This window comes from Rhododendron vialii, chromosome 10a (assembly GCF_030253575.1).
Source record: "Rhododendron vialii isolate Sample 1 chromosome 10a, ASM3025357v1".
Classification (NCBI taxonomy): domain Eukaryota; kingdom Viridiplantae; phylum Streptophyta; class Magnoliopsida; order Ericales; family Ericaceae; genus Rhododendron; species Rhododendron vialii.
The window spans coordinates 17,450,645-17,522,733 of NC_080566.1; the positions used below are offsets into that span (position 1 = coordinate 17,450,645).

At 39.3% G+C, this 72,089-nt stretch overlaps 4 long non-coding RNA genes across 4 annotated transcripts; all 4 read left to right on the plus strand.

Annotated features, from left to right (window-relative positions):
• The first annotated feature begins 7,593 nt into the window (after positions 1-7,593).
• On the plus strand, positions 7,594-7,999 carry LOC131303734 (uncharacterized). The gene is made up of 2 exons (XR_009192167.1): positions 7,594-7,842; positions 7,940-7,999. It is a non-coding gene; the product is annotated as an uncharacterized LOC131303734 (long non-coding RNA).
• Positions 8,000-20,392: 12,393 nt separating this feature from the next.
• LOC131303728 (uncharacterized) lies at positions 20,393-30,555 on the plus strand. Its single transcript, XR_009192161.1, has 6 exons — positions 20,393-20,464; positions 28,867-28,992; positions 29,085-29,163; positions 29,508-29,594; positions 29,707-30,083; positions 30,176-30,555. It is a non-coding gene; the product is annotated as an uncharacterized LOC131303728 (long non-coding RNA).
• Positions 30,556-33,795: 3,240 nt separating this feature from the next.
• LOC131303724 (uncharacterized) lies at positions 33,796-35,959 on the plus strand. The gene is made up of 3 exons (XR_009192157.1): positions 33,796-34,418; positions 34,887-35,016; positions 35,609-35,959. It is a non-coding gene; the product is annotated as an uncharacterized LOC131303724 (long non-coding RNA).
• A 31,061-nt stretch (positions 35,960-67,020) lies between these two features.
• LOC131303714 (uncharacterized) lies at positions 67,021-68,719 on the plus strand. The gene is made up of 2 exons (XR_009192142.1): positions 67,021-67,284; positions 68,438-68,719. It is a non-coding gene; the product is annotated as an uncharacterized LOC131303714 (long non-coding RNA).
• The last annotated feature ends 3,370 nt before the right edge of the window (positions 68,720-72,089 follow it).

Here is a 72,089-nt window from a genome sequence, read left to right on the forward strand (position 1 = left end):
GCGACGAACCCCAGTTCTGATGGTTTTGGCAACCAATTAACCATGTACGCAACTCGGGCTATGGTTTCTCTCGGGTATTAACACTCTCCTTTTGCGCTCTAAATTTTGCCTAGTACCGCGCTTTTGGGTTTTTGTTCTAGCGAGCCCTTTTGATTAACTGCCTTAACTTTTGCCTAGGCCGCCCTTGCGAGTTTTCGTCCTAGCAGGCTTTTGCTTTAATTTTTGCTCGGGTTTGCCCGCCTTGCGGTTTCAGCCCAACGAGCTTCTCTCAGGGGTGGTACTCTTCCATGTGTTGAAATGGCTTCCACGAGTCGAGAATTGATAAAACCGAGATGACTCTTTTGACTTGGCAAAAGGGATGGATTTGGACAAGACTACTTTGACGCAAATGAGGAGGGAAAGACAAAGCGACTTTCGAATGGTGCCCCTAATTGGGCGAAGGGTTTGACTATTTGAAATGGCAGACATGCTTAGATTCTTGGAAATTCTCATTTCAGAATTTCAAAAATTATTTTACTACATCAATTGATTTTCATTCAAATCTTTTAATTTTATTTTGTCAAAACATGAGAGTTTTTATCATAAACCATGCCCAAGGTTGCTGATGATGGCCCGTGGATCGAAAATGCCCCGGTTTGGATTTTTGCTTTGAGTAATACTTTGACTTTTCTCCATGTATTGATTTTTGATCATGCCTTTTAACGCCTAGGATTCTTGCTATCAAGTTGCGCTTTCCAATCTGAAAGGACTTTTTGGGTTGTAATGTGGGCCATGGTTTGGGCTTGACAAATAAAGGATAATAGGCTCAAAAATTTCACTTTCTTTTGGGTTTTCAAAGCTAGCAGCTATCTTTGAATTGTAGGTGCCTTCGTTTCATTTTTCATTTGCTTTCTCATGCCTTCAATGCCTTTTAGTGTGTTTGGCACTTTCATCCTGTTGATGCTTTGAATCTCGATGTGTTTGGCACTTTTACCCTTTTGATGCTTTGAATCTCAATGTTTCTTCCGGTACTTTTATTTTTCATTTCACCCTGATGCGAGGGATAACTGGCTAGCTGGGTTCTTTTTTCAAAGAATTTGATTGTGGCTCAAAGAGGCTATCAAATGATATATCTTTATGCGTAGGATGAAAGAAACGATGACCTTTCTTCATTTTAGATTGCACAACCTAACAACTGAATCCTAGATGCTCATTGAGAGGCTTTTGCTTGCTCTAACTTTTTCCTAAGTCGGGTTATGAGATCTTGACCTAGTAAGCTTCTTTTTTTTTTTCCTTTTTAAGGCATTGTTCATTGGAATGGCGTCAGGAAGCAGTCCCTTAAAATTTTCCTTCATGCATGGGGTGAGGGTTCAATAAAAAATCATCTCATGTTTTAAAGTGATTATTCTCAAGTTATGGCGGAAAACAATTCCGAGTTGGGCCGAGGATAATCATAAAAACCTGAGTTTATTATGATGATTTTGACACAAATACGCGATACTTGAAAGACAGAGGCCGAACCAGCAGGGATTGACTCGAAAGACTATGACCGAAATTTGGGATCGACTCGAATGCCCGTGACCGGGCCCCAGGGTGAGGCTGCCTACGTATCCCGTAAAGGAATCAGGTCACAATGTAGTTCAAGATTACGAAACTGACACATTTTTTTTCTTTTATTTGACTTTTACAAACTTACAGACACAACAGTGAAAGAATGAAAGACTCGAGGTACAAAGTGACTTAAACACAAAAATGGTCATTTAGAGGACAATGACTCGATGCATGAAAACTCCCAGACTCGTGGAAGGTCGGACCGTTGCATGGCTCTTGATGGTTTACCTTTCTCTGCTGAAAAAGGCAGAGTTGATACAAGGATTGCGCTTGGGCTTGATGCCTGGCTGTGGTGGAGAGATGATTCTGTCATCAATGAGGTCTCGAATCTTGTGGCGGAGATGATTGCATTCATCGGTAACATGACCGGGTATTTGATGGAAGGTGCAGAAGGCATTTGGGTCGTGATTTGCTAAAGGCTTTTGAGGTAAAGGAGTTTGGGGGAATGGCTTGATGAGGCCATTTTTGAGGAGCTTTTCATAAACCATGGATTGAGATTTAGAGAAATGGGAGAAGGCCCTTGGTTTGGTTCCCCGATTGAATTGAGGGTTCACGGTGGTGCCCGTGGTGCCTCTAACGGAAGCTTTACTTGCCTTGCAACTGCATAGCCTTTTGCTATCAACAGGAAAAACCCTTTTGCCTTTGGGATTGATCTCATGTATTTCCCTTGAGACAATATGCATGTCAATACTGGTTCCGGACAAGGGTCCAGTATCTTCCTTCGAATGAGCCCTAGCATCATGAATTTCAGCTAGGTTCTCAAGCATTTTTGAGAGCTTCACTTTTGAGCAAAGTTTGTCAGCCTTGTCAGCCCCTGGGTCCCCATCATCATTCAGTCCCAGATTTGTGTTTAGGATTACGGAGGTGAGAAGGTTGACCAACCCTTGGACTAAAGTTAGCATCTTGTCCATTTTCTAACTCATTTCCTCCACAGTCTTTTTCAGCTCATTCAGTTCTGTTTGCCCTGCCATTGATGTGGTCAAAGAAGGTGGTGTGGTTTTGTGTAGGATAGGTGGCTCAGTACTGACAGTAAAGCAAAAGGTGAATTTTAGATGAGTCCCAGACGCATTTCTAAAAAAGAAAGGACATGCCATGTATGTGCCGTCGATCTCGATGTTGTCCGAAGGTCTAGCCCGACCTGGTCTTAGTTAAGACACTGCATAGATGGTTTCCAACAATCCTAGGTAAATCATGTACTCAACAAGGATAGACCTAACGCCATTATCATGACCATCCAAGACAAAGTAATAAGATTGCTGTAACCCAGATACTAGTGTTCTTAAGGCTAGCCCAGACCAGGGCCGTTAGGGCACGGTGAACGCTGCAGGTATCGCAAACTCCATGGATTTAAAGTCTCATAAACTGTCCTAAGGATCTACCTTGGTTCAAATCTCACTTAAGACATGGCACAGATGACTTCTGACGATCCGGTAGGTCGTGTTAGGTAGCTTAAATCCCATTTGTTCGGGATCAAAGCCAATCTCCTTATCTTGACCATCCAAGACAGAGCAATATGATTGCCAGAATCCAGATACCAATGTTCCTTAAGGCTAGACTAAACCAGGGGAGCCGTATGGGCACAGCAAACGCCGGAGGTATCGCAAACTCCATAGATTTAAAGTCTCCTAGACCGACAGTGCGATTCCTAAAGATTGCCTTGATCCTCAGCGTTTCTTTTAACAGATTATCCTTTGATTAGGAAGGACAAGACTTGGGAGATGGCAAAACAAATTAAGTCCCTAACATTTTTCATTCAGAGTTTCAATTTTAGTTTTAGAAACCGTTTTGGCGTAAATGACGTGATACCGTAACCAAGGCAACGTAAGCGACATGGTGCCATCAACTTGAGCGGTGTAAGTGACTTGGCACCGCAACCTGTGTGGTATGGGCATCATGGCATTGTAGCTTAATTATTTCCTTAATCTCTATTGAATTCTTGATTGAAAAATGTATTGACGACTTAACAAATTTTGACATCCCCAAGGCTTTATCGTTCCAATGATCAATTGATTTAGAAAACGTGCAGATGCACAGCTCTTCATCAGGTATTGGCAATCTTTTTGGACCACAGAGGGAAGGAGAGAAGGGCAGAGGATGAGGCGAGAGTGAGTGAGAGCCTCGGAAGACAAGTAAACGAGTGCCTAGTGGACGGACTGTACAAGTGCAGTGCAGTACGATGATATGATATGACGTGTGAGCACAAAAATGCATCAAGGAAGCAGGATATAATACATAGTTCAAACAGATGGGTCCATGTCTTAACCTTGGAAGGTTCTATGCTCACGTGTCATCGTTGTTGTCACCGTCCTAACTTTCCTACAGACCTACCGCAACTCCAAATCTTACTTAGGATATGACTGTACCAAGGGTTTCAAAAGCCACGGGTAAGTCATGTTAGGCAGGTTAAATTCTGAATGCTTCGAAATCAGAGCCAATCTTCTTATCTTGACCATCTGAGACAAAGCAATGAGGTTGCCAAAACCTAGATACAAGCACATCCTAAGGCTAGATCCAGATCAGAGGGGCTATTCGGGAACGGCGAACACCGGAGGTATCTCAAACTCCATAGATTTAAGGTCTCCTAGACCAACCGAGGGAAGGCGAAGAGTCCTAAAGGAATCCTATCCTCTAGTCTGCAGAATGCAATGATGTATGAATGATATGCATACATAGAAAAGAAATGCACATAAACAGGATATATCACATAAGTCCTAGCCGCGGGTTTCTATCTTAGTTGGGATGGTTCTATGGTTATGTACGAGTGCAAAGGCTGGTTTGGGTCTCAAGAGGGTTCCTCGGACTAGAGCCAAGATGTACTTCCCATTGTCAAGTGTATTGCAAGACAATGGTCGAGCAGTACGATGGCTCGTCATAGTCAAGGGTAGCAAGGCATCCAGGGAGAGCTTGTCACCGGTAAACCGGGCAAGATTGCCGAAACACACTGGCGAGGCTTGTGCAGTGCAAAGTGTAAAAAAAAAATTAAGATTTTCAAATGATTTTAAATCCCTCAAGAAAAATGCCTTTCAAGCTTGGCCCTCTTGATTATTCAATACTTTTTATTCTTTCTTGAAAGCACAAGTAAAGTATTGAATAAAAGTCCTCAGCAGATTCGCCACTGTGGGCTCCCCACCCGGCGCGATCGAAGAGTCGTCACCCGAATTTTTGAGATGGATAATCCGAGAAACCGAGAGTTTGTTAAGAGAAAAAAAAAGGTTTTGGTCTAGCGAAAACGTCAAGATTTTGGATCCGAGAGCCACATTACGAGCAAGGAAGATTTTGTTGAAAAAGCACCCCGCTTGCCCGGTAAAAACCGATCTCTACTAAGCATTTTAAATGGGGGATTTAATATCATTTGAAAAACTTAACTTTATAACATGTACGAGAAAGGGACATGAGATTAAATATAATACATTGGCGTGCTTGTGGTGCGAACTGTACAGTATGAAATGGATGAACAATGTACAGAAAATGAAATAACAGCATTACTGCAGTCCGCCAATATCATGTGAAACACCCCACGACGACTCGGATACGTCACATGGTGTAACTAAAATATCGTGCGGTGCACCTGTCTACACATTCCAGCATCAGTTCGCTTTTACATGAAAAAACAAACCATAGGTCCGCAAAATAATTTTTAGATTTCCCGAATCTTTGAAAAATGATTTACGAGACCATTTTGTTCATCTCCTCATGTAAAGCGATGTTAAAAGCTTTTTGAAATGTTAAAAAATTTAATAAAATAAAAAAATAAATTTTAACATGAAACTTGACTATGGAATGTACCCGCACAAAAAAGCAATTAACAAACTAAACAGAATAACATAAGAAGGAGTATGTACAAGAAACACAATAATGCACGGTATAATACACTATGTCGTGCGGTATTGTAAAATGCCGCACGATATAGCATATCCAGTGCAGAAATTATTTTTTTGTGCTTTTTGAATATAAAACTCGTTTGATACCCAAACTCAGTATAGAAAGACCGAGAAGGGCCTCGATCGGCTCCCCTTAAAACTAAACGTGGTTTAGCCCAAGGAATTTGTTTATACCTTTTGATCGAAGCTTGGATGTGCTTGAAGATGGAGGAATTGAAGTTGATTTGGACTTGAAATGCTTGAATGAGGATTGAAGGATGTGAGGTTGTTTGAATGCTTTGAGGTGGAGGTCCTCCTAAGTTAATAGTTTACTGAACTTAAGAGGAGAAGAAGAATGAGGGTATTTTTAGAGAGATAGCGAGAATCTAGAAAATGGCAGATTAACTTTATTTGGAGTTGAAGGGGTACTTCTCAACTAGAGGGTGGTGTATTTATAGGCAAGAGAGCCAAGGATGAACACTACAAAGAGGAGAGGTGGCTTTTGGGCCGAATAAAATTTATTCTCTGCACTTGCATGTGTGCCGGACAACTTTTTGCAACTGTCAGAACTTTTTCCCGAAACGCCGCGCGACATAAAGAGAAATGCCGTGCTGTATATTGAAATCTCGTGTGGCAGAGTGATTTTTTTAAAATTTTCTGAAATGCCGCGCGATGCTTTGAAACGCCGCGTGGTATTGTGTGTCAATACAACACACCAAACTTCGCGGGGGCGCCCTGGACACTCTTGAACTCGGATTTGAGCACGGTTCAAAGCGTTGGAAAGCTTGTCAAGTCCACTTTCTAACCCAATTGGTTTCACTCAAAGACATTATATATATTGAAATGTGTGCCCATTTTACCATCAGTGTGTCATGGAAAAAGTTATTTTTGACTAAGCAAACGCATTTTTCTCTTTACAATTGAACTGGGGGCCACCCTGCTTGTTTAGAAAAGGGGTTTTCTTGAGGTTTAGAGGAGTAGTAACAAAGGAGCAATAATCCAAGCCATGAAGGTATATTTTTCCTTATTTCATCATCGGGGAACTTAATGATTATTCGGAGGCCCAGATTGGGGTGTCTCCAGTCCCGTTTCCGGCATCAAACCTTATAGTGGATCCGTGGCTTTCTTCGTATCATTCTATTTCTTGTTTCTCATTTCACATTCCTTAATAATATCATGCTCAACATATAACCAATCAATATCATTCGTAAAACACGCCACAATATCCACATAAACCTTCAATTGGGTAGACGACAATGGGACACCTTACTCATAAGAATCGACACGTTTCATTTGTACCACAAGAGTTCAAGATGATAGATTGATCAATGAGTCATTTGAAGTACAAACAATCAAGTTTGGAAGTGATTTGGAGGTGATTAGAATGTGTTAGAAATGATCGGGAGTCAAAACAATCAATGGGGAAGCAGCAGGAGCAAAACTGGACTTAAGGTCCTGGTATCGATACACTTTAAAGTTGTATCGATACAGCATAAGCTGTCCAGAGAGATAACCTTGTAGTATCGATACAACACTTAATATTGTATCGATACAACAACGTTTCGAGCAGCGATTTTGCAGGTTTTCAGAGGCAAGCATGACAACAAAATCCAACAATCAAAGCACAATAATCACTCATAAATACATAGAATGAGCAAGAAATCCCTACCTTGAAGTTGGAGAACTAACACGCAAAAAGATCGGGCCACCCGAACCCTAGAGCTCAAACTTTGAATTTCGCCCAAACTACTCTGAGCCGAGCCGAACCGGACAAGCTATGAACTCAATAGCACGAGAGCAAGGTGGAATGAAGGTTGTTTTGTATGGGTTGTGAATTTTGGTGGGAGTTTTTCGGTGTGTGAGAGAGAGAAGAGGGAGACCGAGAGAGGTGAGAGAGGGAGGCGATATGCCTGGGAATTTTTTTGAGGGGGTGTGAATTAATCTCACACTCCTTCACTTATACACACACACACACACACAAAGTATATCACACTATTACCCCTCCACTTAACACATTGCCACACAAATTCTCAAATCATATATACACATAGCATTTCACATTAATCCCATTTCTCATATTTATAAACCTTTTAATAATTTTCAAAAAATACGGTTCCTCACACAGGTAATCATGGAGGGGGGTTTTAGTGCAGAGGAGTGAGTAGTAAGTTTCTTCTTTATGAATCCATAGCTCAAAAATTGATCCCGAAAACATCCCAAAATGAGAAGTTAGTGGTTCAGATTCACTTTGATGTAATTCGGATCACCGATTTTTTCCTTTTCAACACAATTTCGGGTTAATTTTTTAGGCTAACCATCAATTTTGTTTCCTTTATGTGGTGTGGTCTTAGTTCTTAGGAAGCTAGTGAATCAACAACTGGAGCTTCCAGAGGTAGTTTTATCGACTCTTTCTGTTCATGATACAATCTGCAAGCTTGGATGTTTTGATCGTTTCAATTTGCTAATGTTTCTATGTTTGTCTTCTGCAGGTTCCAGGGAACAGCAAAAGAGCCATTTCATATGAACTGAATGAAGCTTGAATATTGGATGATAGGTGTATATCTTTGTCTTAAATGTGTGGGCTCGGTTCTTTGTGGTAAAAACTCATGCAAATATGTGACGTTTTCTTTTGTTCAAAACAAGGAAAAGGTCGAGATGATGGTTGTTCTACTAGACCCAACAATGGCCCTCTCAATGTGTTGGGAAACGATTCCCAGAAACCAGTAATGTCGCGTACTGATTAGACAACAAGAAAAATCTCAAAAACCCTACAACGCGGAATTAGGGTTTCACCTCAACTCCCTACGATATGAACACTGGTTGAACTTGTTATAGCATGTCTTGCTATAAGCCATGTATATTGCTCGACTGCACCTTACGATCTTCTATTGTATTACCTGCACATCTAGAACACGAACTGAGTGTGGACTCTTTCGTGATCCGTTTGTTCTCTCTAAGCCTGCCTCTATTTCGTGAATAATAGAAAAAAACATCCTTCTGACCTTTAGGACTATAAAATAATCCACATTTCATTCCTCTAGGGTACTCTACAAACAGACAAACTTATGTCCTTGATTCCAATTTATCTGCATTCCTATTCAGCATATGTGCTGGACTACCCTAAAACTCGAACATGCTGCAGACTAGGTATGTGCCCGGTCCACATTTCTTTGGGTGTAGATGGTACTAACTTAGATGGTACCAAGTTCAGAATGTATGCTGTTGTTTCTAGTGCATGTCCCCAAAATGAAATTGGTAAATCTGAATAACTCATTATAGATCTTACCATATCTATAAGAGTCATATTCCTTATTTCTATTAAACCATTTTGACGTGGCATACCTATTGCTTATAACTAGGATGTAATCCCTTCAGCTAACAAGTACTCCCTAAACTCTCCCAAGAAGTATTCGCCACTACGATCAGATCGCAGTGTCTTAAGACATTTACCCAGACGCTTCTCTGTTTCTGTCCTATACTCCCTGAATTTCTCAAAGCATTCGGACTTACGGTGCATCATATAAATGTATCCAAACATTGAGTAATTATCAATCAAAGCAATGAAATACTCAAAACCACCTCTTGCTTGGACATTCATGGGTCCACACAAATCAGAATGAACCAATTTCAATGGCTCTTTGGCTCTGTAACCTTTTACTGATAAAAAAATCTCTTGGTCATCTTACCTTCTAAATAGGATTCACAGATTAGAAGTTCCTCAACTTCCAATGAATCTAAAGGTCCATCCCTAACCAGTTTAGAAATCCTATTCAGATTAATATGATCAAGGCATAAGTGCCAAAGATACATTTGGTTCAATTTAGAAGGCTCATTTTTCTTACATGACATATTATTAGTGTTATTCAATTCATGCAGTTGCACTACAGGAAATATAGGATTAATAAAGTAGAGATTATTCACCAATGAACCAGAATAGATAAAACGTTTATTTAACTTAATAACCACAAAGTTACTAAAATAAACCAAATATCTATCTTTAATCAACTTAGAAACTGAAACCAAGTTTCTTCTAAGTGTGAGAACATAAAGACAATCTCTCAAAATTAAACTCTTATTGTTACTAAAATTTAAAATAACATTTCCTACTACAACTGCTGCCACTCTCGTCGCATTACCCATGTGCAGATAAATCTCTCCATCATTAAGTCTTCCGGTTTCCTGAAACCCATGCAACAAATTGCAAACATGAGTAGTGGCTCCCGTATCTACACATGGTAGATAACACCACTAAATATGATTCAATGACTAGCGAAAAGATCTATCTTGATTATTCACTTTATTAAGATAGAATAGACATTCTTTCTTCCAGTGTTCTTGCTGCTTGCAGTGAAAACACTTGCCCACAGGCTTTTTCACTCCACCTTGAGGCACATGAACTGCCTCCACAACCCTTTTCTGAGACTTGTTATGTTTCTTCTTGCCTTTCGACTTAGAACTAGCCTTGTCTGCCACTAACACTGATGGTGGTTTTTTCATAACCAAAAGACCCTCAGCTGCTTGGAGTTCCTTAAGAAAATCCGCCAAAAATAAATGCATTTTGTTCATAGAATAAGTCAGGCGAAACTACTTAAAACTCTCAGACTGCAGTGAATTAAGAACGAAATTGATCTGGGTTTCCCCATCAATTTCAGTTCCAAGGATCTTTAGTTCATTAAGAAGAGTTATCATCTTCAGAACATGATCTCTAATCGGGGTTCCTTCAACATGGGTGATACTTACCAATTTTTATAAAGTTTTGCTTCCTGTTATGTGGCATTCTCATCAGGTCTAGGAGGGCACACCTCAGACAACACAAATTTGTGCCCCTCAGCAGTTAACACAATATCCAAGTTCCTTTTTCAGTCAATATAATTCAATCCAGTAAGTTTATTTTCTTTGAGAATAATAGCAAGTGGATTGAAAGAGCCCATTTTTGAATCTGAGAATCAAATAACATAACAACAATTATGAAAGGCAATAAAAACTTGAATTTCATTTTAATATTGGTTCCCTCAACCACATGTTAAAAGAAAAACATTGGCAACCCTACACACCATGAAGAGCATGCCTCGATGGGAAGTCCTCTACTCTTTATTATTTGTGTAGATAGGCACAACCTTTTAATTTTACTATCTAGACACTATACCATGCCAAGCAAAATTAAATAGCCAATATAGCTTTGGTCCTATAAATAATAATAGTGACTCAGATGGTGAGGATACTATTATTTACAGCTAAGTGTATACAATTACCTAGCCCCATGACCCATTGTTCCGTTATGAATTACTTCAGATGGTGAAGTAATTCACACAACATTTATCATAGACTTATCCTTTAAGGAAGTCTGTACCAATGAGGCCATAATTAATTTTGCCTGATGGGGGGGGGGGGGGGCGGAATGTTCTAAAATCATCACACATAATTAATTACATCATCTACATACTAGTAATGGAGACCGTGGGATTTATCAAAATAAACTCCCTCTCCCACTTAGTTATTTAAAAATTTGTGAGGGTTATCAAATTTTCGAGTTTGCAAAAAAGGTGATCTAGGTCAAAGGCCATATATTACCATGTTGTCTCAATATGGTAAACTATCACATATGCAAACAATATGGAAATACAAATAATAAGGAAACACAAGATAAAAGAATCCAGCTATTATGGTCAAAGATGCAATCCTTGCGCAATAAGAAATCCTTCGAAACTTGAAATCCTTAAGCAATAAGGAGTCCTTCCAAACTTGAAATCCTTAAGCAATCCTTCCAAACTTGAAATCCTTCGGCTATACTTGTGTGGAAGAGTAAGATACTTTAAATCAATTAAGGAAACCAAAATCCAACCATGCTTAGGCAAGAAAATTCGGATTTGACATATTCCCGCGTAAACTGCACAGTCTTCAGTATTTTGGCCATATCTTCCTCATCCAACCTCCAATTGAAGTGATTCAAATTGGGTTGAATTTGAAATTCAATTATCTACAACTTTCATGAAGAACAGAGTTTTCAATTCCAACGTTTACTGGGTCGAAATAGCCCTGCAATCAGACCCTACGAATCTGGAAAAAATCTGTTGCAAGCCGAACAACTTGTATCTTTTGTATCTACCATCTTCGATCTCCGAATAACCGTCGAAAAGCTATTACAATCGAAGAACACATACATACATCGATCTTATGCCTCCATTGGAGTTCACATGCTATGTTAATTATTACAACCACGAAAAATAATCGTGGTATCCAATAAATAACAATAACCACGAAAAAATTATCGTGAGATCGAATCACACAAAATCAATAAAAAATCATGTGACCATAATAGCTGGGTAAGAATGCTACAAAATAGTGGTTAGCACAGTTCTACGTTCTACTCTCTATAACCTACGGACAACATGACCTGTTTAATCCATACGTGTGATTACAGCCTGCTCTAATACCACTGTTAATATTGTCCGATAGGGAGGAAGGTTCTGAAACCAACACACAAAATTAATTATATCACCTACGAACTAGCAATGGAGGGCTCTAACTAGCTCCACAACCTTCTTCTAAGACTTGTTCTACTTCTTCTTGTCTTTCGACATAAAAGTAGAATCCTTTTCCGCCACTAATACAAATGGTTTTTTCACACCCATAAGACCCTCAACTGCATGGAGTTTCTTAAGAAATTTTGCCAAAATTAATTGCATTTTGTTCATAGAATAAGTTAGGCGAAACTGCTTAAAACTCTTAGACTGCAGTGAGTTAAGAACGAAATTGATTTGGGTTTTCTCATCAATTTCAGCTCCAAGGATCTCTAGTTCATTAAGAAGAGCAATTATCTTCAGAACATGATCCCTAATCGGGGTCCCTCTGCTCTCAATTTCTTTAGAACAATCTTGCTTCTGGGCTTGTGTTCTATTACATAGTCCTTTTCTAAGAACCGCGCATTAGGGCTAACAATGACCTTCTTATCTGTAGGACTATAAAACAGTCCACCTTTCGTTCCTCTAGGGTACCCCACAAACAAGCAAACTTTTGTCCTCGATTCCAATTTATTTGTGTTCCCATTCAGCACTTGTGCTAGACTATCCCAAACCCGAACATGCTGCAGATTAGGTTTGCGCCCAGTCCACGGTTCTATGGGTGTAGATGGTACTGACTTAGATGGTACCAAGTTAAGAATGTATGCTGTTGTTTCTAGTGCATGTCCCCAAAACAAAATCGCTAAATCTGAATAACTCATCAATGATCTGACCATATCCATAAGAGTCCTATTCCTTCTCTCCGCTACACCATTTTATTGTGGCATACCTGTAGCAGACAACTGGAATGTAATCCCTTCAGCTGACAAGTAGTCCTTAAACTCTCCCAAGAGGTATTCGCCTCCCCGATCAGATCGTAGTGTCTTGAGACATTTACGCAAACGCTTATATGTTTCCACCCTATACTCCCTGAATTTCTCAAAGCATTTGGACTTACGGCGCATCAAATAAATATATCCATACCTTGAGTAATCATCAATAAAAGTGATAAAGTACTCAAAACCACCTCTAGCTTGGACATTCATAGGCCCACACAAATCAGAGTGAACCAATTCCAACGGCTCTTTGGCTCGATATCCTTTTGCTGAAAAAGGCCTTTTAGTCATCTTACCTTCCAAACAGGATTCATAGACTGGAAAGTCCTTAACTTTAATGAACCTAAAGGTCCATCTCTAACCAGTCTAGAAATCCTATTCAGATTAATAGGACCAAGACGTAAGTGCCAAAGATATGTTTGGTTCAATTTAGAAGGCTCATTTCTCTGCACATGGGTAATGCTACGAGAGTGGCAGCAGTTGTAGTAGGAAATGTTATTTTAAATTTTAGTAACAATAAGAGTTTAATTTTGAGAGATTGTCTTTATGTTTTCACACTTAGAAGAAATTTGTTTTCAGTTTCTAAGTTGATTAAAGATGGATATTTGGTTTATTTTAGTAACTTTGTGGTTATTAAGTTAAATAAACGTTTTATCTATTCTGATTTATTGGTGGACAATCTCTACTTTATTAATCCTATATTTCCTACAGTGCAACTGCATGAATTAATGAATAACACTAACAATATGTCATGTAAGAGAACTCATCAATGCCCGATACTTAGTGGAGGACTATATAATAGACCATAAGCTCAGAAGCAAGATTGTTCTAAAGGAATTGAGAGGAGAGAGACCGACATAGACTTCCTTACCACCAATAGTACAAGAGTTTACACTGCAAGAAAGAGTTGTTGACACACCGGTACCTCATCGTAGTGGGAGGGTTGTTATCCCACCCAATAGGTATACGTTCTTAGGAGAATCTTATGATATGATCCCTAAAGAACAACATGCTGAACCCTGCAACTACAATGAGGAACTAGAAGGTAAAGATGCGGACCTTTGGCAAAAGGCTGTGAAATCTGCATCCACATAATGGAACCGGATGGATTCATAGCAAAGGGTCAAGAGCACATGTTGTGCAATCGTAAGGAGTCTATTCATGGACTCAAGCAAACATCTAGATCTTGGAGCATCTGTTTTGATCAAGTAATCAAGTTCTTTTGGTTTTAATCAATGTCCAGATGAGTCATGTGTGTACAAGAAGCGTAATAGAAAAGTGGTGGTGTTCCTGGTACTATATATAGATGATATTCTGCTAATTGAAAACGATGTGGGAATGTTGTCTTCGGTAAAGGTGTGACTATCTAGCCAGTTTGATATGAAAGACTTGAGAGAAGCCGGTCACATCCTTGAGATTAAGCTTATATGAGATCGCAAGTATAGGATGTTGGGCTTATCATAAGCTACTTATATCGATGAGATCCTTGCTCGTTTTAGCGTGCAGGATTCCAAGAAAAGGTTCCTCTCTTTTTAGACATGGAATCAACCTATCAAGGATCAGTGTCATAAGACACCTGAGGAGATGGAGAATATGAAGGCAGTTCCATATGCCTTGGCAGTAGGAAGCCTCATGTACGCTATGATGTGTACTAGACCTGATATTTGCTTTGCCGTTGGCATAGTTAGTAGATTTCAGTTTAATCTAGGGCAAGAGCATTGGACTGCAGTGAAACATATACTCAAGTATCTGAAAAGAATTAGAGATCATATGTTAGTATTCCAATCAGAGAGTCTGGTACCTTATGGGTACACAGACTTAGAATTTATGTCAGACAAGGATTCCAGAAAGTCTATCTCCACATGTGTGTTTACTTTAGGAGGTGGAGCTATAAGTTGGAGGAGTATCAAGCAATCGTGCATTGATTGATTCCACCATGGAGGCCAAGTATGTGGTAGCTTCTTAAGTAGCCAAAGAGGCCGTTTGGCTTAGAAACTTCTTGATGGATCTAGAAGTGATTCCTTTAGTACAATTAGCTATTACATCTATTGTGACAATAGTGGTGGAATTGCTAACTCTAAGGAGTCATTGACTCATAAGAAGGAAAGCACGTCAAGCGTAAGTATCACCTGATACGATAGATCGTTCAGCGAGGTGATGTAGCTGTGTCCAAGATCGCATCAGTAAACAACCTAGCAGATCCTTTTACGTACAGCTTACAGGCTAAGACTTTTGATAGTCACGTAGAGGGAATGGGAGTGAGATGCGTGGCAGTATGGTTTTGAGTCTTAGTGGGAGTTTGTTTGGAGGTTATATAAAAGTTATGATTTTATATGATGGACTAGTGCATGCCCGTGCCTGAAGGCACGGGTCGAACAATTGGTACACGCCAAAGCACACAGAACTCACGTGCAATATATTATCCACTATCCAACGAATTCAACTATGCAAAAAACCCAAACATATTCGAGTGACCTTAATTATGTGTGAACAAATTGATCGTACCCAAAGGCACATACCAACATAATTTTATCACCATGAAAAACTAACCAATTACTTGTGCCGACAACACTACCTACAAATTTAGAGTGTATTTACTATTTAAGATAGGAATGTATTACAATTGATTGGATTTCTACATGAATTCATATTGTGCATCAACTCACTTGCTCTCCCATTTTGATTGAAGCCAACAACCAAAGCAATACAACACACAACACATGACCATAAGAGGAAATGACCAAAACAAAACATAAAAGATAGGAAGAAAACAAAAACAAAACAGAGAAGGCGACATGGCCTCTCAAAAATAACCCCTGCACTATCAGTTGCAAGGAGATTTTTTCTTGTGAACAAAGAGCTGTGGGGTTTCAAAGGAAACCATTTCTTTCCGTTCAATTCCTATATCTTCCAAGACATCAGTCACTTTGTTGCCCTCTCATGTAGTTTTTTTTTTTAGAGTTGTTTGCCTGTTACTACAATACATCATGATCTTGCATTCCTTGATCAGATTGCTATGAAGCTGGTTTTCTTTGATCAGATTCACCGCTTTCAGCCCCCTATTTCTACTTGAGTCGGTCCTTGTCCCCAAATGTATCCAAGTCTTGGGGCTAACCCCCCAAAGTTCAGCCTCCATGCTCGCACAGTCATGCAACCGTCATCCCTATGTACTCCACAAGCAAGCAATTAATTTCGAAGGAGTCAGTATCATGTTAAACTGCATTATGCAAGAAAATTGTAAGTCACTCAATGGCAAGTATATCGACCAAAGACACCAAGTTTGAGAACATAATAGGCTGATGGCTCTAACTGAAAGTTATTCCTAAGCAAACCCTAAAAAAGTAAATAAACCTAAGACCATCATTTCCATGAAACTATATTCAATATCTTAGTCCCTGGACAATACAACCAATATACAAACCGTTCATAAAGATGACGAACAATTGAAACTCAAATTTAGCGTGCAAACAAAACTTTATAAGCTTATTGTTGCAGCCTTCTCAATTAGCTTAATGTACCATTCATAATGACCAATGACCATGGACAGACGAATAGGAAAAAGCATCAAATCTAATACGGAGCACCCCAACTGCGTCACATGACTACGGTGAGGGTTAATCTAAGTCTTATTTTTACACATTTTGCATATAGATGTTGTTGGACAATTTTTTTTGTTTTTCCAAGATCTAACAGTCAAGGGTCCCAAGCTGAAACCACCACCAACTAAACCTTTTGCATAAATATTTTTTTTAGTTTTGCCTGGCGTGATCTATTAAACTGTGCATTCCAGACCAGCTAGAAATTGGCGACAACATTATATCTATTCATGTGTATAATAAAAATAGATGAAAGAGATGTTTTACCAGATAGAAATCAACCACATCATTATACTATTTATGTGTATATTAAAAATAAATGCAAGTGACATTGTACTAGTGATTGGAACTCCCTTTGGTAACTCCAGTTGATGTGGTTTTGCACCAAAGTCTATGCCTTAGCCACCCAGTAACTACGAAAAACAGCTAGCAAAACAAAGGCACTACAACAAATGCAACCAACAACAGCAAATGCAACAGCAAAAACAGCTAAATGGACCAAAAGTTAATCATCGGTACCATACTCTCATGAATTGAAATCCAAAATGAACCAAAAGTTATTTTAAAAAGAAAAAAGAAAAAGAAGAAAAGTTGAAGGAATTAGCAATACAATATGCAATAATTTAATTTGTGCTTACCACTAAAGTCGTAGATGTGCCATGGTGCCACTTTTAGGATCAAAACTCCACGGAACAGAAGTTGATAAAAACCATTGATGACCAAATGTAGCCTGTTCAAAACCATTACACACCAACCAAGTCACGGCGCAAGCGGGATAATTTGTTGCATATGACGCTACTTTTACTTTCATGAAACATAATACATTCTCTTAACTTAAATTATCACGAAGTTTAAATTGGTCGTCATACCTTTAAGTAACATGCAAAATCAATTGTATTAACATGTCTAAAATTAAAGTAAATGAAGGAGAGTCAGCACGATGCACGTGATCTGAGATGACGTCCTATAATATCCTTTGCAAAAGAGTAGAAAAGGACAGAGTTACACAGAAGGAAAAAATGATAAATTGAAGGAATTTGTTAACCTATTATTGGTAGAGAGAAAACAAAAAGAAAATAACGTATGATATGGTTTTTCACATTTTCCCTCTGGTTGCTCTTGATCGATATGACGATTTCTCTTGCAAAAAGAAAATATCAGAGGAAAGTATAAAAGAAAATCCAACCAATCGAATCTATCTACAAAACAAATGTCAAAATAAAACATAGAAACGAAACCAAGGATCAAACTACTCACATTAATATGTAGGTTTTCAAAGATCCAGTCTCAATATTAATTAGTTTTATCCATTTTTGATGATAATCTTTTATGGGCAATGTTTGAATAATATTATTGTATGTTGTGCATGTGTGTCTTTTATTTTACAAAGTAGATGATCCGGTGTGTAGAGTTCGGCTTACACACAGAAGATCAGATCATCGTTTTTTGTGAAATATAAGATATAGTTCACAGTCTTAGATGGAACTGGACACACCATCGGTAGGACTATAGTACAATGTTTAGTAGGTCTGTCTTGACTACAGGGAACGGTTTAATTCTAACTCATTATGCTAGTACACTTTGTGTGTATTGAACGGGACAACATTGAGGTAATTGTCTTTGTACTTTTAGAAGACAATTGGAACCTCATGGTTATTATGAATGCATATGCTCTTAATCCAAAGATAATTATTAGAGGCATATATTTAATGTTGTTGACTTTGATTCATTAAAGAGTGAGATCTTTATACGGTCAATAGTCTCGGTGAGTTGGGTAGCAACATTATGTGTATGATAGCTATTAATTTTTGATGGAATCCAAGTCCCAGTAGGGATTGATGATACCCCTTGAGTAAGCTTATAAATTTTGATTATGTCAAACCCTGCAGGTGGATATTTGTATCCGACATATCGAATAAGTTAAGCGGATAGTCTCAAGTTAAGATGTTGATTAAGTGGGAGATTGTTAGTAATTTATTTTAATCAACAGGTATCTGTAATCTTAACGTGGGGAGATTAATAAGTATTTAATATCATGGAGCTCGTAATATAATTGAGATAAGGACGGGAGTGCAATTATAATTCTGTAGTGGGGTGAATTATAATTAGTGAAATAAAAAATAGAATCTTGGTGGGGTTTTCTTATTTACACTGAGTGCCCAGACTTATTACTCCTAAAGTCCCTATCGTAGCCCATTATATACACGTTATGCTCTCAAGGTCAGATTGACGTTTTTTTATTATTCAGTAAATAGTGGCGAGCTTAGAGAGAGCAAACAAATCACGAAAGAGTCCACACTCGGTTCATGTTTTAGACGTGCGGGGAATATGGTAGAAGATCGTAAGGTACTGTCGAGCAGTATTCGTGGCATACAACAAGATGTGCTGTAACAAGTTCAATCAGCGTTCGTGACGCGGGAGTTGTGGTAAAACCCTAATTCCGCCTTGTAGGGTTTTGCGGGTTTTTTGTTGTTGTCGAATCTGTACGCGTCATTACTGGGTCTTGGGGATTCGGTTTCCCAACAAAATGTTAGTGAAGTGAATAGGTAACAACAACAATGTTTAGTTGGGTATCTTTCAGTCCCTTCTTGGTAGGGAGTTTGTAGTTGGGTATTTTGGTTCCCAAACTCATTCTTTGGTTGATATTTTGTGAGTGAGTTTGATAAGGTGTCATATATTGGTTTGAGTGTGGGAAAAAATGTAAGTTCGTACAAAAATGAAACTATAATTAAGCCCCTATAAATCTCTTAGGATGTGAAGTAGAGCATAATAGATTGACAAGCATTGATTCATGATAAAAATCTATGTGATACATTTGGCCATTCATATTTTCATGTGTTCATGGAGCGTGTTCAAAAAATTGTTTGGGTTCCACCAAATTATTGTAATGCAGTTGCCTGCAGTTACGCTGGTGGAACTTTATCATTGTAGGAGGAGATTGTCGTAAGTACATTAGAATTAGGAATAGTAGTACATAGGTCCTTTGTTTTAATGGATGTTATTTGCCTCTTCTACTTTTTTCCCTCCTCCTTCCTCACACTTCATCTATTGCATTTCTTTTCATACTCCTATATATTGTTACTTCATTGAATTCGCCGTAATCGATAGTCAAAAGGCATGGAAAGTAGCTTTAAAATAAAATGATTCAAAGTCTTTAAAATGAAATTCCATTCCCGTTCTTACCATTTGCTTATTTGCACCAACCGACCGTTGCTTTATTGCAAAAAGACACGACACATTTCACCTAAAAGCATTTGGTCATGTTAGTTATAGTAGGTTCCGAAATGGAGAAAGGAATCCAAGTTATGGCACTTTGAATTGGACTATTTTAAATATTAGTGAACAGTCTTTGAAAGCTGTTATCTTCAAGCACTAAAGAAATGCAATGATTTTTCAAAAGAAGGCTATGCTTAATGGAAGGGTGAGTTCCTTAACTTATTGGGGACATTAGAGCTGAAAACCAGATGATAAGCGACAACTGACAAATGGAAGCTCTCCGATCTAATTTTTGAGAAATAACAGTAGGCAATGCTGAGGTTTTGCAGTAATTGTTAAAGGTATTGTGTGTGTATTTTGATGCGTAGTGGCTTGATTTATTGTGTCTTGATGTTGTCTCTATTTGTTGTTTGGAGAACTCTCAAAAGCTATGCCTTTGATCATTGTTGTATTTTTATTTTAAGTTCTCTTACTTGAAATTCATTAAATGTATCCTGCAATTTGATACTTATTCAAAGAAATAATTATTTCTCGAAAAAGTTTGTTTGTGGTGGAGTGGCCTATGGCCCTACATGGTGAAGGATCATTCAGTTTAGTTGCTTTCAGGAAGGGGTTTTTTTTTTGTGTGTCAGGTCATGATTTTCATATTTTGAATTGGGTAGTAATTCCAAACTACTTTTTTGTATTGTTAATTGTTCTTGTGTGCCACAAAAGCCTTACATAGGCAGCTTCATGCTTGCTCAAATTTCCTAGGATGAAACCCATTGTGTTTGATTGTAGACGGGTTGTGCAAAGGGGGTCAAGCAATGGGGAACTCGAACCAAGTTAGATGTAGTGTTTGATGATAAATTCCTTCCGTTGAATGAGTGTCACGCCCTCGATTTTCAACATAATAAAGTAATACATTTCAATAAAAGAGAAACCTCGCATATCATATACGTTACCCAAATGAGTTTCCCACCTGTTTAATTTACAAACAAGTCCTTAAGTTTAGATAATTACAACTTTAGTCAAAAGAAAATTCAGTAATAATTAGTTACAAAACCACCTTTAACAAAATGAGATCTTCACAAAGATGACGAAATAACCAGTGAAGTCAGCTTCCAAAAGTCTTTTACTGTCAAGCACACAATGCATGCAATAATTTGCCCGGCATCAGAACCTGAAAAGAAAGATTTGGTTGAGCTACACTAGCCCAGTAGAAAATTCTAAACTCAAGCTATATGTAATTTGAATGAACCATGCACCGAGAATGGATGAGTACTGACAGATACTCCTATACCACAAATGACTACCAACAAGCTGCGTATTATCGCCTAAGAGTCCTAGACTTCAGATCAATGTCACTATCCGTTTACTTCTTTAACTAGTTACGTTATTAAACTCACGTCATCCCACATTTGTCTATAATCAAATCAAAATATCTTATTATTCTTCGTATGGTAGTACAATCTTTCTCGTGTCCACATTGATCTTCATTAAATCCCTTAATTGCAACACCTTTCTTTTCCTTTAATCCGGTATTTCCCATCAAATAATCACTAGGGTCACCTCGGGTCTAGTTCCCTCGAGCGCAGGGTCACCCCGAGTCTTTTCCCTCAATAACAATAATCAGGTGGGGTCACCTTGGGTCTAGTTCCCTCGAGCGCAGGGTCACCCCAAGTCTTTTCCTCCAATAATATGAATCAGTTGGGTCACCTCGGGTCTAGTTCCCTCGAGCGCAGGGTCACCCCGAGTCTTTTCCCTCAATAACGACCACTTGGGTCACCTTTCACACTTTTCACAATCGACATCATTTCATAATCAATTTCATCATCCCTTTAACGGTTATACCACTGAATTTTAATTAGTCATTATGTGACTCCACAAATATACATGTTCATGCCTCCTCTTTTGTTTACATACCCGCATCTTACATGACGTACTAAGCCCATACATAAATTCCTACAATACTCTGTCCATTAGTTATTCACTTTCATTCCGCTTCCCATTTCACAAACATCCATTCATTCAATTAAATCCAAAGACCATTTAATCAATCGCATGGTATTATAAGACCAACAATCTACCATATCGCATATACTCAAATACACACGTCCTCACCGTACCCCTAAGTACACCCCCGTACCTTCGCATACCACATATCAACCCACGACTAGACTCTACGATGCCCGATTATCTAGTTTCTATACTCGGAGTCTGTAAAAGCATGCACTGTGGGAATCTAAGAATCTTACGAGTTAAGAGAGAAAACGGATTGCAAAACTACTCATCAAATCCCTAGACATGTTCACTCTAGTCCATTGAATGCCACTCTAAGTGAGGAACGAGTAATACTCACCAAAACACTTGGAATGATGCGTAAACAAACTCATAAGAGTCAAAGAAAAGCTTCGACATACGAGTTGAAGGATATAGGGAAGCAGCTGAAAGATACTGCAGCAGCTCAAATAAGCAGGTGAAAGCAGGTGAAACTTCTAGTCTCCTACCGGTAGGCAAGCAAGTCCTACCGGTAGAACTTGAAAACAGAAAGGCTAACATTCCGGTAAAACCTAGACCTACCGGTAGGTGAACAAGTCCTACCGGTAGAAACTCCAATTCACGTAACCTACCGGTAGGCAAGCAAGTCCTACCGGTAGAACTTGGGAACAGAAAGGCCAACGTTCAAATTTGTGCTTGACCTACCGGTAGGTAAGGAATCCCTACCGGTAGAAGTTCGATACGTTGAGCAGCTTTTGAGCTGCTGCTGTACGTTTGAGCTGGTTACGAAGGAATTTCTCAATCGTTCTACCGGTAGGTGAAGAGTTCCTACCGGTAGGGAATCGATTTTCTGGTAAAGTAACAACGTTCTACCGGTAGAAGGGACGGGCCTACCGGTAGGAAACCAGGAAAAACAGACAATTCTGACAGCAACTACGAATTTTCAATCCAAACTCAAACACAACATTACAAGCACGATTTATGCACTAAATCACTCATAAAACATATAAAGAGAGGTAGAATTCCCTACCTCAAGTGATTCGATCGAAACCCAAGCGATTGATCAAGCCCTAGACTCCGAAAACTTCAAAATCAACCGAATCTCCTCCTCCGAGCGAAACCCACGAAATTTCAAGCTCAACAACGTGAATGGATGAAGGTTTGGAGGTTATTTACCATGGGTTTTGAGTCCGGGTTGGAGAGGGAAAAAGAGAGTGTGTGTGTCGAGAGAGAGGGAGAGCCGAGAGAGAGACAGCCGAGAGAAAGAAGAAGAAAAAAAAAAAATGAAAAGGGGAAAGATGTTCCCTGGGAATAATAGAGGTGAGGGAAATAATCCCATGCCCTCACACCACACACTCACACATGCAACTCTCATCTATTTACCTTTATATCCTTCCACAAATACGCCATTCCATATATCCACACCGTTTATCTCGACAAGCCGTACAATTATATAAAAAAAAAATATAGGCCTAAAATACGGGTCTTTACACCCTACCCTCCTTAAAGAAATTTCGTCCTCGAAATTAGATAAGGCAAGCCTAATCATGCCAAGCATCACATCAACATACTCCAACTGTAACACTATCCATTATACAACAATTCAATAACCATCGAAGTCTACGTCTAGATTCATATCAAGCAGACCACAACAAACACACGTATATCTTTCGAACTTCGTACCCCCATTTCCACGTAACCATGCACTAACAACATCAGCTTACCTTTCAACAATGGACTACGCGAGTCTAAGGTACGCATCGGTTTCTCATCATAGGACACTTGAACTTCTAATTCAATTTCGGACCTTTCTAACACATGCAATGGATTTATTTCATACCTCCTCAATCTCCGTATACAGAATGCGTCATATATTTTGAAAAAGTTAGGCGGCAACGTCAAACGGTTCACAGTTTCTAAACTTTTCTTTATTATACAAATCCTATACACAATTATCTATCTCACTATAGAGATCTTACCTCCTAAGTATAACCGGATAATCCAATTGACTTCCCGAGACTTCCATCTAGAATGGGCGGTGATCAAGCGCCTCTTCCAAGTGGATTTCACCGGTTGTCGCCTGGGTATCCCAAAACATGCACATAGTGTCCGACACTTAAACTATCTTTCTTACGGTGAACGCTTCCTTTCTGCCCAAAACGAGACAAACCCCAACGCAACTATGCTTTACGAAGTTCATGATTTCCCTTCTTCAAATAACATTGGGTGACGTTGACAGTCAACACAATCCTTTGGTCGGCCCTCCGCAGTTAGCAATCTTTGACGATCTTTACCTTTCTCTTTTCGGTCATTCTCCCTCGAGCTTCCAAATATCGTTGGCGAATCGAATTAATTGTTTTAGCGGGTCCATAACACAAGCCAGTTCTTCTAAAAGTCGCACAAAATTTTCATTCTAGGTTGGGTGATTCTATATCATGAGAAGGATTCGATTTGTCATCTCAAACGAAACGAATAAGCTACAAAACTCAAGTAGTGTCAATCAAGAATTGGAAGAATGGTAACGAGGCATCCGAAATTCAAAGAACACGTGGAATCTTCAGGACGGTTTGGCAACAATTCAAAATACCTTTTTATGACAACCCAAGAAATTTGAAATGACTGATCATAACTTTCTTATTGCTTTTCGAGTCAACAGAGTCAGTGAATAACCTTTAGCAACTGAACGATGTCGATATTAAGGATAAATACAAGAAGTGAAACAAATCTCTAGTAAGTTAACTGATACAAGATCAAAAATTTGTCCAATACCGGGAAGGGTAAGACCTTCCAACAAGTTAAGGCTGAGTGTTACAGAATGAGTCATGTGCCTCCAAAGTCAAGGAACCACGACAGAGTAAAATAACACTTAAAGTAATTTCCACAATTGAATTTGTATTGAACGGTGTCAATGAATAGACATCAATAGGTATGTCACCACAAGATTGACTCCAACCATGGAAATTCGAACCAACCGAATAGGCAAGGGCAAACAAATAGATACAAAGCGGATGTGAGTTCAAATCATATGACTTCTTAGTCATGGGACCAAAATGGATGATGGCCTAAGCAGGCAATAATGGGAACAAGGTCTAAATTTTGATAATGCTAACAAATTTGTATTTCATACGGTACATAGCCAAAGGTTGGGTTCAATAGATTGATGTTGCAAATTAAATACTTATATGGAATAACGGTTACAAGCAAACGACGAAAATGGTAATTGCATCAAGGAAATCCAAACTGACCAATGAAAATTTATCTCAAGCAGGGTAATGTCAAAATAAGACCTTGAATAGGGAACGAGGAACATTTGTCAAATTTGATAGCAACAGTGTCATAAGATACTTCGCTACAAGAATTTAAATATGCCCAAGAAAAGCTAGGAAGGGATCGCATGATAATTGACTCAAATACTAAGAATTATAACAGGTCATCTACACGCTGGACTACACGGAAGAATAAATTACGATACAATTCTAACAATATTCAGCTTGGCCAATGAAAGATGGTAATAAAAGAAACAACTCTTCTAAAATCACATTTGAGATGTCACCACTCATTATGGATACGAACAATCCCTGTCCAAATCAAACCAAATCTCGATATAAGCAATTTAAAGAGGTCAAGGACAACACTTCAATATGGAATGATTAACCTCTAATCTCGGCAAATATGATCTATCGAGATTTCTCAACACGCGTGGACCAAGATTTCTTATTTCTATCCCAAACATGGATAAGAATAGGATTCTCAATGAGTGAAATGCTTCCAAATCAAAAGTATTGTAGAGAACGAGTAGAACAACTAGGAATAAATGATACCTCAAACAAGTGACGCTTCTAAGAGTTAGAGAATAGGGGGGGGGGGTGGTAGTTTAGCGGCGGAACTGCATCTGTTGTTGTTTCGACGTATGTGTTTCCTGCTGCATTGAGCTCGACTCACCATGTACTCCCAATCCCCGAGGACAATTCCTTGCCATGTGGCCACGTTCATCGCAAGTATAACAAGATCCCCCACGCCGTGGACATTGAGAACGAATATGGCCAAACTGACGACATCGATAACACATAGTCTGACACTTGAGAAGAGCTCTTGGAGTCCCGATATAAAGAGGTGGCTTAAAGCCCTGCTGGTCCTGAGTAAAGTGATTTGATACTCTAGGTTTCTTCCTTTTTGAACCCTCAACACTCTCTGAAGATGATCTGGTGCTAACGACTCGATGCCTAGTTTCTCCCACATTCACACCACCTTGCGCACCTTCCAGAATGTCAACACTCTTCGCACACTCAACGATCTCAGGAAACATCGCTTCATCCCTGGTACATTGGCTCGCTTCATTCTCCCCGTTGCACTACAGCCCTGGTGCTCACGATCCCCGGTCTCACCACACCTATCTCCACGTCTCGAAGACATCCTACTATGGAAGCATAACAAATGAAATCATCAACATTAGCCACCTAATTATGTGCTACAACTCTCCAACCTTTCCAACCGAAGTCAACAACTTTGCGCCACTCTATTGTGATATATATATATATGCAATGTCACATCGACATACCGACTCTTCATGCAAGCACACATGTGATTTTGTAAAAAGATGCAGCAATGTTTGAACCCATGAGACTAAAAGTCTCCCCACGGTCTCGAGGTATTCTAAACTTATGCTCTGATACCAAGTTGTCACGCCCTCGATTTTCAACATAATAAAGTAATACATTTCAATAAAAGAGAAACCTCGCATATCATATACGTTACCCAAATGAGTTTCCCACCTGTTTAATTTACAAACAAGTCCTTAAGTTTAGATAATTACAACTTTAGTCAAAAGAAAATTCAGTAATAATTAGTTACAAAACCACCTTTAACAAAATGAGATCTTCACAAAGATGACGAAATAACCAGTGAAGTCAGCTTCCAAAAGTCTTTTACTGTCAAGCACACAATGCATGCAATAATTTGCCCGGCATCAGAACCTGAAAAGAAAGATTTGGTTGAGCTACACTAGCCCAGTAGAAAATTCTAAACTCAAGCTATATGTAATTTGAATGAACCATGCACCGAGAATGGATGAGTACTGACAGATACTCCTATACCACAAATGACTACCAACAAGCTGCGTATTATCGCCTAAGAGTCCTAGACTTCAGATCAATGTCACTATCCGTTTACTTCTTTAACTAGTTACGTTATTAAACTCACGTCATCCCACATTTGTCTATAATCAAATCAAAATATCTTATTATTCTTCGTATGGTAGTACAATCTTTCTCGTGTCCACATTGATCTTCATTAAATCCCTTAATTGCAACACCTTTCTTTTCCTTTAATCCGGTATTTCCCATCAAATAATCACTAGGGTCACCTCGGGTCTAGTTCCCTCGAGCGCAGGGTCACCCCGAGTCTTTTCCCTCAATAACAATAATCAGGTGGGGTCACCTTGGGTCTAGTTCCCTCGAGCGCAGGGTCACCCCAAGTCTTTTCCTCCAATAATATGAATCAGTTGGGTCACCTCGGGTCTAGTTCCCTCGAGCGCAGGGTCACCCCGAGTCTTTTCCCTCAATAACGACCACTTGGGTCACCTTTCACACTTTTCACAATCGACATCATTTCATAATCAATTTCATCATCCCTTTAACGGTTATACCACTGAATTTTAATTAGTCATTATGTGACTCCACAAATATACATGTTCATGCCTCCTCTTTTGTTTACATACCCGCATCTTACATGACGTACTAAGCCCATACATAAATTCCTACAATACTCTGTCCATTAGTTATTCACTTTCATTCCGCTTCCCATTTCACAAACATCCATTCATTCAATTAAATCCAAAGACCATTTAATCAATCGCATGGTATTATAAGACCAACAATCTACCATATCGCATATACTCAAATACACACGTCCTCACCGTACCCCTAAGTACACCCCCGTACCTTCGCATACCACATATCAACCCACGACTAGACTCTACGATGCCCGATTATCTAGTTTCTATACTCGGAGTCTGTAAAAGCATGCACTGTGGGAATCTAAGAATCTTACGAGTTAAGAGAGAAAACGGATTGCAAAACTACTCATCAAATCCCTAGACATGTTCACTCTAGTCCATTGAATGCCACTCTAAGTGAGGAACGAGTAATACTCACCAAAACACTTGGAATGATGCGTAAACAAACTCATAAGAGTCAAAGAAAAGCTTCGACATACGAGTTGAAGGATATAGGGAAGCAGCTGAAAGATACTGCAGCAGCTCAAATAAGCAGGTGAAAGCAGGTGAAACTTCTAGTCTCCTACCGGTAGGCAAGCAAGTCCTACCGGTAGAACTTGAAAACAGAAAGGCTAACATTCCGGTAAAACCTAGACCTACCGGTAGGTGAACAAGTCCTACCGGTAGAAACTCCAATTCACGTAACCTACCGGTAGGCAAGCAAGTCCTACCGGTAGAACTTGGGAACAGAAAGGCCAACGTTCAAATTTGTGCTTGACCTACCGGTAGGTAAGGAATCCCTACCGGTAGAAGTTCGATACGTTGAGCAGCTTTTGAGCTGCTGCTGTACGTTTGAGCTGGTTACGAAGGAATTTCTCAATCGTTCTACCGGTAGGTGAAGAGTTCCTACCGGTAGGGAATCGATTTTCTGGTAAAGTAACAACGTTCTACCGGTAGAAGGGACGGGCCTACCGGTAGGAAACCAGGAAAAACAGACAATTCTGACAGCAACTACGAATTTTCAATCCAAACTCAAACACAACATTACAAGCACGATTTATGCACTAAATCACTCATAAAACATATAAAGAGAGGTAGAATTCCCTACCTCAAGTGATTCGATCGAAACCCAAGCGATTGATCAAGCCCTAGACTCCGAAAACTTCAAAATCAACCGAATCTCCTCCTCCGAGCGAAACCCACGAAATTTCAAGCTCAACAACGTGAATGGATGAAGGTTTGGAGGTTATTTACCATGGGTTTTGAGTCCGGGTTGGAGAGGGAAAAAGAGAGTGTGTGTGTCGAGAGAGAGGGAGAGCCGAGAGAGAGACAGCCGAGAGAAAGAAGAAGAAAAAAAAAAAATGAAAAGGGGAAAGATGTTCCCTGGGAATAATAGAGGTGAGGGAAATAATCCCATGCCCTCACACCACACACTCACACATGCAACTCTCATCTATTTACCTTTATATCCTTCCACAAATACGCCATTCCATATATCCACACCGTTTATCTCGACAAGCCGTACAATTATATAAAAAAAAAATATAGGCCTAAAATACGGGTCTTTACAATGAGAATAGTAGCAAGCTGAAGGGACAAATTGGTTTAATTGTGCGCAATCCCCATCGAGTTCCACTCACATACCTAGACTGGAGGGTTGTGCCTATTGATATTAAAGATGTCATTTGGAGAGAGATTCAGGTACAAATGATGCTACTTCTAAACATGAACTATATAACAAATATCTTATCATGTCTCTATATGATGGCAACATTTTGCCTGTTTTTTTGCAGGATAATGTGAAGGATTGTCCAGAAGGATTTTATCGTGTTGTAATGAGAGCATGTAACAAGTTGTGGAAGGACCACAAAGGTAAGTCCAACTTCAAGTACAATTACTACGAACCTCACAAAGACGATCCAAATATCTACTCAAAAGTTCCAAAAAAATATCTTGCTGGATCAATGGGCAGACCTTGTAAAATATTGGGAGATTAAGCAAGTAAAGGTAATATGTTGCAATACTTGGTTCACCCATAGTTGTTATTGACGCACTCAACTTCTTAATAACATAACAGTTACGATGTTGAATTGTTAATGTAGGTGAAAGCAAGAACAAATTCCTTAAGCCGAGGGTGTTAAAGCTTTTTATATTGCGTTTGATTGTATGCCTAAAAAATGTTCAATAGATAACTCTTTTTTGTCTGATGATCTTAGATGAAGGCTGCTGGACAGGTCATGGACAAAATGAGTATCTTTATTAAGACACGCAATCCAAAAGACCCAAATGTTAAAGACTTTGAGGTATGACCATCTTTTACAATAACTTTTTTTTTGTCTAGTAATTTTTCTTCAATCATTGTATGCTAATGTTTTTTACAATATACGAGGAATATAATGAGTGACTTTTAAATAGATGAGCCACTTAGGATGATAGAGATCCACGACAAGATTTTCCATGAGGTGTTCGGAAAGGATGGACATGGTTATTGCCTTACTTATAGGTCAGGAGTTCCACGAAGTGCAGTGTACCCGAAGAATGCGGGCCCATTAGAGGTGCCCTCATCTTCAACAGTTGATGAGATCACTCGACAAGTACAAGAGAAGGTTACTAGTGAGATTGAGAAAAGGCTTGCCGCTGAGATGGAGGAACAACTAACAGGGGAGATTGAATAGAGGCTTACTGGTGAGATTGAGAAGAAGTTGAATGAGAAGTTCATGGCACAGTGGAAGCATAAGGAGGCTCAAATGGATTTGTGTGAATCCCAGGCAAGAGTAGATGCCTCCAGACAGGTTGAGTAATACCTGACTTCTAAAAAAATGAAGCTAAACAATACTAGCTGGCTTTAACATCAATATAATTTATTTTTCTACTCATGTTAAAGGGGTTACCATAATCCAAATGCCTTTGTGGTCACAAAAGAAACCTCCAAATCCAGCTTTCCTCGCCCTTTCATAGAGGCAGCCATCAGTATTGAGTCTCATACGCAGTTGCCACAGTGAAATTCCCATTCTGGCTGTTGCTTATGCATTTTTTTGTTCATAGTTTTTGTTGTAGCTCCTATTGATTTGGTTCTCTTTCAAGCTATGCACGCCATGTTCATGTCATACCTACCATGTTTGTTGCTGCTAGTTTGGGTATTGTTTTGTTTAGTTGCTTATTGGATTTTATTATAGTCTAGGTAGCTTAGCAGCTCAATTTGGCCTTGGAATTTATATCCTAAAGAAACTGGATACATTATTACATCAACTCAAGTACATGTGTCAAGTGAAGGAAAGTGATATTAGTTATTGTAAATGTATGTTCTGGATGCACGTAGCGGCCATCGTGTAGTCCTAGAGTCTGAGGGAGATGAAATCCATGGTAGTGAGCTGTTAGGTACTCTGCGAACAAATTCTCATGAACATGTATATTTTTTCCCCTTTGGCATTTAATAATGGGTGTTTCTATTAACCTATTATTTTTCTTATCTTAGTATTTTAGCAAGATGTTACTTATATTTCTAAATAGCATGGTCACTCACACACGGACAAGCCAACACATTGACTTCTAAAACGTGGAGGACACAACACTTCGAGGACACAACATTTCAAGATGTTAATTATATTTCTAAATAGCATGGACACTCAATTGCATGGCCCTATGTGGCTATGTGATATTAAATTGTTCTATTTTTCTTAAAGTTCACTTACATGAGGGATGTAAAAGATACTTAGTTTTGAAAGAATAAGGTTGGTGTTGCTAGGGTGGTCCATACTCAACTGCTGGACAAGTTGCAGTTGCTGATTTATGTTAGGATTAACATTATTGTGAAGTTCCTTCCGGTATTCAGAGAATTTTGATTTACCATTTCTACTTTGCATTTATGGGATTGCGTTCTTACTCTTGCATTTTTCATATTCTTGTTGTGCAAGTTTGTATGCTTTTTTTTCCTGTTAATATTGAAAAGGCATTTCTTCTATTTAATCTTCAGCCATTTCACGTTGAGTTTATCTCTCACTCTTTCTTTCATTATGCTTCATCGAATGTGGTTTGCTATAATCCTTCTTGCACTTATTTTTTCTAGATTGCCCTCTCGCCCATTGTTTGTTTCTTTTTGTCCATTACAAGTTCATATGTTTAGAGGGATCTTTTTCTCTATTTCAGCTTCAACGGTTTCAAGGGAAGTGCTCTCTCTCTCTCTCTATCTCTCTCTCTCTCTCTCTCTCTCTCTCTCTCTCTCTCTCTTTGTGTGTGTGTGTTACGATTGTAACTGAGATTGAGTCTCAAATTTTTCTTCTTTTTTTTTTTTTCCGGAAAAGGAGTCTCATATTTGCACCTCAGTGAATGTTTGATGTTCTTAAAACAACTTTTTTCCTGTTGGAAGCATTACTGAGTACTCATAAGTGTATATGAATGAGTTAAGGTTTTTGATTTAAAAGTATTTCAAAGAAAATAAAGGATTTCTGTATAGTGCCGTGACATCTTTGGAACTCCTAATAAAAATAATTAGCCACCTCAATGTCCTCTATCACTATTTGGTACTGCAGTTTGATTGTAAAGGTTGCACAATTAAAGTGGTGCAAACTTACAGCTAGACATATATTTGTTAACTAATTATTTGTTTAAGCTGATAACTTGTAAAGATTATGTTTCGTAGAATTGTCAAGCACTATTTATTTTATATTTGAACCTTCTTTTCTGCCATATGTGCTGAATATGCTCATTCATGTAAAACAGGGAGATTTCTTTTGTTGATTTTATCATGTGAAGTGTTTAATGATGCATTATAAGAGCGCTATAACATCCTAGAGATGCGGGAGTTAAAGATCGCATTGAATCTTCTTCCTTTTTCCGATAAGCTTATGTTATTAGGAATATTTATTTTTGATTTGTTGTTTGTCACTTGTGTAGGGATCATCTAAGTATGAAGAATTTATAAAAGCAGCGACTTCTCATGATGAAATACAATTTGTTGAAACTAGAGAGTTGGTGTTGCCAATTCCCAAATGTGAAACTTAGTTGTTCTTTTGTTGGTCTTGTTAAAAGTGAGCATGATAGATACAATACATTTGGTAGGTACGTTTGTTTTTTGTTTTTTGTTACACCCATCTTGCAGCTGCATTTTCTGTTCTTTCTCACTTATTTTCCATGTTCCAAGTGATAGTATATGTTGTATGAAGTGTCGCAATTCATTATATCCTGTGTAGTTTTTTTTTGTTAAAGTTATCCAATTCACAGAACTGTAAGATTTCTCCAGGGGACCCGAACACAAATTATGTTTTTGCAGTATTTTGGGTCCTCTTTAACTCCTTGAAGTGATTCAGAGATCATCAACTGAATGGTTCTGCTTGCTTTTACAGAAGGCACCTTGAAAATGGAGGACACATTGCAGTTTCTGGACGCATACAAGTTTATATTAGTCACTACTTCAGTCAAGTTTTTCCAGTTGTATCAAATTCTAGGTTATCGTTATTCTTCTTTTTTGGGCCCTATTTCTCTTCATTCTTAAATTTGTTAAGAGACACCTCTTTATCTATAATTCATAATTCGAGGCACATTTTGAAGTTTATAAGACTTCCTTGAAAATTAGTTTCCCAATTGTTAATTGATGTTTTTGAAAATACAGCTTAAAATGTTGGATTTAAATGAGATGGGTCCTCTAGCAATTCAGCTCGGCTTTATTTTCCACTGGTGCTATAGATTTGATTCACTTGAATCATCTTAAATACGTATAATTTTCTAAGAAGGCCAGGTTATGTTTATTGAATGTCTCTTGACACATGAATGAGGCTATGTGGTGGTAGATATATGCCGACTGTTGCATTATGTGGTGGTAGACATAGTTGTCAAATCAGGAATCGAATCGAGAACCGAAAAGGTCCATTTGCGAATCGTGAATCGCTCCGATTCATTTGAATTCTTAAAAATGCATAAAAAATATAGATTTCAAGTTGAAAAGAAACAAAAACCCATAAAAATAAATTGCATGTACAATGCACCAATTGTTGTTCTTATATGGCTTCCACGTACCCCTCATAAATCCAAAACTTGTTCCATGCATATCCTCCCTCCCTAGCCTACAAGTCAAAGTCAAGTCCTTCATTCTTTTGTTGCACACATGAAGACAAGACTAAATATAAATCATACTCATAAGCCTCGAATTTGCTAACAATAATATAATTAATTTGATAGCTTAAATATCAAATGAAGCTTGTAATTATTATACCGAATGTTACAACTGTTACATGGGATTGTGGTTGAGCAATAGGGATTGGAGTTCTCATTGTTGTTGTTGGGCTTTATGTTTCATTTGCAGGAGTGTAACTAGAATTGACTTTGGTTTGCAGAGAACAAAAATGTTGATGTGGTCTATTTAGGAGTTTTTTTTGTTTGCAACTTTTTGTGAACTTCGAGTACTCTATCAAACTTGCAATATACTTTTTGGTTTATATGAACCTCACTCAAAATTTAAATGTATATTTTTTGATTTGCTTGAGTTGACTATTTGCCTATCCTACTATCATGCAATATGTTAGCAAAATTTTAAAGTTGGGTCACTCATTTAGACTTCAAAGCTTCACAGTGAGACATTCAAACCTCCATATAAAGGAACATGTTTGTCAATTTTGTCGCTTCGGACAACGTAGCCCATTTTTTTCAATTGTGCCCCTCTCTATTTTTACATTTGCTTTGGTCTCGAGGGTTTGTGCATCTTTTGAGTGCTGAAAGTGATGTTTGGAATGACTTTATTTATTTTTTAACCAAATTACTAAAATGACTTCCCATACTTTTGAGGAATTCCTTATGTGTCCCACTGAAGATGCTTGGTTTTGTCTTCTTGTGGGAGGTTTTTCATGTTTGTGTGTGTTATTTCCAACTCTATGCTTGGCTATTGCTTTAGCTGTAGAACTTGCAGTTTGTTCTTGTTCTGGGTTATGCTCTTTGGTGTCCTAGGAGTGCTGAACTAATGCCACAATTCGCGGAAGCCACAACAGAGTTGTAGGAGCTGGGAGTGATGTTGTGATGGCCAAGGTTGATGTTGAGAGGTATCCGAAAGCTGCGTCCAATCTTGGGATCAAGGGGTATCCCACTATGCTTCTGTTTGTCAATGGGAATTCTCAAGCCTACATTGGTGGATTTACTTCGTAAGCATTGCATTCACTTCTGAATTTTGCACAACTTATCAAGTAAATACTGCTTCAATTGTGTATTTATGTTGTGGGTATGTGAATTTAAGTTCTCACATACCCGTTTGGATAAAATCTTCATTTGATACAAACCATGGCAAATGAAAAATCCAGTTTTAAGCATAACTGTAAGTAAAGGCTTGAAGAGTAGTAGACTTGTAAGTGACACATTTAGCCTTGGAAAGTTCAAAAAAAGGCCCCATTGATTTGAGAACAATGTGTTCTACTCAACTTGATATGAGTCTGAACAAAGGAAGTGGAGAGAGATTTGGTTGGTTTTTAACTCAAATTCGAGTAATTTAAATACATAACCTATGTTACATATCTACGTTTGAATATTTGTATGTCTTTGCGAATGGGTAATATTTGTCTTTGTCTATTTGGTGGGATATAAGGAAATCAACTTTGGTTTTTAGTTTGTTTTAGGCAAGAAATTGTGATATGGGCAAGCAAGAAAATGGGTGAATCTGTCATTTGAGTTAATTCAGATATTCGGGCGAAAGTGTTTCTTAAGAAACATTTGATGATTGTTGTTGGGCGGTTTGAAAATTTTGAAGTACGTGAAGTTGAGTCTCAAAATTTTCTTTCTCGCGGAAAAGCTATCTCATAGTTGCACCTCAATGAATGTTTGTTGTTCTTAAAACATCTTTCATGTTGGAAGCATTACTGAGTACTGATGAGTGTAAATGAATGAGTTGAGGTTCATGATTTAGAAGCATTTCTGTATAGTACCATGATATATTTGGAACTCCTAATAAAATCAATTAGCCATCTCAATGTCCTCTATCACTGTTTGGTACTGCAGTTTGATTGAAAAGGTTGCACAATTGAAGTGGAGCAAACTTAGGACATATATTTGCTGACTAATTATCGGTTTGAGCTGATAACTTGTAAAGATTATGTTTCGTAGAATTATCAAACACTAACTATTTTATGTTTGAACCTTCTTTTCTGCCAATGTGTTGAATCTGCTGTTAAAATAGAGAGATTTCTTTTGCGATCTTATCTTGTGAAGTGTGCTTGTGGTGCATTATAAGGGCACTATGACATCCTAGAGATGGGGGGGATTAAAGATCGCATTGAATCTTCTTCCTTTTTGCCATAGCTTATGTTTATTTTATTTTTGAATTGTTGTTTGTTACTTTTAGGGATCTGATTATGAAGAATTTATGAAAGCAGTGACTTCTCACAATGAAAATACGATTTGTTGAAACTAGTGTGTTGGTGTTGCCAATGTTCTCTTCCCAAATATGAAACTTAGTTATCCTTTTGTTGGTCTTCTTAAAAGTGAGCCTGATAGATATACAACATTAGGCAAGTACATTTGTTTTTTGTTACACAACCATCCTGGAGCTGCATTTTATCTTCTTTCTCGCTTATTTTCCATGTTCTATGTGATAGTATCTGTTGTTTGAAGTTTGGTCAATTCATTATATCCTATTTAGTTTTCTATTTTAAAAGCTATCCAATTCACAGGACTGTAAGGTTTCTCCAAGAGACCCAGACACAAAGTATGTTTGCAGTATTTGGGATTCCTCTTTAACTCCTCGACGTGAGTCAGAGTTCATCAACTGAATATTTATGCTTGCTTTTGTAGAAGGTACCTTGAAAATGGAGGACGTGTTACAGTTTCTGGACGTATACAAGTTTCCTTTAGTCACTACAGTGACAAAACTCGATTCAGCCAGAGTTTTTTCTTGTCGTACCAAATTCCAGGTAATTGTTATTCTTCTATTTTGGGGCCTTATCTCTCATCATTCATTAATTTGTTAGAAACACACCCTTATGTATAATTAATAATTGGAGGCACATTTAGAAGTTTATAAGACTTCTTTGAAAATCAGTTTCCCCCTTGTTAATTAATGTTTTCAAAAATAACAGCTTTAAGGCTTTAAATGAGATGGGTCCTCTAGCAGTTCAGCTTGGCTATATTTTCCAAATGCGCTATAGATTTGATGCATTTGAATCATCTTAATGACCTATAGTTTTCTAAGAATACCATGTTTATAAATGTCTCTTGATGCGTGGATGGGGCTATGTGGTGGTAAATATGTTGTGCCTATAGTTGCATTAGGCTAGCGATGTGTTGCATTGTCTAAGACAATGACATGTTGGATTACCTTTCTGTCTTAATCCTTAAAGAAACAAATGCTGAATAACATTGCTAATAGAAAGATAGGGAAAATAAAATGAAAACAAAATCAAATAAATCACATCAGAAAAATAAAAAGGAAAAGAAAAATCTATGAGTGCTAAGTGTGAACATGACCTTGAATAACTAGAGGAATTCTGCCTGATGTGTACATCCAACTGTTAGCAAAACCGAATCCCCAAGACCCAGTAATGACGCGTACAGATTAGACAACAAAAAATTGCAAAAACCCTACAAGGCGGAATTAGGGTTTTACCACAACTCCCGCGTCACGAACGCTGGTTGAACTTGTTACAGCACAACTTGCTATATGACACGAATACTGCTCGACCGTACCTTACGATCTTCTGCCATATTCTCTTATACCTCGAATCACGTACCCGTTTGTGGAAACCCTACGTGATTGTTTGTTCTCTCTCTCAGCCCACGTTTCTGATTTCTCAAAAAAAAAAACATCACTTGACCTAGAGAACGAAGCGGTATATTTATAGGGCTAGGGCAGGGACCTAAGGAGAAATAAATCTAGACTCCTTGTGTAAATAAGAAATCTTAATCCCACTAGGATTTTATTTCTTATCACACAAATTACAATTCACCCCACTACAGAATTGTAAATGCACTCCCGTCCTTATCTCAATTATATTTTGAGCTCCATGTTATTAAATACTTATTAATCTCTCCACGTTAAGATTACAGATACCCGTTGATTAAAAATAAATTACTAACAATCTCCCACTTAATCAACATCTTATCTTGAGACTATCCGTTTAACTTATTCGATATGTCGGATACAAAATCCACCTGCAGGGTTTGACATATTCGAAACTTATAAGCTTACTCAAGGAGTATCATCAATCCCTATCGGGACGTGGATTCCATTAATAATTAATAGTTGTCATATACATAATGTTGTGACCCAACTCACCGAGACTATTAACCGTATAAAGATCTCACTCTTTAATGAATCAAAGTTAACAACATTAAATATATACCTCTATTAATTATCTTTGGATTAAGAGCATAAGCATTCAAAATAACCATAAGGTTCCAATTGTCTTATAAAGTTAGTACAAAGACAATTACCTCAATACGGTCCCGTTCAATACACACAAAATGTATTAGCACAATGAGTTGGAACTAGATTGTTCTCTGTAGTCAAGACAGACCTACCAAACATTGTACTATAGTCCTACCGATGGTGTGTCCAGTTCCATCTAAGATTGTGAACTATATCTTATATTTCACAAGAATCGATGATCTGATCTTCTGTGTGTAAGCCGAACTCTACACACTGGATCATCTACTTTGTAAAATAAAAGACACACATGCACAACATACAATAATATTATGCAAACATTGTCCATAAAAGATTCTCATCAAAAATGGATAAAACTAATTAATAAATAGCAATCAAATATTAATCCATTACATAAAGCATGACTTTTAGTATAATTTTCTAAAAAAACTCCCATTAAGACTCAAAGTCATGTTGCCACGCATCTCACTCACATTTCCTCTACATGACTATCAAAAGTCTTAGCTTGTAAGTTGTTCGTAAAAGGATCTGCTTGGTTGTTTATTGAGGCGATCTTGGACACATCTACATCACCTGGCTGAACGATCTCTCGAATCAGGTGATACTTACGCTCGACGTGTTTTCCTTCTTATGGATCAATGACTCCTTGAGTTAGCAATTGTACCACTACTGTCACAATAGATGTAATAACTAATTGCACTAAAGGAATCACTTCTAGATCTATCAAGAAGTATCTAAGCCAAACGGCCTCTTTGGCTGCTTAAGAAGCTACCACATACTCGGCCTCCATGGTGGAATCAATCAATGCACAATTGCTTGATACTTCTCCAACTTATGGCTCTACCTCCTAGGTAAACACATATCTCGAGGTATACTTCTGGAATTCTTATCTGACACAAAGTCTTAGTCTGTGTACCCATAAGGTATTAGACTATCTGACCGATAAACCAACATATAATCTCTAGTTCTTTTCAGATACTTGAAAATATGTTTCACTACAGTCCAACGCTCTTGCCCTGGATTAGACTAAAATCTACTAATCTTGCCAACGACAAAGAAAATATCTACACAGCACAACATACATGAGGCTTCCTACTGTCAAGGCATAAGGAGCTGCCTTCATCTTCTCCATCTCCTCAGGTGTCTTACGACACTGATCCTTGGATAGGTTGATTCCATGTCTAAAAAGGGAGGAACCCTTTCTTGGAATCTTGCATGCTAAAACGAGCAAGGATCTCATCGATATAAGTAGCTTATGATAAGCCCAATATCCTATACTTGCGATCTCACATAAGCTTAATCCCAAGGATGTGTCCGGCTTCTCTCAAGTCCTTCATATCGAACTAGTTAGATAGTCACACCTTTACTGAAGACAACATTCCCACATCGTTTTTGATTAGCAGAATATCATCTACATATAGTACCAAGAACACCACCACTTTTCCGTTGCACTTCTTGTACACAGATGACTCATCCAGACATTGATCAAAACCAAAAAAACTTGATTGCTTGATCAAAACGGATGCTCCAAGATCTAGATACTTGCTTGAGTCCATGAATAGACTCCTTAAGCTTGCACAATATGTGTTATTGACCCTTTGCTATGAATCCATCCGGTTCTATTATGTGGATGTAAATTTCACAGCCTTTTGCCAAAGTTCCGCATCTTTACTTTCTAGTTCCTCATTTTAGTTGCAGGGTTTAGCATGTTGTTCTTTAGGGATCATATCATAAGATTCTCCCAAGAACGTATACCGATTGGGTGGGACAACAACCCTCCCACTACAATGAGGTACCGATGTGTCAACAACTCTTTCTTGCAGTGTAACCTCCTGTACTATTGGTGTTGAAGAAGTCTTTGTTCGGTCCCTCTCTTCTCAATTTCTCTAGAACAATCTTGCTTCTGGGCTTATGGTCTATTACATAGTCCTCTTCTAAGAACTGGGCATTAGGGCTAACAATGACCTTCTTATCTGTAGAACTATAAAACAGTATGCCTTTCGTTCCTCTAGGGTACCCCACAAACAAGCAAACTTCTGTCCTCGATTCCAATTTATCTGCGTTCCCATTCAGCACATGTGCTGAACTACCCCAAACCCGAGCATGCTACAAACTAGGTTTGCGCCCAGTCCATAGTTCTGTGGGTGTAGATGTGTCACGCCCTCAATTTTTAACATAAATATAAAGGATTTCCACAAATAAATCCTCACAATATTGCATATGATACCCAAAGCTTACAGTAATTCCATTCCCATAATAATACTTCCAAGTCCATGAGATTTCCAAATATTACCCAGATTAACATAAGTATCAAGTATCACGAGAGTTTAGAGTTACAAATATTCTATTGTCTAAAGGATTATAACTTAAATTACAATTACATCTTTCAAAAGAAATTTACAAAGACGAATGAGTAACTTCTTTGGTTAGCTTTCAAAAAGATATGTCCACAGTTCAAGCATTCTAGTCATGCAAGCTACCGTTCCGGATTGGAACCTGAAAATAATATAAGGCTTGAGCTACACTAGCCCTGTAGAAAAGTCTACGTAAACTCTATATGCAAATGAGCGACACAGAAGAACAAACAATAGAAACCCAATGACAACAGAGATGAACATACTATCATGATCAAGTATCCAACTATCATCAATCCAATTTCTCATGCGGAACCACATTCTTTATCATTTCCCTTTTGTTCGTCGTTGAACCCTTTATCATGAAGCTTTTCTTTTTACTATCAGACAATTTAGAGAAAAACTCAAGACCATTGTAGGCCGAGCTCCGTTGATTCGGGCTGAATACCGGAGTCCGTTAATATGTGCCCAAACACTGGAAATCGTTGATTCGCTCAAGAATACCGGAGGATTTCCATCAAAATCCTTTAACCAAAACCTAAATCCTTTAATTAACTTCAAAAACCAATTATATATCTTTAAGAGTCTGAGCCGATGCTCCTGCCAGGCACTTACTCAATAACGAGCCCTGAAGACAAATGATATGAGCAATTTGCTCCTGCCAGGCATTTACTCATTCAAGAGCCCTGAAAGTATATGATGTGAGCATTTAGCTCCTACTAGGCTTTTACTCATTCAAGAGCCCTGAAAGTATATGATGTGAGCATTTGTCATCCATTTTCATTCCATTTCCCATTCACAAACATCAAGTCATTCAATCGAATCCAAAAGCCATCTAACTGATCACATGGTATTACAAAACCAACAATCTACCATATCGCATATAATTAGATGCACACGTCCTCACCGTACCTCAAGTACACCCCGTACCTTCATATACCACATATCGACCCTAAACTAGACTCTGCGATGCCCGGTCTTCTAGTTTCTATACTTGGAGTCCGTAAGTCATATGCTAAAGGAGTCTAAAAGATTCTACAAGTCGAGAGAACACGAATTGCAATACTACTCATTGGATCCCTAGACATATTCAGGTGTATCGTTCGTATTTCAATGCGTAATAACGTCTATTTCTCATTTCTTAACACAACGAGTTCACTCTAGTCCGTTGGATACCATTCTAAGTGAGAAACAAGTAATACTCTCTAAAACACTTGAAAGAATGTATATACAAACCCATTAGAGTCGATGAGAAGTTTTAGAATGTGCTTTGGAAGGCACAGGTAAAGCAGCTTAAAGACACTATAGCAGCTCAATCACCTACCGGTAGGTGGATGAATCCTACCGGTAGGAGAGACACTGTAGCAGCTCAATTACCTACCGGTCCACCTACCGATAGGAGAGAAGAACTCGGCACTTGACCTATTGGTAGGTAAACAAGTTTTACCAGTAGAAACTGCAAACAGAAGAGCCAACATTTTGAACGATACGACTTTGTACTTGACCTACTGGTAGGTAAACAAGTCCTACGGGTAGGTGGATGAATTTGCAGAGCCAACATTTTGAACGAAACGACTTTGTACTTGACCTACCGATAGAGGAGAGAAGAATTCAGCACCGGTGGATGAATCCTACCAGTAGGAGAGAAGTATCGGCACTTGACCTACCGGTAGGTAAACAAGTTCTACCGGTAGAAACTGCAAACAGAAGAGCCAACATTTTGAACGAAACGACTTTGTACTTGACCTACTGGTAGGTAAACAAGTTCTTCGGGTAGGTGGATGAATTTGCAGAGCCAACATTTTGAACAAAATGACTTTGTACTTGACCTACCGGTAGGTAAACAAGTCCTATGGGTAGGTGGATGAATACGTTTGAAAGCTGCTCCAGTACGTTTGAGCAGCTTTTGAGCTGCTACAGTACGTTTGAGCTGGTTGGAGAAGAATTTTTCACTTGTCCTACCGGTAGGTGAAAAGTTTCTATCAGTAGGGAACTGATTTTCTGGCAAAACAACAATGTTCTACTGGTAGGAAGGACGAGCCTACCGGTAGGAATCCGAGAAAAACAGACGATTCTTACAACAACAGCAGAATTTCGTTCAAACTCAACAACAGCCAATACAAACTCAAAACAAACTCAAAAACACTCAAATAACATATTAAGAGAGGTAGAATTTCCTACCTCGAAGTCGGAGCACGAAAACCAAGAAGTTACGAGCCCTAGCTTTCCGAAAACCTTGGTCCAACCGGAATACAACTCCTCCGAGCTCAAACCAGTGAGATACGGACCACAATACGCATAGGGATGAAAGATTGAAGGTTGATTTGAGTGGGTTTTGAGTGGGTTGGGTGAAATTTGGAGAGAGAGGCCGAGAGAGAGAGAGAGAGAGAGAGAGAGAGAGAGAGAGAGAGAGGCAGAGAGATAGAGAGAGGCGTGAGGGAGGTGGAGGAGAAATGTCACGCCCCGCTTTATAATAATTCGGCAACGTGATTTTTACCTCAATAAATAAATAATTTTGCCAAATAACTAAAAATAATTTTCTTTTCACTCTATCATGCAATGAATTATAAGTCTAACCAAATTAAAAGAAGCATGACAAGCTATCCACTTCCAAACATTTCAAATTTTTTTTTTTTGATTAGCCACCAAGGCACCAAAACACCACTTAAACCATACAACTCCAATTACAAAAGGAGGTACAAGTTTTCCTTTTTCTTTGCCAAAAAAAAAAAACATAACAAAGCATTTCTAGAGGAGAGTTTAACATTTATCATTACATTCCCAAAGTCAAAAACATATACATGTAGTCAAAAGATAGCCTTTAAGACCCAACAAAATATCATGTAGATCGACTCGCCAAAGCACAAAAGATATCTCCATCGCCGTGTCCATCAAAGCGTGTCCTTGCCTTTCGAACCTGTAAAGTTGGGGTGAGCACAACCGCCCACACATAGTCTACTAGAAACTAAAAGATGCAAGTGACATGTTTGAAAATATGAATATTCATGCTAGCTAGACACAACTCTTAATGAATATAATAAGCTCGAAAGGATGAAACCAAAATTCTTCAAACATAAAATAAGTCAGCACATTAAACTAAGTACAAGAAAGTAAGAGCACATAAAACCAAGGTCCAAGTTATCGCAGTTGTGTATCAATCCTAGGCGACTGATCAGGTCCCTAAATCATCCAAATTTATGGGCTACTAACCCAAAGGCCTATGGGGCACCTTATTCCGCGCGGGTTTACGGACTATACACCGACGGATAACTCGTTATCCATATGTTTTCGGTACACAACGAGCATAAAATGGCCAAGTCAACCGCCAATACATGGCTCACTAGCCTAAATAACAAGTATAAATCCCAAATCAATTCCAATAAGTAAAAACAACTTATATCAACACAAATCTTAATCTTTACTTTCAAATCCAAGAAGCATTAAACATAGATATACAAGTGTCAATACCTTTTAAACTCCACCCCTCAAAATTTCATCAATTATATCAACAAGAGGTAATCCATATCAAATACAAAAAAAATAATGTGCTCTTCACAAAATGCAAACAATTAATCCAAGTACCCTAAACTAGTATATCCATTATCAATCCAAATAACATGAGCCAATATTAGACACCACAAATTCCCTAGGCATAATATTCTCTCCACACCCAATCAAACACTAGATCCATCAATTTCAATATACAACTAAAAATATGAAATTTACACAACCACTCAAATTAGGGCTTTTCTTCCATAGATCAACTTTCTACTTAAATACATGAAAATAATCAATTCTCAAACACAATACTTGCATTTTTAAGGCATCTAGTAGAAAACCCTACCTTAAATGCTAGCACACAAGAGAGATGAGTGAAATGGTGATAAAGGAAAGTCTCCAAGCTTGAAATCCATAGATCCCTCCAAGTTCTTGATGTGGACACAAAATACCCAAGCAAAAGAAGGTGCAAGATGATTTGGTTGTGTGTATGTGTTTGAGAGAGAGAGAGAGAGAGAGAGAGAGAGAGAGCGCGCACGGCTCTGGAAATGGAAAAAAGAAAGAAACAGAGAACACAAGTTGTTCTCTCGGCCAAAATGGATTTAAGGTGTTAAAGAATTACACCCTCCCCCCTCAAGTCTCTAGATTACCACCTAATATTTGCATGTTATAACTTCTTGCACTAGAGCCCATCAACTAACACTTAAACAAGTAATTAGCTCTAAAAATTTCTAACACTAATTACACAACACATGGGAGTCTCCCAACACACTCGATCAAAGAACCAATGAATTCGACACGGTCAAGAAAATACATACACATGCACTTGCACAACTATATTCAAAAAAAAGAAAAAAAAATCCAAGGCTCATAAAAATCAAAGTATTTAAAATAACACATTTCACATTAAGGAAATATTAAATAAATAAACTAAGACACAGTTCTCTACAAGAAAAATGATTCTCTACTCCCTCACCCTCTTATATATACTACCCCAAAAACATATCACACCTGTACTCCCTCAACTAACAATCCTAACACTTTTAACCCCTAATCAAATAAACTCAATAAACTTTACATTTTTCTTAATTTCTAACAGTTATAAAACTTTTAAATAATATCCGAAAAAATACGGGTCCTTACAAGATGGTACTGACTTAGATGGTACTGAATTAAGAATATACGCTTCTGTTTGTAGTGCATGTCCCCAAAACGAAATTGGTAAATCTGAATAACTCATCATTGATCTCACCATATCTATAAGAGTCATATTCCTTCTTTCTGCTAAAACATTTTGACGTGGATATCTGGTGCTGATAACTGGGATGTAATCCCTTCAGTTAACAAGTACTCTCTAAACTCTCCCAAGAGGTATTCGCCAGCACGATCAGATCGCAGTGTCTTAAGACATTTACCCGGATGCTTCTCCGTTTCCGCCCTATACTCCCTGAATTTCTCTAAGCAGTCGGACTTACGGTGCATCAAATAAATGTATCCAAACATTAAGTAATTATCAATCAAAGTGATGAAATACTCAAAATCACCTCTTGCTTGGACATTCATAGGTCCACAAAAATCAGAATGAACCAATTTCAACGGCTCTTTGGCTCTATAACCTTTTGCTGATAAAAAAGCCTTTTGGTTATCTTACCTTCTAAATAGGATTCACAGACTAGAAGTTCCTCAACTTTCAATGAAGCTAAAGGTCCATCCCTGACTAGTGTAGAAATCCTATTCAGATTAATATGACCAAGGCGTAAGTGCCAAAGATACGTTTGGTTCAATTTAAAAGGCTCATTCCTCTTACATGACATATTATTAGTGTTATTCAATTCATGCAGTTGCACTGTAGGAAATATAGGATTAACAAAGTAGAGATTATCGACTAATGAACCAGAATAGATAAAACGTTTATTTAACTTAATAACCACAAAGTTACTAAAATAAGCCAAATATTCATCTTTAATCAACTTAGAAACCGAAACCAAGTTTCTTCAAAGTGTGGGAACATAAAGACAATCTCTCAAAATTAAACCCCCATTGTTACTAAAATTTAAAATAACTTTTTCTACTACAACTGTTGCCACTCTTGTAGCATTACCCATGTGTAGATAAATCCCTCCATCAATGAGTCTTCTAGTTTCCTGGAACCCATGCAACAAATTGCAAATATGATTAGTGGCTCTCGTATCTACATACCAGGTACTGGTAGATAACACCACTAAACATGATTCAACGACTAGCGAAAAGATCTATCTTGATTATTCACTTTATTGAGATAGAATAGACATTCCTTCTTCCAGTGTTCTTGCTGCTTGTAGTGAAAACAGTTGCCCTTTAGGCTTTTTCACTCCATCTTGAGGCGCTCTAACTGGCTCCACAACCTTCTTCTAAGACTTATTCTGCTTCTTCTTGCCTTTCGACTTAGAAGTAGAATCCTTTTCCGCCACTAATATAAATGGTTTCTTCACAACCATAAGACCCTCAACTGCATGGAGTTCCTTAAGAAGTTTCGCCAAAATAAAATGCATTTTGTTCATAGAATAGTTCAGGTGAAACTACTTAAAACTCTAGACCGCAGTGAATTAAGAATGAAATCGATCTGGGTTTCTCCATCAATTTTAGCTCCAAGGATCTCTAGTTCATTAAGAAGAGTTATCATCTTCAGAACATGATATCCCTAATCGGGGTCCCTTTAACATGGGTGATACTCACCAATTTTTATAAAATTTTGCTTCCTGTTCTGTGGCATTCTCATCAAGTCTAGGAGGGCACACTTCAGACAACACAAAATTGTGCCCCTCAGCAGTTAACACAATATCCAAGTTCCTTTTCCAGTCAATATAATTCGATCCAGTAAGTTTATTTGCTTTGAGAATAATTGTAGGTGAATTGAAAAAATCCATTTTTGAATCCGAGAATCACATAACAACAATTATGAAGGGCAATACAAACTTGAATTTCATTTTAATATTAGTTCCCTCAACCACGTGTTAAAAGAAAAATATTGGCAACCCTACACACCGCAAAGAGCATGCCTCGATGGGAAGGTCGTCTACTCTTCATCATTCGTGTAGATAGGCACAACATTTTAATTTTACTATCTAGACACTAGATCATGCCAAGCAAAATTAAATAACTAATATTGCTTCAGTCCTATAAATAATAACAGTGACTCAAATAGAGACGATATTATTATTTATAGCTAAGTGTATACCATTACCTAGCTTTTAGACCTATTGTTCCATTATGAACCACCTCAGATGGAGAAGTGACCCACACAACAATTATCTTAGAGCTATCCCTTTAGGAAGTTTGTATCGATGATGCCACAATTAATTTTGTCCGATAGGGAGGAAGGTTTTGAAACCAACACACAAAATTAATTATATCATCTACAGACCAGGAATGGAGACCACGGGATTTATCCAAAATAAATTTCCTCTCCCACTTAGTTATTTAAAAAAATTTGTGAGGGTTATCAAATTTTTTAGTTTGCAAAAAAAGAAAACGTGATCTAGGTCAAAAGCCAAATATTACCATGTTGTCCCAATATGGTAAACTATCACATATGCAAATAATATGGAAACACAAATAATAAGGAAACACAAGATAAAGAATCCAGCTATTATGGTCAAAGATGCAATCCTTGAGCAACAAGAAATCCTTCCAAACTTGAAATCCTTAAGCAATAAGGAGTCCTTCCAAACTTGAAAACCTTTAAGCAATCATTCCGAACTTGAAATCCTTCAGCAATACTTGTGTGGAAAACTTAGATAGTTTGAATCAATCAAGGAAACCAAAATCCAACCGTGCTTAGGCAAGAAAATTCGAATTTGACATATTCCCGCATAAATTGCACAGCCTTCAGTATTTTGGTCATATCTTCCTCGTCCAACCTCCGATTGAAGTGATTCAAATTGGGTTGGATTCAAAATTCAATTATCTACAACTTTCATGAAGAACAGATTTTCTAATTCTAATGTTTACTAGGTCAAAATAGCCCTGCAATCAGAACCTACAAATCTGGAAAAAATCTGTTGCGAGCCAAACATCTTGAATCTTCTGTATCTACCATCTTCGATCCCCGAATAACCGTCGAATGCTATTACAATCGAAGAAACATACATACATCAATCTTATGCTTCAATTGGAGTTCACATGCTACGTTAATTATTACAACCACAAAAAATAATCGTGGCACCCAATAAATAACACATGTTACGTTAATTATTACAACCACAAAAAATAATCGTAGTACCCAATAAATAACAATAACCACGAAAAAATTATCGTGGGATCCAATCACACAAAATCAACAAAAAATAATGTGACTATAATAGCTAGGTAAGAACGCTGCAAAACAAGGGTTAGCACAGTTCTGCGTTCTACTCTCTATAACCTACGGACAACATAGCCTGTTTAATCTATACGCGTGATTACTGCATGCTCTGATACCACTGTTAGGAAAACCGAATCCCCAAGACCCAGTAATGATGCGTACAGATTAGACAACAACAAAATTGCAAAAACCCTACAAGGTGGAATTAGGGTTTTACCACAACTCCCGCGCCACAAACGCTGGTTGAACTTGTTACAGCACATCTTACTGTATGCCACGAATACTGCTCGACCGTACCTTACGATCTTCTGCCATATTCCCTTATACCTCGAATCACGTACCCGTTTGTGAAAACCCTACGTGATTGCTTGTTCTCTCTTTCAACCCACTTTTCTGATTTCTTAAAAAAAAACATCACTTGACCTAGAGAACGAAGCGGTATATTTATAGGGCTAGGGCAGGGACCTAAGGAGAAATAAATCTGGACTCCTTGTGTAAATAAGAAATCTTAATCCTACCAGGATTTTTTTCTTATCACACAAATTACAATTCACCCCACTACAGAATTGTAATTGCACTTCCGTCCTTATCTCAATTATATTTCGAGCTCCATGTTATTAAATACTTATTAATCTCCCCACGTTAAGATTACAGATACCCGTTGATTAAAATAAATTACTAACACCAACTGTTTGGGTGTACAGGTTGGATTACGAACTTGGTTATCTATCATTTACATTCAAAGCTTGGTTATCCCTCGACATAGTATGGAAAACTTGCAAATTAGAAAGCCCAAAAGATTTGCTTTTCTATTGATAGTTGTAGATTTTTCAAAAGAGAGGATAACTTGGTACTCTTTTTTTTTATTTTTTTAATTAGAGGTAACTTGTTACTTGAGTAATCAGTTGTAGTAAGTATTCTCATACTCGCCATCCAAAAAAAAAAGTGTTGTCATACTCCACGATAAGTTTAGCCTTATAAGATAGTAAGTGTTGCCTTAGTTGATGGTATATATAAAACATGTTTCTATGGTAAGTAATCCTACGATTTTTTTTCTAAAGTTTACAAAACGATCTCGTTTTTAACAAAACCACCCTACTTTTTGTTAGCAATTTTGATCCAAGGGCTGTGATTTACCAATTTTCAATCTAATGGTCCATGTTTTATTGGGAGTATGATGCTCCAAATATCACTTGAGAGCATCATAAAAGTTTTTTTTTTTTTTGGTAAATCAACTTGAAATAAAAAAGAGGTTAATCGAATATACAGCTTACAAAGGGCATACCCCTAGAGGAAAAAGAAAGAAAATAAAACATTAAAAAAAAAATAGAGATTGCCTATGCCAAATGGCTACATAGGGCTAGCAGGGGAACAACTATTTCCTATCCATCAAAAAGAGGGAAACAACACAGTTGGCAAAAGGATCACACTTAGTGTAACCTGACTGCTAGACGAAGAACCAAATCACTGAGTTACAACCATAGATAAAGTACACATGTACTCTAACAACCAATTACTTGAACTTCCATTGCACATTGGCAACCACGCAAGCTGCTTAATCTGCCATCAATCTTCCATCCAACCTAGCAGCAAAAAGCAGTAGAACTTGTAGGACAGCGGTAAAAACAGTTCAACAGTCGGAGATACAGCAGCAAAACAGATGCAATACAGCAGCAAGACAGCAAAACAACAATACTTGACAACAAAACAGCAGCAACAACAACAATACAGCAATACAGTAGCAAGCCGCATGCATTCAAAAACCTCGCTAGCCATTTGTATATAGAAGTAATAGCAGCTAGAAACTATCCTCCAATCTCTAGTAATTAGCTCCCACTCATGCCATTAGTAATCCTGCAAAAGTTGGGTCGTACATCACCCCAGCCCTGATAAAATCCATGATGGATCCAGCCCTCCGTCCGTGCTAGATGAAATCCAAGGTGACATGATCAATTGGCTGTTTTGTTTTGGCTCCACAACTATTGGCACTTTGGCAGCAATAGATTCTTCAAATCATGCGCAGCCCACTTTTGGCCACCTTTGAAGGGTACCAAAACAACACTACATCAACAGCCATTGGACCATTAGCAGTTGGATTGTACGTAGCATTTGGATTTTTACTGCCCTATTCTTGGAGCTTTTCTTCACTGAGCAGTAGCAAAACAGAACAGACATAGTAGAAAATACACTATACAGAGGACGTCCCCCTCTCTAAAGGGAGATCCCAAGGGCAGCCGCTGATGGTTAGGCATAAACTACAAATCCCAATGACTACATAACAGTAGCGGAAAATAGCAAAACAACAGTTGTTACCATCCTGACAGTAGACACAAACAGCAGCTATAACCATCTTGACAGGAAAATTAACTTGACAGAATACCATTTTTACAGAAAATAGCAGCAAAAACAGTAGTAGCAGCAGAATAGCTTGATATATGATCTTAGCATCCCACATACAAATGCCCAAATATCAAATAAGATCAGCTGAGGTATTATGAGCTATCAACAACCATGTAGCAATCAGAAAATGAGGGAGTCAGAGAGTGAAGAATGAAATGAAATGAAATCCTTGGTATGTATAGTGCTCACACTTCTACTTCTTTGGAATCTCACCACTCATACTCTCTATTCAAAACCAAGAATTGGGGATCCACCTTCTCCCTCCACTATTCCTCACATGACTCCCCCACTAATTATTACCTCCTCTAACAATGGATGATAGGGATCTAGCACACAGCTCACCAGGTTATCACACCATATAGTAAGAACACTCAAATTTGCTAAGTACCAAGTTAGCTAAGAAGAATTAAGATAACTACCTAGATACCTAGAAGTATTATTAGCCCAATGTGCGGAAAATTGTGGAAGTAGCTGCTTTGAGTGATGTAGTAACTTAACAATCTAGCAATTGCAGTGCAAAGCTACTGGTGGGTCTACTGGATCATGTGTGTGACCAAATCTCTTGGTAATGGAAGCTTGTAGGATCAAAGGGTATAGCTGTGAAGCTGAATACCCCTTGAACTGTGACCATCCTTGTACTGTACATAGAGGTACTAGCAGCACCAGAACTCATGCTTCTTTGTCTTGTGTTCCTTGCTAGATGAATTCCATGAATGTACTTTAAAGAAACCTGTAAAATCTGCCCCAAGGGGCAGATTACAAGCTAATCAAATAAAGGTCAGAAAACAATTGAGATACATATGTTTAATTAACTACCAACCACCACAAGATATTATTGACCACTAAGATTCCATTCATTTACCACCTAGTTTGCCTGAGATGAGGGTAGTGCTTGTAATGATAAAAGTCTTGCCCTTACCATGGAATAAATTTTATGAGCAACTACCTCTCCAAAATAGTATTTACCTTGAAATTCCCTTGTATTTCTCTCAATCCACACATGATATACTGTAGTTGTAAATACAAGCTTGGTCAGTACAACATGAAAAGATTTGCCCTTTTTTGTTGAGAGTAAAGTGATCCACTTGGACCAAGTCCTGGGGTGCCAAATTATATGAACTTTGGAAAGCATAGTGTCCCACACCTATTGTGAGAAGGGACAATTAAAGAAAAGGTGGTCGTGACTATCACTTCCCTGACAAAAACTACATTGAGTGGAGTTAGTAATGCCAAACAACATCTGTCTATCCGCAGTGGATAGCCTATGCTGTATAGCCAGCCAAGTGATGAAACTACACTTTGGTATGTGGCCTGAGAACCATACCAACTTGTGCCACTCAACTTTTGGGAAGGGAGTTCTCAATTTATCCCACAATGATGCAATTGAAAACTAACCTTTTGTAGTGAGAGGCCATCTAATGTGATCTATCTCATCCAAACTGGAAGAGAGAAGAGGTGGTAAGGATCTTCTTACCTCATTGAGTTCAATAGTTTATGTAACGGGAAAAGCCCAACTTGAATTATGGATAATATGGGATATAGTAGCATCCCTAGGTATACCAAAATCAAAATCAATCCTGGCACCAAGGTTTGCTATCAAAGGGCCAAGTGGATGCCAATTATCATACCACAAGGAAGTGGGAGTGGCCATCCCCTATCACACTAATAATAAAGGGTTGCACCAATGGTCTGAGGTTCAGTAGCTTCCTCCATACCCAAGTGCAATCCCCCAGAATTTTCAGATTCCAAAAGTTCCTTCCTTTTATTAAGTAGGATTTGACCCATTGACACCACATAGACTGTTCCCCTCTAGAAATAAGGAACCAAATGTGCTTGGTGATAGCTGCCTTATTCCATGTTTGCATGGATTTAAATTCAAGGCCCCCCTCCTGTTTAGGAGAGCACAACTATTCCTAAGATACCTTAGCACCTGTTCTCTTTAGGTCGGGGCCTGACCAAAGAAAAGCCCTGAGAATAGCCTCCACCTCTTTAATCACCTTTTTAGGGATGATAAATAAGGAGGACCAATAGGTTTGCATGGAAAAAAGAACATTCTTTATCAACTGCATCCTGCCTGCATATGTTAAATCTCTATTTGTCCAACACTTTGTTTTAGCAATAATGCTATCCATTAAACATTGGCAATCAGAGGCTTTGAGTTTTGTGGAGATAAGAGGTACACCAAGATATCTGACAGGTAGTGTGCCTTCTTTGAATTCTAGGACATTCAGTATGGCTAGCCTAGTGGTTAGACCTCGAAATGCTCCACCCCGCCTATCTTCAGGGTTTACTAATGGTTCACTCCCATCCAATCTAGGGTTTGATACCAAACCTGCTCCCCCACCTCAATCGACTTTCGATAATATCCCTTATCCTCAACCGTACCCTTCAACATCCAAGCAACACCAGTTTATAATCAAAACCCACCCTCACCGACCTCGTACTCATAAACCCAATCCCAAACCTAGTTTAGACCAGAATCAACCTAAACCTAAAAACTAGGCTTCTCTCCTCCAATCGTGGAGTCCATCTTTGGTCATGAAACTTGACTATTTCCCGGACCTACAGTGAGGAAAAGAAGCTCTGGTTGAAATAGATTTAGATTTGACTAAAGTGAGCAAATGGAACAGATATTTGGTAGGCCACTTCCTCGATGGAAAAATTGCTTACCCCCTCATTTTATCCACTGCTCAGAACCAATGGAAAGACCTTTTTGTGGCTGTCAAACTCGATGTAGCTGGGTTCTACTTGTTTGAATTCAAGAATGAGCAGGCAAAAATGCAAGTTCTTGAAGGAGGTACTTATTTCTTCTCTCAAAAATACCTTGTACTTAAGGACTGGCACAGGATGATGAAACCTGCCTAGGACCAGCCTACCAAAATCCCAGCTTGGGTGAAATTTCATGATCTACCATTTGAACTTTGGAATCAAGAGTGCTTAAGTAGAGTGGCTAGCACAATTGGGAGGCCTCTGCATGTAGACCAAGCCACTGCTAAGACTGTTAGATAGCCAGGTCTTCTCCAAATTAAATCTACAAAAACTAGAATCTGTATTGAGGTAAGTGCTGAGCAAGATCTTCCTGATGAGGTCATAGTTATTGTGGAAGGGGAATATGTAGTTGTCCCTATTGAATACCAAGTCCTCCCTCCCATGTGTAAAATATGCCATGTATTTGGACATCCCTCAGCCCAATTTGCTAAAAAAGCCTCCACCTCTTCACTCACACCCAAACCTGCAACTCAAGATTGGATTCAAGTAGGGAATGGAAAACAAAAAGTTGTCCTTGAACATATCCCAGGAAACTCCACCAAAGGGGAGCAAGTTCCCTTATAGCCATGCCTGCCACTTCAGGACCTCACCAATCAAGCATTTCAATTGAACCCACTGTGACTCAATCCCCTATAGAAGAGCACAGTGAGTCTGAAGATGAACTTTTGGAGGTTTTAGAGGGAGTGGTAAGCAGCACTCATGAGTAGATTCATTGACACGACATTTAAAGGTAGCAGCTTCATTTGATGATGGCCCTTCTAACTCACACACTTTTAATATCGTAGTCAACAGTTAAAGATCCAACTCTCACTGTTGCACCAAGGACTGGATTGTCTCCTGCAGTGATTGGTCCCTAAGGAAGTGGCAAGGGTAAACACCCTATCTGAGCTGAAGCAACCTCCAACCCTAAACCACCTGACTTCTAAGGTTCAGGAGTCAAGGAGAAAGCTACAGAGTTGGTTCCCAATGGAAGCATCGATACGAATAACTCACTCTCCAAGTCTATCGAAAGAAGAATGAGGAAGCAAGCAAGGGAACAATCAATATGTTCCCTGAACAGTGGAGGGAATTAACTCACCCATATCCTTTTTTCAGGGCAGTATTCTTATACTTCCATTTTCTACCATCTACATATCTAGTTCTACTTGAAACTTTGTTTTATGTCTATACAACCTCTTAACCTTGGTTTTTGGAACATTCAGGGTCTTGTACACACCCCAATCTGGGCTTCCAGATTAGTTTACTTATGGTATTTGACTCCCTAATGATGAAACAGATCAAGAACACCCCAGGAATGATAAGCTTTTAAGCTTTAAGTGTTTGAAAAACCCTTGAAACCCCTAACCTTAGCCAAAAACCCTACCGGAATGTGTTGATTTGGAGCTTACGCGCGCAGATCAACTTGACAGGTGTTGGACAATGGTCAAAGCTTGACCGTTGACCAACGCGTGAGTAGGTGGTACACGCGCGCGCTTCAACCAAATCCGCGCACGCCGGTCAACCGGACAGGTGGTGGTCAACAGTCAAAGATTGACCGTTGACGCACGCGTGTGATGGTATCACACGCGCGCACTGGGCGCAATGCGCGTGCGCTGGGGCGCCATGCACGCGCGCCAGTCCAAGTCTGTCCCCATCACCTTTATGGGTTGGTAAGCTTAACCACCAAGTAACCCTCAGCCAACCTTGTGGACTGGCTGAGCTCCTCTCTTTGCACCATATCTTCCTTCATCTCCTCCTATATATACCCCCCATGGTTCTTCAATTAAAAGCGTTCCAAAAAAAAGAGATACAAACTTCAAAAGGATTACACCAACCTTGTTTCTTCTTTCCAAAAAAAGAGATACACTCTTAAGAACATAGCTTGTTCAAACACCTCAATCAAGCACAACCAGCTTGTTCTTCAATCATCAAACATCCAACCCCTCAATCAAGCCTTCAAACATCAAAGCTCAAATACTTTTTCAAACCCAAAACCAAAGGTATAGCATACCTATTGATTTCTATTCTAATCCGTAAGGGGGGCTGGCAGGGTCAAGGCTGGTAATCAATACCAATCCTGGCCCTAAAGCTAGCAAGGTTTCAAAAATCTTAGTGGCAAGGACCATCGTGCGCCGATCCTAAGTAAGCGCGCGCCACTCCGTGGCTGCGCGCGCGGATCTTCGTGGGGATTAGTGCCATGTTGTTTATGTTTTTCCTTGTATATAGATCACTGTTAAGCATGCTAACAACCAGTTTACTATTTTTCTTTGATAAAATTGCTAGTTTATAGTTAATATTCATACCTGCTGCTGTGGAGTACCCCTGGGGTCATTCTAGATATGTTCCAGAACCCAGAAACATGTAAACCAAACACTGGCTAAATGGTTTGGACCCGCGCGCGCCTATTTGTCTCTGACCAGTGAGTGGCCTTGCATGGGTAACTTGGCCTTAGGCCACCATTTTGTCCCCACACTGTTTATGGGGTATTTTGTTAATTTATAGGGCTTTTCAGCCATTTAAACTATATATTATAACTGCTTGAACTGTTTGGTTTGTCCTGGGTGTGCACTGGTCATTTCCAGAGCCCAAAGGGTTTGAAAATAAGAGCTGTGGGTTTGAGCTTACTGGCGCGTGCATGAGTTGCAGTGGCGTGCGCAGGTGTGGTCAGCATGCAGTGACTTGTTCAGTGCATGCTGGTTTCTTCCTGCGCACGTCACTCCAAAATAGAGGCCTCCCAGTTTGTTTAAACTCCCATAGTAGTCTGTTTTCATCCTATACTAACTGTTTTTGCATCCATGCTATCATTCACATCCTGCAAACTATTACAGTTTTAATCTCCATTAAATTGTTCCCCCGCCCTAAATGGCTAAAGAATCGATTAACCAAACAGAATCGCAAATGTTTTCGCAAATGCCTAAGTAGAGACCGACCTTCGGATTGGGCGAGAGGGGTGGCTTAAAACCCTTCCCCTCTCGTAACTTGGCTGCCAAACCCAGATATGGTTATGACGGACTGGTGCCTTCACCTTTTTCAAATCAAACAGCGCAGCGAGCGTTTCAAGTTCGGTTCCTTGGGTGTCGGACCTTCAAACACAAGTGGCGACTCTGAATTGAGCGCTCGTTTGCCAAAAGCGCGCTCATCGATCCGCCTTTTTTAGGGCATGCTGCTCATAGGTCTTAATGACCCAATCAAGCAAAATGAGGCTAAATGTTTTGTGAATAACAAGAGGCTCTCACTCTTCGGTTTGCTAGAACATAAAATAAAGGAAGTTGGGTTTCTAGAATAATAGAATATGTTTGTCCACAATGGAATTTTGTGGACAACTACCCTCAAGCTCCCATTGGCAGAATTCTTGTGTGTTGGGATCCTAGTGTTATGCATGTTCAGGTTTTAGACCAATTTGACCAATATATTCATTGTGAGGTGCAGCCTAAGTGTGGAGGGGGCCCTTTTTTTTACAACTTTTGTGTATGGGGCTAACAACTGTTTGAATAGACAGGCATTGTGGTCTAGTCTCCATCATATTAACACCTCATCCCCTTGGATAGTGTTTGGGGATTTTAATGCCATTAGGTTCCCTTATGAGAAGGTTGGGGGCACTACTTACTGACCCCATCATATGGATGAGTTCAATCATTGCCTGTATGCCTTAGAGCTTGATGATCTTAGGTATACAAGTTGCTTTTTCACATGGGCCAACAAACAAGACCCTATTCATTTTGTCAATACCAAACTAGATAGAGTCTTCGTCAATGAACATTGGATGAAAGCTTATAGCTGTTCTTCTACCCATTTTCCCACTCCTGGGATATCTGATCACTCCCCTGGCATTGTGTGCATCATTACAAGTCCTAGGAAATCTAATAAACCCTTTTAAGTTTTTTGATTTCCTGGCTGATCACCCACGGTTCTTAACTGTGGTTCAAAAAGTTTGGAGGGGAGAGTGATCATTGGGAATCCAATGTTCTGTCTGTGAGAAACTCAAGTTGTTGCAAAAGGAGCTTAAGCAAATTAACAATTGAGATTTTAGTGATGTCTCTAAGAGGGTTGTTGACTCTAGGCAACTTCTTGAGTCATTGTAGAAAGATATGGGTACTCAACCTACTAATCCCTCCATCATAAGCCAAGAAAGAGTGGTTCATAGGCAATTCCTTAGGGGTGAGTATGGCCCGGATTGGTCTGGTTTTATAGTAATCCAATAACTAAACTTACGGATTATGAATTTAGTGAACCAAACCAACTTATAAAATTCATAAAACCAAACCAATCCAAATCATTCAATGGTGGTTTGGTTTCGGTTTAAACCACGGTTCGCTTAAAATTGAGATATCATCAATATAAACTATTTTAAGTACTTAAAATTTCATAAATAACTTAAACTAAAAGTTATATTGAAATTAGTATATTAAAATCATCAAAACTCACTAACATCAACCAACTAAATAAGAATAGAATACATTAGAAAATAAGTTACCAAGAAAAAAGAGTAGGAAATCACTTGACTAAGCCCAAACCGTGTATGTTTAGCGTAATGAAGAATAAAAAGTTTAGGAAATTAATGTTGGAAGTGAAAGAAAAGAATAGGGTGGTGGAATAGAGTATTAGATAAGGAAATTAAGTTTATTAACTATAACTAAACAAATTATATATATTTATATATATCACACGGTTCGGATTGGTTTGGAACCAGAACCATTAACGTAAATCCAAAAACCAAACCATTTAACACGGTTTCTATTTTATTTAAACCGAGACCTAACCACATCATTAAAAAACCAAACCAAACTATTCGGTTTGGATTGGTTTGGACTGGATTCACGGTTTCATGGTTATTTTGCTCACCCCTACAATTCCTCACATTGCGAAGGGCTGAGGAAAGTCTGGCTAAACAAAAGTCAAGAATTCAGTGGCTGAAACTTGGTGATCAGTGCACTTCTTATTTCTTTAAAGTTGTGAGTAACACAAGAAATAGAAGTAAGATTACCGTATTAGATGATGGGTCTCTCATTCATGACATTGAGGATATTAAGTCCAGTGTTGTCAATTTCTTCACTAACATGCTAGGAACAGCTCATCCTACTTCTTATCAAAGGCATTCTAGGATCCAACAGGTAATCAGTAAGAGACTAACTGATAGCCAAAAGATTGCCATGATTCTTAAGGTTACAGACCTTGAAATCAGGACACCTTCTGGTCTATTAACCCTAGCAAAGCCACTGGTCCTGATGGCTATAATGCTGGTTTTTTTCAAGAAAGCTTGGCTTATCATTGGTTATGAAGTTAATGCAGCTGTCAAAGCTTTCTTTAGGTCTGGTCAGTTGCTCAGAAAAGCAAATTCTACCATTGTTGCCCTTGTTCCTAAGGTTCCTAATCCATCCAAAGTTGGGGACTTTAGACCCATCTCTTGCTGTAATACTGTCTACATGTGCATCTCTAGAATACTTGCTAGAAGATTGCAGGTTGCCATGTTTTATTAAAGGGGGGAGGATTGCTTATAATATTGTCCTTACCCCGGAGCTCATGAGAGGGTATCATAAATCATCATCCTCTCCCAGGTGTGCCACGAAAGTAGACATCATGAAGGCATATGATAATGTTAGATGGGATATCCTATCTTCCATGAATTTCCATCCCACAATGATCAAATGGCTTCAAGCTTGTGTTACCACTGCTAATTTCTCCCTTAGCATCAATGGTGAAGTCACTAGTTACATTTTAGGGGAAAAAAAGGCTTCGGTGAGGAGACCCTTTGTCCTTATACCTATTTGTAATTGTGATGGAGATTCTCAGTTGTCTTCTTAGAGAGAAATCCCTTCTTCCTAATTTCCATTTTCACTGGAGATGTGGAGGTACTAAGCTTATCAATCTTTGCTTTGCTTTGCTGATGATCTTATGATCTTTTGCAAGGGAGAGTTGACTTCAATCAATCATATTTAGGATGCACTCACTGAGTTTCAAACTTTGTTAGGTCTATCACCTAGTCCTGGGAAGGGTAGCATTTATTTCTCTTGGGTCAACACAAGCACTAGATTGGCCATTTTTGATGTCTTAGTGTTTAAGGCACACTGCCTGTCAGATATCTTGGAGTGCCCCTCCTCCCCACTAAACTTAAAGCCTCTGACTACCAGCGTTTAGTGGATAGCATTATTGCTAAAACTAAGTCATGGACTAATAGGGACCTCACATATGCTGGCAGGGTCCAGTTGATTAAGAAAGTTCTTTTCTCCATTCAAACCTATTGGTCCTCCTTGTTTATCATTCCTAAAAAGGTGATTAAAGAAGTTGAGTCAATCCTTAGGGTATTTCTTTAGACTGGCCTTGACCTTAGGAAAACTGGTGCTAAGGTCTCTTGGGAACACCTGTGTTCCCCCTAAACAGGAGGGTGGTCTTGGTTTCAAATCCATGCCATTGCCAAGCACATTTGGTTCCTTATTTCTGGTGGGGAACAGTCCATGTGGTGTTAGTGGGTCAAATCATACTTAATAAAAGGGAGAAATTTTTGGAATCTGAAAATTCCTGGTGATTGCGCTTGGGTCTGGAGGAAACTCTTGAATCTCAAACTTATGGTGCAGCCTTATATTCTTAGTATGCTAGGTAATGATCACTCCACTTCCTTGTGGTATGACAATTGGCATCCACTTGGCTCTTTGATGGACAAATTTGGTCCCCGAATTGCCTATGACTCTGGTATCCTAAAGGATGCTACTGTGTCTCACATCATTCATAACTTAAGTTGGGCGTTTCCCATTACCCAAACTTTTGAGCTCAATGAGGTAAGAAGAACCTTGTCACCTCTTGTACCTTTCAGGTTGAGTGGGGCTTATCACATTAGATGGACTCTCACTTCGAATGATCAGTTCACAATTGATTCCCTTTGGGACAAATTGAGAACTCCCTTTCCCAGGGTTTTGTGGCATAAATTGTTGTGGTTCTCAGCTCACATTCCAAAATGTAGCTTTATCACTTGGATAGCTATTCAAAATAGACTATCCACCGTAGATAGGCTTGTGATTTTTGGCTTTAATCATTCTTCTCATTATAGTTTTTGCCAGGGGAGTGAAGCCATGACCACCTTTTCTTTAACTGCCCATTCTCTAAGCAGGCGTGGGATACTATTCTGTCCAAGCTCCATGTTTCATGGCCCTCCAGAACATGGGCTGAATGGGCCCCTTTTCTCTCTGATGTAAAAGGCAAATCTCTTCAGGCTGTTATTACTAAACTGGTATTTACAGCTACTTTGACCATGTGTGGATTGAGAGGAATGTGAGAAAATTTCATGGTAACTCCTATTCTTGGGAGGTAGTTCATAATTTTTTTCCATGGTTAGAGCAAGACTTTTATCATTACCCAAACTGCCACAATCTCAAGCAAAGTGGGTTGTAAATGAGTGGAACATTATTGGACATTAATTCCTCATGTTGGTGTTATTATTATCTGTTGATGTCGAATATGGCACACACATTGCATTTGTTTTCCAAATTCTGTCTTACATGTGTGTTCAGCTGGACAGATTGTAGAAAGAAGATTCATCACTGGATGGACTTGAGGGTTTTTGTAGAGACCCGCGAATTATTCTATTTTCTTCAATCATTTAAATATGTGGAATAGCAGATTTTGAGGTTTTATTGACGTTTGGAGGTGTCGGTATCAAGTTGGGTTCGAACCGGTGTTCGTTCAAAATTTTCATCTTTCTGCTTAGTTGGTACCGGTACTGCCTGATGCCTAGTACCGGTACCCAGTGTCCAGAACTTGGCCAAATTGACATTTTGAAGGCTCCAGTACCAGTACTGGGAGTTGCCCAGTACCAGTACCCGTTGTGTTTTTCTGCAATTTTCAGCACGCTTTTTGGACCACTATAAATACCCCCCTTTACCATTTTTCACACCCAAAACCCAGGAACCAGACCTGGAAACACCCCCTCTCACCCACCCCACTCCAATCTCACCCAAAACTCTTGATTTCTATCTCAAATCTTCAAGATCCATGGGTTTCCAACCTCAAAATCACTTGAATCTTGCATTTGGAGAACAAAGGGTAAGTTTTGTGTTCTTGCTCTCATCTTTGGGCTCTTACCCACATTTTTCTCTCTCTCCTCTCAATCACTTGTTGATCTTTGCTCTTTTATCTTGTTTTTTTTGGGTTGTATTTCACTCTAGATCTTGTATCTAAGCTTTGATGGAGCTCATTTTTTGGTGGATTCAAGCACATAACTCTCGGTAGACCTAGGGTTTTGCTCAAAACCCACTTAGGTATGGATTTCTCTCTTTCTCTACATGTATTGTGGTGGTTATGTGTGGTATTAGTGTTTGAATGCTATGCATGGTTTGAATGGAAATACCATAGGGTTTGATAATTCCATACCTTGTAAATGATGGGTTTTTGTCTCGATTCTTATGATCCTCGAGCTATTTGTCACGTGCTGAATGAGTATATGGTGATGGTAATGTGGATGTTGTTATGAAGTTAAATGGGGAGTTTGTTGTGACGCAAGGGGTGAAAACACAAAATCTCAAGGGGTGGAGTTTACCGTAATGCAAGGGGTGGAAACTTGGTGGAAGTAGTGTGTGTTGTTGAGTGTGTAGTTATTGGATTTATTTGTGTGTGCCTGTTTCTTGTATTCCAAATGAGTTTGAATCGTAAATAGTTTATTTCTTGCAACAAGAATTGCCTTCTAGCTTGATTCAAGGTATTCATTCTTATCACTCCATTTACGTATAGATTCTGTAGAGATTTTGCTACTGGGCTAGTGTAGATCAACAAAATCCTTCTTTTCAGGTCCAAGTGTCGGGCAATAGCGCGCATAGCATCGAATGCTCAGTGTGGAAGATCTTTTGGAAGCTAACCTTATTTTTGTTACTTGATCATCTTGTAATGACTTTCTTTTGTTAAAGATGGCTTTGTAACTAGTTCATCTAGAAATTCTTTGACTAAATCGTTTGTAATTAATAGCTCGTTCATACTTGTACTTAATCTTATTTTGAGGCCGGTGTGCCAATGATGTATATTTTCTTTAACTTGGGGACTTCGTTTGTAATTAACCAAGTGGGAAACTCATTTTGGGTATTATCTACCTTATGCGAATATCTTTTATTGATATGAATTATATATTTATGTTTGAAATCCAGGGCGTGACAGTTCTTGGCTACTATTACTTCTATTTACAAGGTATATATTTTAATCTCAGCGATTGTTACAATGCTGAAGTAGCCGCATGTGTTTCCAGCATTGGAAGCCTTGAGGGTTGGCTTCTATTCGCTTTCCAGGTGGATTTGAGTGTGCCAACATATGTGTGAACCTGTGAGATGTGTGCCTGAGCCCCAATGTTCTTGCGAGTAGAGGTAATAAATAGTGGGAGGCATTTTGTGAGGGAAAGATGAGGGAGTTGAGGCCCACCCTATTACTTCTAGATTATCAGTGAGCTAGGCTTTGAGGGAGTAGTAGGGTAAGCAGATAAAACAATAGGCCCTACTGGTTCTTTGATGTAAGCTCTTATGGTCTGGGTGTAATTGTTGTGTAGCTCTCTTCGAGGGAGTAGTAGGGTAAGTAGATAAAGAAATAGGCCCTACTGGTTCCTTGATGTAAGCTCTTATGACCTGGGTGTAATTGTTATGTAGCTTTCTTCTGCCGGTTGTTTTCCCTCTATTCTGCTGTACCATTTGTGTGTTAGTCCAGTACTTAAAGTATGCCATGCAATTCGAATTGTGGGGTGCATCACTGTTTCATTATTTTTCTTTCATCACCTACTTGGGGGGGAGGGGGGTGTCCCTTGTAGTTTAAGTGGCGTGCGTGTGCAAATTTCATCCCATCCACACAAATTCCAATTGGGTGGCTTAGGCCTCAGTCATCGTCCAAGCTGAAGTTATGTTGATCTAGGTTTGATCTATATCATACGTCAAATGCAGGCAAAATTGTTCCGTTCCAATGCCAGTTTGGTCTGGACCGTTCCATTGCAGGCAAAGATGTTTCGGATTCATAATTTTAGATCCAAGAATTCCGTAGAAGGATGGGTTTGGTAGCCCATCATAAGAGCTTCCATCTAATTGGCCATGAGTCAGCAAATCAACAACTATGGATTTAAGATACCATCAAGCCAGGTCTGGCTTGATGGATATTTGGTCGGGTTGCATATTTGGCCGTATATGCCAGTTCTATTTCATTTTGACGTATGTTTTCCTTCCCTCTCAGTAGATGGATTAGAAACATCGTGTTCTATTTAGCTATATGTAGGCGCTTGGCGTAGACAAATTTTCTTTTCTTTTCTTTTCTTTCCTTTCTTCTTCCTGGGGTATACCCTTTGTAGGCTGTATATTCAGTTAGCCTTTTTTTCAATTTCAAGCGGATTTACCCAAAAAAAAAATTACGGAGAAAATAAATTGGAATTCGCAAATTACAGGTGAAAGAATGAAATCTTTTCTATGACTTCCTTCTAGAAAACTAGGTGAATCATATATAACACGATGAAATTATTAGCAGGAAATGTAAAACTTCTGGATTAGAGACAACTGAAAAATGAAAATAGTTTTGATGTAGTCCTTAACACTGGTTGCTCCTTTTAGGAAATTTTGGGACCATTTTGCCTACATTTCCAGGGTCAAATTGACAAATTCCTTGTGGTCTTTTGCACCGATAACTACAGGCCTGGATCTTTTGATCAGAAAGCACATCTACGCAAGCCACTGGAGCTAGAAGGATTATTTCAAGCCAAAAAATCCCAAGACGCTGTTGTTGGTGCTCATCATTTGCTGAAGAAAGCCCTACCTCTCCATCAGGACATCACCAATTCTATAATCTATTCTGAGGAGCTTGGAGTTCAAAATGCTACTTCTTCAAGTGTAGCATCCTCTACGCTAATGTTGCCCAGCAGCTCATGCATTTGAAGAACTCTGGGGATACAGAGAGCTGAAAGACCTGTTACTTAGGCAAAGCGCGAGGTCCCTCACTTAGACCAAACTCACTTGGACATTGCGGAAAAGCATATGCTTTTGAAGGAAGCGAAGTTATCTTATTTTGTTGCTATCATTATGTCATTTGTTTTCCTTCCCTCTTGCTAGATGGATTGGAAACATCGTAAATCATTTAGATCATGTAGCCATTTGGCATAGGCAATTTTATTTACTCTTGTTTTTTGTCTTTCTTTTTCTCCTGGGGTATGCTCCTTGTAGGCTGTAAATTCGGTTAGCCTCTTTTTCAATTTCAAGCTATTTTACCCAAAAAAAAAAAAGCGAAGTTATCAAAGGCCAAGAGGAAGGAAGCTACGACAGAAATGGAAAGGTAGAGAGCAGTTTCCAAGTCTAGATGCGAGAGGCATTCGTTGAAAATCAAGTTGTCTAAGCATTCTGTCTCAAAATCAGAGGCTTTCTTGGATGGAAGAGGGGTGCGTGTTGTGGCGGATATGGCTTGGTGAATGGGGTTCGGCACATGCCTTGAGATACCCATCAGCCGGACCTAGCTCATTAAACAGATGGGACGGCATGTGCTATGTTCGGTGGATTATTGCCAAACCTGACGTGTGGAACAGGGCTTACCCACGGAAGAATCGGATTATGGGTCACGAATTGGGTTCGGTGATGGCATGCCAAACCCAATAGCAATTTAGGCTCATTTGCAGCCGGAATGATGCGATCGGCAAAGCCCCCAGCCACCGAACCGCCCCTGTTCCCTGACGTGGAGAAAGTCAGGAAGTGCTGGATAGGGGCGACAGGTGGCGCTATATCGCTACCTTAAACTACGGGAGCAAATCGTGGAGACCGTTTTTGGAAACCCAGATTTTTGACCTGATTTGGGGGCGCGATAGACGGCGCATGATACCCGGACTTGGGTTGATCCCCATACTTCCTCGGTCTATAAAAGGGGCAGGCATAACAAAGGTAAGAAAAAGGAGAAAAAAAAAACCCTAAATCTACAATACAATCATTTTTTCCAAGACTGACTAGACCGTCGAAGTGCCCATCCCGGACCTTCAAACACCCAGGTTTGGGTATTAACACGGGTGCTTCTTGTGCAGGCTATAACCAAAGCATGCTAATTCAACCACATCCCCTCTCAAGGTTCCACCGGAGAAATTGCAGCTCCACAATTGGCGACTTTGTTGGGGAACGAACGAACCTCAGATCTCGTGGCGAAAACGTTTTCTCCTCGGACTTTTATCTTCTCTCTTCACCACATTCAAGGATGACTTGTGCAAACGCACGGCTTCTTGGTCTTGCACACTTTGCTCCGAACCCTTATGCTCATCAAGCCTCCCCAACAACACAGCAAGTACGAGCGGACCTAGGGCTCCTGGGTACTCCTGGGAGGCCCGATGGTTCTATTATGATAGGCTCTACCGTCGCTGGGATGAGTAACCAAGTTGCAGGAGCAGCTTCGTTTCACATCGATGGAGTTAACCGTTCGACAGCTAGCCTTCTTCCTCCTCCGCCCCCTCCACCAGAACTCCCGGTGAGTGTGGCAGAGGAGTTGTTGCGATTGAGGATGCAAGTAAGATAACTTCAAGCACACCAAGGCGTTCCCCCCATATCCAGATCTAGAGAACGACGCCAAAGGAGGAATATGTTTCGTCCGATTCGAACTGCAGACACAGCTCGGGCCTTTGCCTTTAAAAGGCTCGGCCCATTGTGTCGTATAGATACTAGCGGACGCGTCCATCTGGAATCCAGGCACCGAACATTCTCACATAGTAATCGAACTAGCGATACCCATTCTCGGACATTACCACCTGAAGCAAGCACCATGGCTTCTAGCGCCCGCACGAGATTTCATGGGCGAACACCGTCTGAGATGGCACCCCAGATCAGTAACACGAGGAATAAGGATTCCCAAAACAGTCGTCCCTCAAGGATCCGAGATCGGCAAAATGGTCGTTCCCCATCCAGAACTGAGGATCGACGGTATGATGGACGTGGGAAGGGGGTGCCAATCCTCGTCAGGCTTCGCCAGGGCATTCTGGGCGTCACTCCCAGCGGCATGCGCCGAGGGGTACTGCGAGCCCAAACCAAGCACGAAAGGATAGCCAGGGGCTGCTTCTGGAGGAAAGATGCGAGGTCAGCAGCAGTGGTAGAGCCCTAATTGTGGTAAACACCCGAACCGGTGAGAGGACTTCCTATCGAATGACACAGCCATCCGTTGAACTCCTCCCCAGGAAAGAGGCATGGGAAATGGAGTCTAAAAAGCAGAGTTCCCCTGAGCCAAGTGTGGGTGGATGAGGACTTCGGGAACCGATTTCGGACAAACGCTCAAGGGGACATTACACATGAAGCTAATGTTGCACCTCCGGCGGCCACTCCGTAGAGGATTAGAGGTACGGCGGTAACTACAGCTGAAAAGACAAGGTCGCCTTTCTCCATGGCAATAATGGACGAAATTCCACCAACCAACTTCAAGGTCCCAAAATTCAATACCTACAATCCGAAGTCGGATGCTCCAACCCACGTGCAGCAGTTTAGATCAATGGCTGCGCTCTGTGGACTTAGCGAGGCAATGATGTGCCGAACATTCTCTTTAAGCCTCCCTGACGCTGCCATGTTATAGTATACGCAACTAAAACCCGGGTCGGTCAGCAACTTCGGCGAACTGGAGCGTTCCTTCTCCTCACGTTTCGTCGCGAGCAATCGGCGGCCGAAAACTGTTGAGGCACTCACGGATTTGAGGAAAGGGGTTGGCGAGTCATTGAAGGACTATTCGGATCGCTTTTACAACGTGTACAATTTGGTTGAAAGTTGCGACCAAAAGACTGCTACTACCTCATTTAAGCGTGGTCTAGATCGTACCTCCGATCTTTCCAAAGAATTAATGCTCCAACCGCCGAATGAAATGTCGGATTTGATGCAAACCGTTTGTAGAGACCCGTATTTTTTTTTATTTTATTTCAATAATTTTAATATTCTAATAAAAGTTAGAATTATGGGATAATATGAAATGTTATGTGAATATGTGATATGGGTTGAATGTGATAGAACTTGAAAGTTAGGGGTGTTAGTGTAATGCAAAAGTACATGAGTATATATATGGGTGTGTGAGAGCCACACAATCATTTTCCTCACCCTCTCTTCTCACACACGACAGATCTCTCTCTCTCTCCGTCCGACGCACCCTCTCTCTCTCTCTCTCTCTCTCTCTCTCTCGGGTCTTGCATCCATAGCTCAAACCCATGGAAACCCAGCCTCTCTATGCCGTGTTCTAACTTCCCCGACGTGTGAGTTGCGTTGATTAAGCTTGGAAGGGGTGTATCTCGGTGGATTTCGAATTTGAAGCCCTAGAGTTCGATTGAGCTTGAGCTTGTGCTTTCGATCTTTGAGGTAGGGAAATCTAACTACTTTTATGTGTTTTTGAGTTAGTGTGATGTGTGGATATTGTGATTGATTTTACTTTTGTTGATTGTTCGGAGTTTGGCCTTGAAAATCCCTTATTTTCGTCACTTTTCTGCTCCTAGCCGGACTGGTTCAAGTTTTTTTTGCAGATCTTGCAGAAATTCCCTAGGACTCTACAAAGCTCCATTTTGGTTGATTCTTGGGCCAAACGTTCCGTGTTTGAGTCTACTATCTAGAAAAAATATGAACAGAAATTCATACTCATAAATTATACCCAGAAACGTCCATTCTCCAATCTGTATTCCAGATCTGGATGTCTTGTTTTTGTTCCCAGACAGCAGTTCGTATTTTGGGCATAACTCTTTCATGCGATGTCGGTTAGATTCGATTCAAATTGCGTTGGACAGCTGATTCGATCCTCTACAACTTTGTTTGAATACGTGCTTTCGGATTCTGAGGTTTGGTGGACCAAAATGGGCTTGCAATCAGAGTTGAGAAACTCGAAACACTTGGTTTTTGTACAATCTGTTAAATTAATAGCGTTAGCGGACTTGTATTGGTTATTATGTGAAATAGTTTATAAATGATGAGTGGTTAATAGTGATAATTACGAATGAGATGGGTGCCGGCTTGGGATAATTAGTCCTTCAGGTTTCATTTATTGAACTTTTGTTACATGTTTGGTACTTGTTGGTATAAGCCGATGGTGTGAGGTCTATAGGCCTGAACATGAGATTGCGTAAGATGAAGTGGGAATAGTGCGAGGTCCCAAATGCTCGGTAGGGGATAGTGCGAGGTCCCGAATGCTCAGATTAAAATCGTATGGCAAGGATACGGAAATGAGAGGTATGATACATTTAAAATGCCTGACGTATTGGTACTTCGATAGAAATAGAAATAGACGAGCAGCGATTCCATGTGTTGGGTTGTTTCGTTAAGTTCGTGAAGTCATAGGTAAAAGATGGAACGTGGGTAGAAATGGTATTGATTGGGCGTTAAACTCCTTATTCGGTTTAAACTTTCTTGTTGGCGATTTAGTGAATTGTGTCCTCATTCATTCATTACACTTTACTCAATTCATATAAATGTAGCGCCGATTTCTCTACTGGGCTAGTGTAGCTCAACCTATCATCATTTTCAGGTACACCTCAAGGGCATTGATTTTGGAGTGCATGAAGTGCATCTTTTACATCGTATCCTTTGAAAGCCGACAATCAGGAGTTGTTCTAGCATCTTTGTATACTCCCTTTTGAAAGATGCAATTGTAACTTCATTTGAACGCTTTTGACTTTGGGAATCATGCAATCGCTAAGCTTATCATCTTTTGACTAATTTTAGAAATTGGGCCAAGGTGCCAATATTGTAACTCTATTCAAACTTGATTTTATACTCTCGCATGAATTATGAAAAATATTTTGGGGTATTATGATTTATTATTACGTTGGACTTTTGTTGGAAATGCTATTATTATTATGTTGAAAATCCAGGGCGTGACAACTTGGTGTCAGAGCATAGGTTTAGAATACCTCAAGACCGTTGGGAGACTTTTAGGCTCATGGGTTCAAAATCATTACATTTTAACAAAGCTTGGGCATACCTGTGTGAGTGACATTCATTCAACTATGTTGCATTGCATTTACGTTACTGTAGGCTTGCATAGAGTTGTTAGACCAGATTGGTGGAGTTATAGATTCGTAGTATATCTGTTGTTGATGATCTCTTTATTGTTTCTTTGTAGAGAGATGCCTCCAAGACATGAGAATAGACAGGGTAGGATTGGGAATCTGAAAATGGGGGCAGGACAGAATCAACTTGCTAGGGAAATTGTAGCAGCACTTGCGGCAGCTAATCTTTTACAACCACCTCCTAGGGAGAATGCGGACAGTCGGGCCTTAATAGCCATGCGAGAGTTTAGCCGTACAAATCCACCTCAGTTCGATGGGGAAAGTAACGATCCTCTTGTGGCCGACCATTGGCTTGCACACATGCGTAAGATCTTTAATGCTCTCAAGATTACGGAGGATGACCTACGGGTGAGTATAGTAGCTTGTCAACTTACCGGTGAGGCGAATGAGTGGTGGGAATCCATTTTAGGAGTAAGGAGAGACGCTCGGAGGGCGGCTAGGGCAGAGAGTCAAGAAAATGAGCCGGATGAGGAAAACCTAACTTGGGCTGAGTTTGAGGAGCTTTTTGAAAACCAATATTTTCCGGAGTCGTATCGTGAGCAACTTAGAAATCAATTTGAGAGGTTAGATCAAGGTAACATGGCCGTTTCAGAATATGCTACTAAGTTTCAGACTCTGTCCCGTTTTGCACCAGAGTTAGTTGCAATCGAGGATAGGAAATGTAGGCATTTTGAGAAAGGGTTACATCCGTCTATCAAGAAGTTTGTGGTAGGTCAACGAATTGGAAGGTTTTCTGACATTGTCGAGTGCGCTAGAAGTATTGAGTATACGGAGGAGATACCAAAGGAATTGAAAGTGCGGGAATCAAGGCAATAAGCCATTAGCAAGAATGTATCTATAGAAACGTTTGAGAGCCAAGGAAGGAAGAGACAAAGAGATCAATTTCAATCCACCTCAGGCCAGCATAGTTCAGAACCACCTAACTTTTCTAGGATGTCGGGAGTATCGTTGTGGTCAACGATTGTGTGTTATCGGTGCCGTCAATCGGGCCATCGTGCGATGGACTGTCCTCAGGAGAGAGAATATCATGGTCAGAGGCCACCTCGGGTTTGCTACTGGTGTCGTCATCCGGGGCACTTAGCGGTAGATTGTCCATAGCCGACAAGCAGAGGGAACGTACAGAGACCCACGAGGTCAGGTCATGCACCAAATACCGAATTGCGAGGTAACATAAATTCATAAGTTGATGTTATGATTACTTATGCATAGTTGAAATGCTTACTTGCCGAATGATTGCCATTGTGAAAACGTATGGTCTACTCTAGTATCGATTAAAATTGCGGAATTATCTATGTGAACTTGTCTAGCAAAAACAATTTGAATGGATGTGCCACCTGGATTAGCTAAATAAGAAGACTCAAAATTGATAAATTGAATAGAAATCGTGGAAGGACTTAAGGGATTGAAATGAACTTGATTACTGTTGGGCTTCTTAGAGCCATGAGATATGAAGTAATGGGCACTCTGTGAGCCTGTGGTGGTTATATAGGGTACTCTGTGCACCTGTGATAGTATTGGGCACTGTGTGAGCCTGTGGTATCTTGAAACTGTGTGGGCTCGTAGTCTCTTGGGTACTATGTGAGCCTGTGGTTGTATGGGGCACTGTGTGAGCCCGTGGTTGCACTGGGTACTGTGTGAACTCATTGGTGTGCTTGTGTGAGCCCAATGGGTACTATGTGAGCCCGATGTTGCGATGGGTACTGTGTGGGCCCTATGTCGTGAAGGGTACTGTGTGAACCCGATGTTGTAATGGGTACTATGTGAGCCCGATGTTGCGATAGGTACTGTGTGGGCCCTATGTCGTGAAGCGTACTGTGTGAGCCCGATGTTGTACTAGGTGCTGTGTGAGCCCGATGATGCAATGATGTATTCGGTGATGTGTGGACTGTTAGTTGATACGGTGAATCCGTGGGCCGATTGATTTATTAAGCTATTGGGTGCATAAGATATGTTGCTATTTAGTTTCAACCTGCATGTTTGATCTGTTATGTAACCATAGTGTATGAAATTGGCATTTAGAATATGGTGATGGATAGATAATGCTATGTGTGTGGATGTATGCTACGTGCCAAATAAATGATTGATAAAAGGTGTTTGAGTTGGGATGACTCGAATCTCTTAGTTATATGTGACGCTATGTGATTATTGGAACCTCTCGTCTCAACTCCTTATTTTATCGCAACTTATGATTTGATGATTATTTTACATACCTTTCAATTTCGATATTATGGTCTTATTGAGATTACTGCTAGCTTAGTTGATCCTTCATAAAGATAGTGAAAGAGCAGGATTAGTTTGGACGTTGCAAATCCATGTCAAATCTAAATTGAGTTCTTTACTTGGGGCGTCGGATGAGTACATGGAGGAATGTGGAATAGCAACACTTTGTTTCGAGAGTTATTTCAGATGTACCTACTTTGAACTCAAAGACTTTTAAAAAAAGAAAAGAAAGAGGAGTTAGTGTTTGCAAAACTTCATCCTTGGCCTACTTCATCTTTGGGAATGAATGTAAGACTACTTACTCTTTTTCTCTTAAAATAAGTGTGGAGGTCTCGGTTTGTAAAATTTGGTGGATGTATATTGGGTATCTACGTATGAAAATTACTGGTATTTCGTTAATGGAAATGTCTTATTAATATGTTTGAAAATTGAGTTGAACTTAAATTTTTTCTGAAAAAGAGTGATGCGATATGAAAGTTGATTCTTTGTATAATTCGTTTTGGAAATGATAGTGGTTCAAACTTGGAGTCGAATACATCATAGCGGAGTGGATCCTATCCTGAATTCATTTTTATACTTTCAAAATTATTGTAATTTTCAGGTGACATATGAGGTGTTTATGAATGGTCGTTGACAATGTCTACCAAAACGAATATCCCTTTTCAGAATTTTGTAAAATTTCATGACAGAAGGACAAGTTTTAAGAACTTTGAACTACTTGGACTGTATGCATATGTGTGTGTGTGTGTGTGTGTATATATATGTATATATTTGCATGGCTGATTTATCGTTGAAACGGCTTATTGGCATTCGAGATTACAATCGTGCTTTGGAAACTGTAGGCTGGAAAGTCATGGTCGTTATTTACTTTAGACTTCATCGTGTCGG